At 42.1% G+C, this 72089-nt stretch overlaps 2 protein-coding genes across 2 annotated transcripts; one reads left to right on the top strand and one right to left on the bottom strand.

The window, feature by feature from the left end:
• Nucleotides 1–12912: 12912 nt before the first annotated feature.
• LOC311055693 (coiled-coil domain-containing protein 171-like) lies at nt 12913–57726 on the top strand (the record flags this gene model as incomplete). Its single annotated transcript, XM_084071959.1, has 24 exons — nt 12913–13041; nt 13722–13872; nt 15664–15833; nt 16011–16157; nt 18798–18890; nt 21477–21616; nt 24147–24285; nt 24449–24551; nt 25211–25317; nt 27128–27217; nt 27937–28245; nt 29080–29247; nt 35629–35817; nt 39080–39395; nt 41310–41420; nt 42292–42423; nt 50457–50638; nt 51543–51701; nt 52131–52310; nt 52478–52602; nt 53089–53143; nt 54328–54459; nt 55200–55352; nt 57220–57726. The coding sequence occupies 24 exons, from the start codon at nt 12913–12915 to the stop codon at nt 57388–57390; spliced, it is 3651 nt and encodes a 1216-aa protein (XP_083928085.1). The 3' UTR covers nt 57391–57726.
• LOC311055695 (tripartite motif-containing protein 16-like) lies at nt 46217–47887 on the bottom strand (the record flags this gene model as incomplete). Its single annotated transcript, XM_084071961.1, has 2 exons — nt 46217–46880; nt 47019–47887. The coding sequence occupies 2 exons, from the start codon at nt 47885–47887 to the stop codon at nt 46217–46219; spliced, it is 1533 nt and encodes a 510-aa protein (XP_083928087.1).
• Nucleotides 57727–72089: the final 14363 nt, after the last annotated feature.

Raw genomic sequence — 72089 nt, 5'->3', positions numbered from 1 at the left:
AGACGGTTACCCTAACGAACAGTCCATGCTAGACACATATCATTATTCACAGAACATCACTGATCACCAGCCTCGATTTTATATTTCATATTATTTAAAATATGTTTAGCTTTGTTCATTATATAGCAGTTTGAGGGAAAGAGCTCTAGCTCCGTTTTTGTACTGTTATTTAACATGACAGTTTAATGTTTTGTGGTCATGAGTCAAGGTGTGTTGGTCAACACATGTTTACCTCCATCTGGGTTGTGTGGGTTTGTAAACTGCTCAGTGTAACATGCCTGATTTTATACAACCCAAATGCTAAATGAGGAGAAATCAAATTAGTGATTGACTGTTTCAGACAATGTAATGTATTGTAGATGTTGATTCTAATCACTGTATCTGAGCTGTTTATTTATGTCTATTATGTCTATTTTTCTGGGGACTCCAGTACAGTTCATCATACAGTTATTTTAATAATATGATGGCAGTGGTTCTCAAAGAGAGGGTGTACAAATGGAACCAAATGGACCCATGAGGGTCCATTTATACACTCTTAGAGTTAGGATTTTATAGTATAGATTGTGGTTCTTGAAATTAAAAGGTTTGACAACCACTGTGATAGGGCATACTATGCGTTCAGTTTTGAGATATTTAATTATGTGTAGGCCTTTATGTATAGTCTACATGATTGTGGATGTTGTGTGTTCATTATGCTCCCAACTAGTGTAATAGAGTTGAGGCTTTGGACAGAGAGAGACTCAAAGCTGTTTATGTGAATAAAATGTTCATCCAATACGTGTGTGCTATTACAGTAGTTCTCAAACGTTTTCATGTGAAGGACCCCCAAATTAATATGCATTTGACTATAGGGTTTATTGCTTATTTTTATGTTATATTAACACATTTTTCTTTAGACCCCCTGGAATCCCCTTAAGGACCCCTGGGGGGTCTATTTTTATACTATATAAAATCTGAGAATCACTATGCTAATTGTATAGTGTGATTACAGCTTTACCAAAGGAAAGCTGTGTGGGTAAAGCCAGGTTATTCATATCTTTTCATACATTTTCATGCAAGTAAGGGCATGGTGTGAACATGGCAAAAAAGCACTGGTAGTAGGTACTCCTGGTTTCTGCTGGGAACAGGGTTCGAGTCCCTGCAGCGCTGTGCTTACTGTTTCACCGTTGTCATGTTATATGTTTACATAAAATGTTAGCACTCAATTCATAGACCTGAATGCACTTTTAATTATAGTACATCAAGCAGGTAGCCCTGTGATTACATCTTTATAGCACATGGGATTACAGTGCAACCACAATATGATTACGTTCTTATTCACAATGCAACGTTTTTGTACTCCAATGTCATGGTGTATTAGTCAGCTTACTTACTTACTTACGCCTTACACCCCTACTGGGGTATAGGCCGTCGACAAGGGACCTCCAGAGTTCGCGGTCACTGGCGTTCTTTTCTATCTGCGACCAGGTGCATCCCAGTCTCTTGGTGTCTGCCTGGAGGTCCCGCCGCCAGGTGTTTTTTGGCCGGCCTCTGTTTCTCTTCCCTTGAGGGTTCCAAGTCAGGGCCTGTCTGGTGGTGTTTGACTCTGGCTTGCGCAGTGTGTGCCCGATCCAGCTCCATCTTCTTCGTCCAATTTCGTCTGTTGCTGGGAGTTGTTTAGTTTTTATCCACAGATCGTTGTTGCTAATCTTGTCCGGCCAGTGTATATTCAGGATTCTTCTGAGACATTTGTTGATGAAGGTTTGCACTTTATTTATTGTTATCTTTGTGATTCTCCAGGTCTCTGACCCATAAAGCAGGACAGATTTTACATTGGAGTTGAATATTCTGATTTTGGTTGTTTGCTGTATCTCTCTAGAGCGCCAGATGTTCTTGAGAAGTAAATATGCTGTTCTTGCCTTGCCTATCCTAGCTTTCACATCTGCATCCGTACCACCCTGGTTGCTGATGATACTCCCCAAGTAGGTGAAGGACTCTACCTCTCCTATCGTGGTGTCTCCTAAAGAGATTGGTTCTGCCCTGGTCGTATTTATCCTCATTGTTTTAGTTTTTCCTTCATGAATATTGAGTCCTACTTGTGTGGAAGTTTCTGCAAGTGTTTTGGTCTTGTCTTGCATCTGATGGTGACTATGTGACAATAGTGCCAGGTCGTCTGCAAAATCTAAGTCATCCAGCTGTGTCCATAATGTCCACCGGATTCCATTCTTCCTTTGTGCTGTTGTTGTTCTCATAATCCAGTCAATGGCTAGTAAAAACAGGAATGGGGATAATAGACAACCCTGTCTAACCCCGGTCTTGATCTCAAACTGGTTTGTGAACTGTCCCTCGTGTATCACTCTACAGGTCATTCCAGAATAACTGTTCTTAATTATGTTCACTAGCTTAGTGGGAACTCCATGGTGTCTCAGTAGCTTCCAGGTGGTCTCTCTATGTACACTATCGAATGCCTTTTCGTAGTCGACAAAGTTGACATAGAGCGGGGAGTTCCACTCTAATGACTGCTCTATGATTATTCGAAGAGTGGCAATCTGGTCAACACATGACCTATTCTTTCTGAATCCTGCTTGCTGATCTCTTAGTTGTTGGTCAACTGCATCTTTAATTCTTTCCAGTATGACTTTATTTAGCACTTTTCCTGGCACAGAGAGTAGGGTGATCCCTCTATAATTATTGCAGTTTCCCAGGTCTCCTTTCTTTGGGAGCTTGTTAATAAGGCCCTCTTTCCATTCTGATGGTATGGTTTCTTCTTCCCAGATCCTTTTGAAAAGTGGATACAGCAGGCTCACGGTGGTATCAACATCTGTCTTTAGGGCTTCTGCCGGGATGTTATCTGGCCCTGCTGCTTTTCCATTTTTCAGCTGTTGTACAGCTTTCCTGATCTCCTCTCTGATGGGTATGTCACAGCTGATGGGGAGGTCGGTCTGTGCTGGATGGATATCTGGGGGGTTTGCTGGTGGGGGTCTATTAAGTAGTTCCTCAAAGTGTTCTGCCCATCTCTGTAATTGGTTTCTTGCTGCTTCTTCTGCTTCTTCTGCTAGGTTATCGATGTATTTCCGCTTGTCTGCCTTAATGCTCCTCTTTACCGTTCTGTTGACATCTGTGTATTCTTGTTGTGCCTTTGCTTTTGATGCTCTCGTGCGGCTATTTGTCACTGCTGCCTTTTTCTCTTTTCTTGCTTGGATCTTTTGTTGAGTTTCTGTAGATATCCACTCCTTTTGTTGAAATTTCTTGTATCCTACCACTTCTTGGCATGTGGATGTGAATGTGTCTTTAATGTGTTGCCACTGGCTGTCGATGCTGCTTCCGTCTTCGAGTAGGTCCTGGAGAACTTCAAATTTGTTTGAGAGTTTGAGTCTGTATTCTTCTTGTTTTTCTGCCTCCCTCAATAGGCTCACGTTGTATTTCTGTCTGTTAGCTGTTCTCTCTGTTTTGTTCTTCTTTAGTTTGAGTTTCAGTCTAGCAGTTAGCAAGTGGTGGTCTGATGCTACATCTGCTCCCCTTTTAACTCTCACATCCTGTAGTGATCTTCTGAACTTCTTACTTATGCAAATGTGGTCTATTTGGTTCTCTGTAGTATGGTCTGGTGATACCCATGTTGCTTTATGGATCCTCTTATGGGGGAAGATGGTGCCTCCGATAACGAGCTTGTTCAGTGCACAAAAGTCCATGAACTTCTCTCCGTTTTCACTTGTTTCTCCCAGACCATGTGTTCCCATCACCTCTTCATATCCGATGTTTACTTCTCCTACCTTTGCATTAAAGTCTCCCATGAGAATGGTGGTATCTTTCTCTGAATGTTTGTCCAGGATGTTCTGAAGTCTGTCGTAGAACTCCTCCTTTTCTTCTTCTTCACTGTTGTTTGTTGGTGCGTAGCATTGGATGACCTTCATCTTTATCTTCTTGTTTGTTGTTTTGAATGATGCTGTAATGATCCTTGGTCCATGGGCCTCCCATTCTATCAATGACCTCTGTGCAGATCTTGATAGCATGAGAGCTACCCCTTCTGTGTGTGGGGCACCCTCATCTTCATGGCCCGAGTACAGCAGCAGCTCTCCACTTACCAATCTTTTTTTGTCCTGCTTGCGTCCATCTTGCCTCGCTGATTCCCAGTAGTGCAAGATTGTAGTTTTTCATCTCTTGTGCTATTTGAAATGTTTTCCCTGCTTGGTACATTGTTCTTACATTCCATGTTCCAATGGTTATGTTTTCCCTGGTTGAGAGAAGGGTGGTCGGTCCTGCAGCTTCCAGGGGCTCCTGGCTTTCACCACACAACGTCATGCGTCTTCGAGCTGAAGACCTTTTCTCTCCCAGTGCCGTGTCCTCTTTTAGTTTTCTTGTCGTCGTTTCTGTAACTGCAAATGTTTTACAGGGTGGGGTTGTTGGCCCCACGCCCAACCCCCAACCTGGAGGACCAGGTGCTGCTTTTCGTCCGACCTCTACTCTAAAACCTGCCCGGCTTGGTTGCACCTACTGAGGGTATGAACCCCCTCCGGTATAGCTTTCAGAGTCACGGAGGTACGCAAGCCTCCCCACCACGGCAAGGTAGCAGCACGAGGGGAAGTCAGCACAGTGGATTAATATTTCGATCGATCTGGGATGTTAAAGTTGTGCAAAACTGTGGTCAATGAATTGCCTCTTCAGCTAGATCAAACGGCAGTCACTTATAACCGTTGAGACTCCTAGAACATTAAGAGGTGTTGACATGGATAGCTTTGTGTCTAATAACATCTCTGTGTTAATGAATGGGGTATGAGCATTGTGTCATACAGTGTAGATTGTAGATCGGACCATGTCGTACAGTACATGGTCTACAGACCATGTACTGTAGACCATGTCGGTCTACAGTACAACAAACTATTAAGATGTTTGTGATTACAACATGTACTGCTTAGTGTTATGTTTAAAGTAAAGTAGGCCTTGCACAAGCCCGGGATCGAACCCAGGACCTTTTGACCATGTCATGTGTAAATGACATGCAAATGGTCCAAACAGCGACACACCCTAATGCTAATCTGATCCCTCCCACATTGACTGGAGAAACCTCAGCCAATCGCTGGCCTCACAGAATGCACTACGGTACGGCTCATCCCCGACCGCTAGGAGACACGGGGAGAACATGCAAACTCCACACAGAGTAGGCCCTTTCGCCAACCCCACCTAGGGTATGGGCGCTGGTGACGCGGAACTCTCAATTCTTAGTAAAACAAAGCTGAGTTGCAACTGTACTTTTTTCAGTTTTTTCTTTCAACACCAAATCTTTTTGCCCAAAATAGCAGATCTACAAGCTCCCAACACGTGACGTGTTGGGAGCTTGTAGATCTGCTATTTTGGGCAAATGCTCCCCCAAGTATAGACATGCTGGGGTCAGCATGTTTATGTTCACGGTGGTCTGGTACATCATTTGAACATAATACAGCTGAATATCTCTAGGCCTATAGTGAGTCATCACTGCATCAAGTTTATAGAGTTTCAATAAGGACTTAGATCCATACAACAATGATTTCATTATAATAGATCTGAGAGACAGTGCTGTTGCACACTGAGGTCCAGTGGTGGAAGAAGTGCTCCAATTGTTTTACTTAAAAGTATCAATACCAATGCAGAAATACTTATACTTCTGTTAAGTAAAAGTGAGGTATTTCAAATGTATTTAGAATGTATAAAATGTAATTAAAATCTTTTAAAAATAGCAGATCTACAAGCTCACGACGTGGCACATTGCGTGCGTTGTAGATCGGCTATTTTCAAATAGCCAAGTACAGGGCTGAAGTGGTTAATGTATGTTTTGTAATAACCAAAATCTACAAGGTAGCTACAGTAGTAACTAAAGTTTTCAATTCATTGTAGAGGAGTAAAAAGTACAATATTTGCCTCTGAAATGTAGTGGTATTGAAAATTGTAAATTGTAAATATTCCAGTAAAAATACCTAAAACTTTTACTGAAGTGCAGTACTTGAGTAAATACTTCATTACTTTTTACCCCTGCTGAGGTCACTAAAACAATCAGAACTCAGGAGACAAAAGACGGTTGGACCAGCCGGACATACAGATAGTTTGATGTCAAGAAGAAACATGCTTGAGCATGAAACAAACCGGATACAGTAGGCGGGCTCTATACCGGAACTCATGAGTTCATTCAGAATGGAAACAGAACCAGGTGACGTGAGGCCACAGCGTCACTTAGGACGCCACAAATAGCTGTCTCGTGTCCAGCGTCCAATTTGTGAAGTCTATGCACTCCAGTGAACAGCATTTATCCATTTAGATACATTTTTATGTTATTAAAACAGTTAAACACTTTTTTTTATTACAAATATACATAATATGTGTTTTCTAGCTTCGTTTAAATGCTTAATTTATAGTTTTAATGTGCAAATGAACCGTTTTTCAATGGTTTTCAATGGTTTCTTTTTACTCTAGAGGGTACTCTTATTCTGAAGAGATCGTCAACCGGAAGTCTTATTTCTGCTCCGTTATTTCTGCTCACGGAACACAGCTGCTAAAAGCTGGCGTCACATTCAAACGGCTCGTGAGGAGATTTTTTCTGTAAGTGTTTTTCAAGAATCTTTCTCAAAATGATTGTGTTAGAATGTCCTCACAAGTATGTAGAGTTGAACCATACAACTGTATGAGTTGAATAAGCGGCTGTTTTGAACGAACTAATGAGATAAACGTTGTGTTTTGTATCCGCTGCGTCTCTGTTTTGGTTTACTTCATAGATGGCGGTGTCATGGTGAAATGTGTGACCTATCGAATTCAGTGACTCCGGGCGCGTTATTCTCTTCTACGTTAAAAGATGAATTCTTTAAATTGCAGAAGAAATACATTCCCCAAGAGATGTGATTTAATTGTTTATCACGACAGCCTATCAACAACTTGAATTAAATCCTAGATAAACTGCTGCTCTGGTTATTATTACCATTATTATTATTATTATTATTATTATTATTATTATTATTTATTATTATTATTTTCTATTCCCCCTCTACACTTAACTTAACCCTAGTACTGGTTGGTGATACTGTAGTTTTTATTTAAAATAAAACTAAATATTAAAAAGTGTTGTTAAACCAAACAACCTCAAACACCAGCCTACACAGTGTGCGGTTATTCGATAGGTCACTAGCGTGGGTGTAACACCTGGCAACAAGTGTACGGGAGCCCAGCAACAGCTTCCCCTGATACCAACCACCTGTTGTTGTTTGATCAACAATGACCAGTGGTGGAAAGTAACGAAGTACATTTACTGAAGTAGTACAATTTTAATTTACTTTACTACTTAGGTACTGTTACTTTAGGTATTTCCAATTTTCAATACTTTTACTTCTACTCCCCTACATCTCAGAGGCAACTATTATTTTTTTACTCCACTTTTACTTTGGCTATTTGAAAATAGCAGATCTACAAGCTCACAGCACGTTGCGATGCAACACATTGGGAGCTTGTAGATCTGCTATTTTCAAAAGATTTCTATACATTTGAAAGAAACCCTTCTGCATAATGAGTACTTTTACTTTTGGTACTTTAAGTATATTTTGATTTTTGATGCCAATACTTTTGTGCTTTTCCTCAAGTACATTTTCAATACCGGACTTTTACTTTTTGCATTGCGGTATTGATACTTTTACTTAAGTAAAACATTTCAACATGTCAACAATCTCATCGTTATTAGTGAGTTTACTGGACATGAAGCATAACATTAAACCAGTTACTCTCTTAATAGTCATTGCAGGTGCGTTAACTGGAATGCAAGTCAATCTGCTGTTAAATAATTCACGGTAAAACTTTACATAAAGGTTGTGTCTATAGTAGTGCATTATAATCACATTACTAATGCATTAATGCACTTATAAGGCTTCATAACACTAGTTATAAATGTTTATAATTATTATGCGTAACAACGTATAACAAAGACACTTTATAAGTGACTAAGTATGGTAGTTATTATGATGTGTTTTTCCGCCGAGCCTGAGCTTAATAATGCATGATGACCCAGCACTTATAATACATCATAAACCTTGTTATAAGTTGTTATGCCTAATTATCAGTGGAGGAAAAAGTAATCAAATGTTTTACTTAAGTAAAAGTACTAATACTGCAAAATAAAAATACTCTGATACAAGTAAAAGTCCAGGATTCAAAATGTACTTGAGTAAAAGTACACAAGTATTGGTATCAACATGTACTTAAAGGTAGGGTAAGTGATATTTTTTGGTTAAAACAAAAAGTATTTTGTTAAAAGGTTAAAATACTATATTCTGATAGTAATCATTGCTATAGAGTGTTTTTTCAGTAACAGATGTCTCCCTGTCTCTCCAGCTCTTTAACAAACAGAAAATACATTTTTCGGTAGGTGTCAAAATCTCAGCCAATCAGGTGAAAGTACCCATTTTTAAGCTTAATTTGTATAGTGTTCCAGTTCCAATTTTGTCTGCTCATTTCTTAGTGTCATCACTTCCAATTTCACTTGTTTAATCTGTATCCTGATTGAGTTCTCTGTCCTGGTTTGGATAAAATTGGAAATGAAACTGAAACGAAAATGCATTTTCTGTTTAATAAAGAGGTGGAGAGACAAGGAGACTCCTAATACTGAACAAACACTCTATAGCAATGAGTACTATCAGAATATAGAGCTATTTAACAATTATTTTAACCAACGCAAATCACTTACCCTACCTTTAAATTACCAAAAGTAAAAGTACTAAAATGTTTGAAAATAGCAGATCTACAAGCCCACAACGCGTCGCATGCGTTGTGAGCTTGTAGATCGGCTATTTTCAAATAGCCTAGGTATAAAATAGGGCTAAAGTGGTTAATGTATGTTTTGAAATATAATAATTTATATCTGCACAGTAACTAGTAACTAAAGTTTTCAAATAATTGTAGTGGAGTAAAAGTACAATATTTGGATCCGAGATCCGAGAGTGGAGTAGAAGTAAAAGTACTGGAGATTGGAAATACTCAAGTAAAGTAGAAATACCTCAAAATTATACTTAATTACAGTACTTAAGTAAATGTACATAGTTACATTCCACCACCGCTAATTATAAACATTTATAACGAGTGTTATGAAGCCATATAAGTGCATTATAATGTATTGTTATAATGCATTAATAGACCCAACCTATAAGTAAAGTGTTACAGACTTCACTGTTGTGGTAAAATGGCTAAGCCGTGTCATTTTTAGGATCCTATAATTCACTGTTCCATGTCTGGATTTACTGTAATTACATTACATTTCATTCCATCAGTGAGAGTATAGACTTGCTGACCAATGGAATAATGTCTGAAGCATCGAGTCGGAGGAGACGGTTTGAGCGAGAAAGGGCTCACGATGCTGGACAGAACGTCTCTACTGACAAACACTCTGAGGAACACACAGCAAGGTGAGGACGAGGAATATTAACCCTTTAAGACTGGGAACGCATCTGTTTAACCACTTTAACCATTATTTTATGCTTTGGCTATTTTTGAAAAATCGAGAAAATTTGTGCAAATCTTTGAATATGTATATATTATTTTTTCAAAGCGAAAATGTTTAACTCAAATCTTTGCTTCTGGGGGTCCCTGGAACAACATATTTTGAGATGAGGGTCCTTTACATGGAAGAAGATATAGCAACAATAGTTTTTCAGACATTTGTTGAGAAGTTTGACAGTTACAAATGTTCGCTTTGAAAAATTGATATTCAAAGATTTTCAAAAAATAGCAGATCTACAGTACAAGCTCATAGTGCGACACTTGGTGCCGCACTATGAGCTTGTAGATCTTCAATGATCTTGTAGATCTGCTAGTTTTGAATAGCCAAAGTACAAAATAATGGTTATAGCTCGAATCTAAGATGACACAGATGCGTTCCAGGTAGGTCTTAATGGATTAAAGGACGACTTCACCCCTTTTCAACCTATCTTCATATAATAGGTCCTCACTAATGCGCATGTTAAAATGATACCATTTTTTTCTACTTGGTCTGTGTCTCATAGGAGGGCTGTGGACAGTCCAGAAACCCGTCTACCAGTGACATCATCGTTAGGCATGATTTTTTTTTCCAACAAGATTTCAATTTTTTTATTTAGATTTTTATTAACACGAGAACAAAGGCTTCTTTTATTGCATTGCAACTTTCCAGGAATAGAAAGCCTGCAGTTTCTATTAGCTTGGATTCCCCATTGATGATGTCACTGGTAGACGGGACTCTGAACTGTCCACAGCCCTCCTCTGAGACACAGACTGAGTAATTTTTTTTTTTACCATTTTATCATGAGTATTAGTGAGGACCAATTATATGAAGACAGGTTGAAAAGGGGTGAAGTCGTCCTTTAACTTAATAATCATCAACAGTTTACAGCATCAACTATAAACACTCCATGATTATGTTATAACATAGACAATCACCTGGACATTCATCGTTATCAGGGTTTGTTCATCCCCTTAAACCCCATAGCCTTATAGACAGGTTTCCTGTTAGTAAACATGAGAGGAATATGACCGCGCAGCTGCGGGGGGAAGCCTATGGGTGCGTTTGGAAATTACGCACCGGAGCACACTCGCCTATTAGTTTGTATTGGCCAGTGCGCTCACTGCCGCTCAGGGCTGTATTTTCGAACGCGCCTTTCCCCCAGGCATGCGCAGATTGCGCATTCTGCTCTGTGATGACGTCGCGCGGAAATCCGTCTATAGGGCATAGCAGTGGCGGCCATTTTCTGGTTCCACTAAGAGAAAGCCAATGCATTTTTTTCCCATAGAGATTTCCAAAAATATTGATATCAATTATTTTAAGCCTAGAATCAAGCCATCCAGGGTCCTGGTGAATCCATGACCATAAAACATTTGGTTTATTATCATGTAAGGCTGGACATCTATCAATATTGTGATATGAGATTACATATCGTTGCTGTCGGGCAGAAACCAGCTAACTCCATTTTTCTACTTTTTATTTTATTTTGAACAAATCAGTGCTATTGAACACCCTTTACGTCTGTGTGTGGGTTTTACAAATATTGAACCAATGAAAAGTAAAAAAGCACAAATGACTAACCTAACTCCATTGAATCCTCAAAACTGTCGGTCAAACCACCTAAGGGCGCGCTCCCACCGCACTTTTATTTTACCTCTGCGGCGGAATCTGCCAATGCTTTGTCAATGCAAATGTGTGGATTCACGGAAGAGCGGATCTTACCGCTTGTCGCGCAGACCTTGCGTTTATCCGCTCTACGCGACTTGTCCATTTGAAGCATAAAACTGCTGGAGGCAGGAGCTGCTTTTCCCCCTCTGTCCAATCGGGTGAGTCGAAGGCGGACCGTCCCAAGACTCAGGAAGCACCATGGTGCTCAAGGCAGAAGGCGGTGCGGGCTACGGGCAGGGTCCTGAAAGTGAGTGACAGGTGCGTCACTCCCGTTTTTTAGAATCCACCGGCTGCAAAAACGGTGGGCGCGCACAACCTGCGTTTAACGCTAGCCGACCATGTTTTGGTGGGAGCGCGCCCTAACTCCAATTTTGGAGATAGTTGTTTTTCATCATTGATTAGAATGACGAAGTCAGACGGAAAAAGAACCAATCCCCAATTTAATGGTCAAAAACCTCCTAACTCCACTTGTGCTTTATCTGGGTAAAGTGATAATAATATAAGGACACATTCAAGTAAGACAATGTATAAAGTCGTCATACCAACTTTGATGAACCAGTATTGTGTTGTTCTAAAAACATGTTTCTTTTTTCATTTCCTGAAAAGTGAATATTTTGGACATAGCTGGTTTCTGCCCGATGTGTGGCATTTTCGATATGTGATATTTGTGATATGAGATGTGAAGTTTTGCCTTTTCCTGCTTTTTTTTTTTTTTTTTTACAGTAAAGTGATACCATTTTATGAACTTACCTGACTGTTCTAGCTGTTCTATTATTTGTCTTAGTTATTATATTATTATATATGTGTAAATTACTTATAATATATAACTCAATATCGATATTGTGAAAATATTGTGGGGATGACTATTGGCGATTTCACAAAATATTCTAACTGCAGTATTGTGAGTGTGGCATGATTGTATCTATATGACCCAGCCCTATATCATGTAGATATGGTAACATGTATTAGTGTTAATGAAACTCTAGCCCAGAGGTCTTCAACAGGGGGTCCGGGACCCCTAGGGGGTCCTCAGAGTTACTACAGGGGGCTGCCAAATCTTTGTGTGATTTTTACATTAACCACTTCAACCAACCATCCCAATTCTGAGGAGAACTTTGGCCAAAAATAGCAGATCTACAAGCGCACAACGCCTCGCGCTGCGAGGCGTTGTGCACTTGTAAATCGGCTATTTTCGGCAAAGTGGTTTAGTATAGGGGGGAAAAAGAGCAGGCTAAGTACAGAGTGAAAGGTCAGGTATACTAAGTATTGTTTAAGTGCATGGTTACATGTCTGGAAACACCCATCAACATGAATCCAACATGATAGTGCTGAGAAACAAGTCTATGAAGCTGCCTATGAAATCTATGAAAAAATAAATATTCTATACAATATATAATGGGGGTCCCTGCTTTATCTCGCTCTCAGCCAAGGGGTCCTTGGCCTGAAAACGTTGAAGACCCCTGCTCTAGCCTCTTTAGATTAGTATGAAAGGTACATTAGCGACTGTGTGACGTTTGTCTTCTTTCCTCAGGCCGAAAGACGTCACCGTCACCCTGAAAGCCAAAGGACAGCAGGAGAGAGGGAGGGGGAGGAGAGGGGAGGAGGAGAAGAGGAGGAGAAGAGGTAGAGTGGCTCCAGAGGAGGTGCAGGAGAAGAGGAAGGAGGGAGAGAGGAGAGGAGGAGGAGGAGATGGCATGAAGATGGAGGCGAGAGATAGAAGCAGAGGAGGTGGGGGGGAGAGGAGGAGACATTCAGAGGAGGAGGAGAGAGAGGGGAGAGGAGGCGGGATGCAGGAGGAGCAGCAGGAGACGGGGAGGACCACGGGAGGTGTAGAGGGAAACGAGGATGGTCTGAGGTGGAGAGTTCACCAGCTGGAGAAAGACAAACTACAGCTGATCTCCCTACATAACCAGGAGGTACACACTACTCCTTCATCTTCTTCTTCTTCTTCTTCTTCTTCTTCTTCTTCTTCTTCTTCTTCTTCTTCTTCTTCTTCTTCTTCTTCTTCTTCTTCTTCTTCTTCTTCTTCTTCTTCTTCTTCTTCTTCTTCTTCTTCTTCTTCTTCTTCTTCTTCTTCTTCTTCTTCTTCTTCTTCTTCTTCTTCTCCTCCTCTTAAACCCTCAAAACGTAGTAAACCAGACCAGAGTTGTCTTTCTGCTTTTTTCCATTGACACAAAACTTCTTCACCAAAAATGGCTGATCTACAAGCTCACAATGCATTGTAATGACACATTGTGAGCTTGCAGATCTGCTATTTTTTCCAGAATACGGATGCTTAATCTTCTTATTTTATTGTTAAACCTCCACCAAGCTATGTTGTATTATGTTTTTGCCCCTAGTCTGTCCAACATATCCCTGAAATCTCCATCATAATCCTGATAATGTTTTCATGTAGTGTCTGTTGTCCTTCTCCAGAGTGGGACATGACTTCATACTAACACACCTAGTAAAATAATTTATGAACTGTAAATCAAAAGAGTGCAATGTAGCAAGAACATCTAAAATGCTGTTTTATGTGTTTTTGTCTGTTTTATCTTGTTTTATGTGTATTTCCAAATTGTCATTCCAAAAGTTTGTGTGTGTGTGTGTGTTTCAGACGTCCAGTCTCCAGTCCCAGCTCGCTAAGCTGAGGTGTGAGGTGGAGAGAGGAGAAGCTGTGAGACAAACCCTGGAATATCAACTGACTGTAGAGAAGAGACATGCTGCTAAACTGTCTGATCTGACCGAACACACTGACGCACTCACTGGTAATTCTACTAGAAACACCCCTTCTCCACTTGCTTGAAATGCTGGATATTTACTGGTATATTTATTATTCTTTGTGTCACGACCTGCCGGTCATACTACAGTGTCACACAAAAGCATCAAAAGTAGCAGATCTACAAGCTCGAAATGCGCCGTTTCGAGCTTGTAGATCTGCTACTTTTGATGCTTTTGAATTTGAATCCTGAAAAGTAACAGTTTTAGACATCCTGAGGTTTCCACCCGACAGAGACGATACAATCTGTCTTACAGATTCATGTCAGTGTGTCACCAGGATTAGGATACATAATCCTTTTCACACTTTCTAATCCTGCTTTATCATCTCACTTCTACAAACCGTTGCCAACTCCCCAAATAGACCTGATCCTACATCCTTGTCATCTATCTATGCCTACTGAACATCCCAAAAAAGTAATATTGTTCCCATAATACTACAAGCAAAGTGTTTATTGTGCTGTACACAGTTATATCGGGTGTAGAATTTGCATTTTGTTTCGGTCTTGGGAAAATTTAAATGCATTCCCAAATTATTGCAACATAATGAAAAATCCTTCTCTCAAGTCGTTCATTTAAGATAGACTTGTTGAATAAAACATTGGCTGGTAATTCAGCAGTCTGAAAGCAGGAACATTGTGGACATTGATGCTTTATGCTTTAGAATAGATAGCATTAATAGAGAATAGTGAACACTTTTCTGCTTCCATGCAACACTTTTCTCCCCAAATCTGTACACTTTTTAAGATTTGTTGAAACTTAAGATGAAGTTGCTTTGTGCAGCTCAGCTATAAGGGTTATGTGTATAATTGGCCTCTGCCTGCTGAGATGGTTAACAGTTGCCGACAGTTCAATCAGTGACGGGAATCGATGATGATTCTATGTGTGGTCATGTTTACTCCTCATGAGTCATTTGTAGCAGTGACCAAGGTCAGGCAAGTCCGAGTGAAATTAGACCCACGCTCTATGTCCATTCAACATCAGATCTAAAGAATGTCATTGATCTCACCTTGTGGTTAACCTATTATACCCCCACCATTATGGTCTTCTTTTTTCCCTTCAAAAGGCATTGCTTTTGGAATTTCAGTAACCACTTCCTCACTATCAGCAGCACTGAGAAGTAAAGGCTTGATGGCACCACTGCATACTGTAGTTTACAATCTTGGCTCTGAACCAATAAGACCATACGATTCTTGTCTGCTCATGTGCAACAGTCCTTGAGAACCTAAGGTCGCTCGTACATGTGCTAGATATGCTATTTTTGCTTCTCGGGTCCCTGGAATTAAAAATTTTGAGATGGGGATTGGCAGCCAAATACATATAATTTTGGGAGTCCTTGACACGAAACAGCTTGAGCTCCACTGTACTATGGTGTATAGCAACAGACATTAGAATCGGCCTCAGGTCATACTGGGTTAAACCCCATGTGGTCCCTCAGGGCTCCATATAGTGTACGTTCTGTTTTCTGTTATAGTGGGGAAGGCTTTCGTTGAAAATGGCTGATCATAGCACGACACGTTGTGAGCTTGTCGATCTGCTATTTTCAACAAAAGCCTTCCCCACTATAGGGATGCTGTGGTTAATTACTGGGAAACACCCATTATGTCAGTGGTACACATACACAACTTGTTCTTTGTGTGTGTGTGTGTGTGTGTGTGTGTGTGTGTGTGTGTGTGTGTGTGTGTGTGTGTGTGTGTGTGTGTGTGTGTGTGTGTGTGTGTGTGTGTGTGTGTGTGTGTGTGTGTGTGTGTGTGTGTGTGTGTGTGTGTGTGTGTGAGCAGTGCGCTGTGCAGAGCTGCAGCAGACGGTGTGTGACCTTCAGACAGCTCTGGAGGTCACCAGACAGTCCCGACAGCAGGACCAGCATGCACTGCAACAGGAAGTAGAGGAGAGAGACAGACTCCTGTTCAGCGTCAACACAGAGAACGACAAACTACACACCCTGCTGCAGGTAACACACACACACACACGCACACACACACACACACACACACACACACACACACACACACACACACACACACACACACACACACACACACACACACACACACATGCTCACATCCGATCTTTCTGCGTTTTTGTACACATGCTTTCTCTCGCATCTCTCTCTCTCCTTCGTTCTCAGGAGCAGGAAGAAGTGATGGAGGGATTGAAGAGGAGGTTGGAGGAGGTGGAGAGGGAGAGAGAGAGAGACAGCGAGGCCCTCAGACGACAAACCAACGAACTGAAATACCTGATGGAGAGAGAAGAGAAGAGCAGGAAGGAACTGGAGGTACAGAGAGAGATCCACCAAAAGATACAAATGCATGAGTTTTATTTAGTTCCACCATGTTTTATTAGAATGCTCTGATGAAGTCTCTCTAGGCCACATGTTCCCAAACGCATTCACAAATAATTCTCCTCATTGACTTACATTGCAGTGAATCAGCTCTCAAATACACAATTTTAGTACATAAATGAACGCAACCAAATCAGATTCTGACAATGCATAACATTATGAAACCGGACACGGCATTTAAAAGTGAAAATGTAAATTCCCTTGGCCCAAGAGTTAAACACTTTGAATCCCTACCCGCCTTGATCAGAATTGGATTTTGCATAGTTCAAAACCAATAAATAGGACTGGAATCACTTTGTTTTCTGATCTGTGATCTTAGAAATATCTCAGCAATCATTATTTCAACAAGACATATGCGTTTGTTTGATTGACTCATTCACTGCCAGACTTATTTCTGGCTGTGTTTGCCCACTGCCAGCGATTTTATAGATTTTCTTATCTTTTTCAAGTAGTCACAGGCGTTGACACTAAGGGTTGCCCACTTGCCCCTCTGGCAGGTAAATAAAACTTTCGGGCAGGTGGAGTTTACTTTGGAGGTTGCCCGACTAGGCAAGTGCTCGTTTGAGAGGGGATGCAACCGTCTATAAACAAAACGATATATATATATATCAGTGATGTTGCTAGGTTTTCAATGTAATGGGTCCTGGGATGCAAGGGTGGTCTTTTAGATGGGTCCCAGGGACATTTTATGGGTCCCACAAAAATGCACAGCGTTTAACTCGTGTTTCATCTTATATGGTTATATTCATGTACATGTATCTGAAAGAAAAGTACACAATTCCAAATCCGACAACTAGTACTTGTAGTACTTGTAGTACTTGATTTTTTTTTTTACATTAACCACTTGAATCCTAGTATCCCTTTTCTGAGGAGAACTTTAGCCAAAAATAGCAGATCTACAAGCTCACACTTGTGAGCTTGTAGATCGGCTATTTTTGGAGTTATAGGTGTGTAAAGGGAAAAAAGAGCAGCAAAAGTTTATCTGAAACACAATTTTATACAATATAGAGGGGGTCCCTGCTTCATCTCTCTCTCAACTAGGGGGTCCTTGGCCTGAAAACACTGAAGACCCCTGCTCTACAGGGAATTATTTGATATCTGGCTGCACGGAAAGACACAAGAATCACAGCTGCCATTAATTAGTGCTGTTCAGTGTTGATTGCCTAGTGGTCAAATTGGGGTCAACGAGCCATCGTTAACTTGCTTTGAAGTTGGGCTGCAAGTTGCGCAGCACTCTGACTCTCTCCCTCTAGCAGCACTCGCACTCATAGATATATATAAAGGCTAGATGGCTCAAGGGGCGGCGCAAGCGTAGCTCAACCGCGGCCATCTTGCGACGGTCACTCATAACATTATGTCTATGGTGCATATACTTTGAAATAACCATAGCGTGCTCAATTTTCATCCGATTTTCAAACGGTTTGGTGTTTTGTAAACACCAAAGATGTAGTTATGATACTGCATACTTATAATTATAATCATGTTTTTTTTTTAAAATACAATAATATCATAACTACATCTTTGGTGTTTACAAAACACCAAACCGTTTGAAAATCGGATGAAAATTGAGCACGCTATGGTTATTTCAAAGTATATGCACCATAGACATAATGTTATGAATGACCGTCCCAAGATGGCCGCCATGTGGCGACGTCGTACTCCATTGGCCAGCAGCGCGGGTGAGTCATCTAGCCTTTATATATATCTATGCTCGCACTGCCCTGAGACAGAGAGAGAATACTTCTCCATACGGCGGTGTTTTACCGAGATTTTTCTTGTTTTCTGCACTATGCCTTGTAATCCGCGGACGGCTTTGAAATCCACGGATGGCCTTCAAATCCACGGTAATTTCCGCTAAATTGTAGTGCGTCCCATGGACGCAAGACGGTGCCATGAATGCGTCCTTTTTCAATATGGTGCGTCAGAGACGCAGGACGCAGGCCTATGAGCATCTCTGATATATATATATATATATATGTCTAAACACCTGAACGTGGCCAGAGCACTCTGTCTTCTCATCTGTAGAATGTAAAATAAAAGCACTGTTTACCTATAATGTGCTGTTTTCACTGTTGCTACACTTAAAAATATAAAATAACGTGTGAACCCATAGTCATATTCATAGCTATGTAGGTATTTAGCATAACAATTGAGGTATGACATGTATGTTTTAATTGCACAGCCCCAGAAAGTAAAAAAAAAAAAGTGTTAAATTGAACGGTAACTCACATTTTACCTATCATTTTATAATGGACGATTTACTTTTCGGGCAACTGGGCATGACTTTTAGGCAAGTGGAACATGACCTGTACTTGCCCGACGGGCAAGTGCCTCTGAGACCTTAGTGTCAACTGAGTCACTGAATATTTATCTCCATTATCGCGAACTCGTTGACATTAATTGTCTGCCTTTGAAAATAGCATGTCTTAACCCGGCTTATTTTACTGTTTGGACGAATTAGGAAGAAGATCCGGACTGGATGTAGCGTAAAAATGGATTGAAATTGATTTCATTTGTGAGGGAGGTCTGTCTGTTCCATCCAACTCAGCTGTGTGATGTGAATGTTGCTTGTAGTTGTCAGGTCAGAAGGTGAAGAGTTTACAATCCAACGTGGAAGCAGAGAGATCCGCTCACCTGGAGACCAAGTTCAACTCTGAGATCATACAGGTGACACACACACACACACACACACACACACACACACACACACACACACACACTACAAAACGCTTCAGTGAGGCGCGAGATGTGATGTGACAGTTAAGTCAAATCACCAGTAGGTGGCAGTAGAACACCATAGTACTGTAGTTAACTGATTTTAGAAGTCCATATAGACCACTGGTTCCCAAACAGTGGGTCAGGAATAAAAATCCCTTTTTTCTTTTCCTAGAAAATAATAATAATCAAAGGGATTCCAAAAATAAAACCCTTTTTTAAGAAGTAGTGAAAATGTCTCTTTTGGATTTCAAGCTAAAACGTTTGGGAGCCACTGATTCTACACAAATCAGTGCATAGCTACACAGTAAAATCCTCAGTGTTAATTTACCTCTGATGCCCTACAAATGTACAGAGTTACACATGGATGAGTGAACACTGAGGACTTTACTGTGTGGAATATGTGGATACATACAGTAGGAGGTAGTGATGAGCGGGTCGACCCGTAACCCGCGGGACCCGCGGGTCAACCCGCGGCGCGGGTGGGTCGAGTCAGAATTTCAGAGGCAATTATGCGGGCTGTGGGTGAGCGGGTCAGCCGCTCTCACACGCAAAAAAAAAAAAAATGATCACATGCTCTTGTTTTGTCTTTATTCCTAATAAGAATAAGAATAATAACAATAAAACAGTTTGAATACACTTGGGGATTATTTCTAACCATGATTTTACAGAATTTAAAAAAAATCGCGGGTCGCGGGGCGGGTTGAGCCATAGATTTATATATGGGTTCGCGGGGCGGGTTGAGGCTGGTTGGGTTCCGTCGCGGGGCGGGGCGGGCCGAGTCATGAAAAAACCCGACCCGCTCATCACTAGTAGGAGGACATAGTGTGCTGGGCTGCACACTGTTGTCTCTATTATTGCCCCTATTTAATGACTTTCATTTTTCAATCAATCTGCAAGTCATTTATAATACAAATAATAAAATGCTAGTTATCTATTAATGACATTCAGCAAATGGTCTGGCCTGCCGGGAATCGAATCAGCTGGGACTCGCTGAGTAAGAGACCAGAGATGCAAGTTAGCTATTAATAGCTAACTCTGACCTAACAGTTTTGTTGGGCATGGCCCCTTTAACCCATTAAAACCGGGAACGCATCTGTGTAACCAACCACTTAAACCATTATTTTATACTTTGGCTATTCAAAAATAGCAGATATACAAGCTCAGAGTGCAGCACTATGAGCTTGTAGATCTGCTATTTTTGAAAAATCTTGAACATTTGTGCAAATCTCTGAATATATATATATTTTTAAGTGAACATTTGTAAACTCAAATCTTTGCTTCTGGGGGTCGCTGGAACTAAATATTTTGAGATGGGGGGTCCACGGCCAAATACATATAATTTTGGGGGTCCTTGACATGAAAAAGTTTGAGAACCACTGATATTATAGCAACTCAAGTGTTTGTGTTTCAGAAAACTGTTAGGATTAAGAATACATTTGCAGAATCTGCCTCAGGTCTTAATGGGCTCAAGAAAGAAAGAAAGAAAATAATGCAGAGCATTGCATCCATGTGGTATTCGCCACTTGGCTATCGGGTCGACCATTTGTTCTCTAACCTTATGCGAGACTTTGTTTCTTTACTCTGGTGGTGTTATACAACAAAATTATTTACTGTGTGTGTGTGTGTGTGTGTGTGTGTGTGTGTGTATCGAGGTGTGGTCGAGGCTTACACCCCTGCCCGACCACTTCGGTCTGCCGCCACGGGGCGACTGATTGCCTCGTCGCTCAGTGGTCCTTCTGGTCGATCTACACGGTCACAGCTTTTTTCTGTTCTGGCCCCACAGTGGTGGAATGAACTCCCCACTGATGTCAGGACAGCAGAGTCACTGCCCATCTTTTGCCACAGGCTGAAAACCCACCTCTTCAGGAAATACTACCCTTCCTCTTTGCCTGGCCTACTTGTTGTCAATTATTTGTACAAGCTCTTGTTTTATTGGATCTCGTTTATTCGATACGCTTATTTGTTTTAGCTCTGGCTCATTCGATTTTCCTATTTGTCTCATCTGTTTAACTCATTCACTGCCTGAATTATTGTTGGCCGCGTTTGCCCACTGCCAGAGATTTTTCATTGAAAAAAAAAAAGTACTCAGGAGCCGAGATACAGAATTTTTAAGTTTTAAGTTAACAAGGAAGTGGGTGGGAGTCTAGATCTTCGAAAAATCATATCTCCTTGGTCTTTGGGTCCAAAAACAAAAAACAAAACAAAAAAACGTGTTATACGTCAGTGGCAGCATTGGTAAACGGGAATAATTACGTGTATTACGTCAGTGGCAGTGAATGAGTTAAGAAAGTAGGTAGCTGATATATTGCACTTTTACCTTAGCGCTAGGTAATGTAGGTATACTCTTAGTCGCTTGTTTAAGAAGAGAATGCACTTAAAACTTCTGGTGATTTAGTAGTTTTCTTGCCTACCTATGTTGAATGCACTTATTGTAAGTCGCCTTGGATAAAAGCATCTGTGTGTGTGTGTGTGTGTGTGTGTGTGTGTGTGTGTGTGTGTGTGTGTGTGTGTGTGTGTGTGCGTGTGCGTGTGCAGCTGCGTATCAGAGACCTAGAGGCGGCCGTGTCAGTAGAGCGGTGTGGCCACCAGGAGGCGCTCTCCAGCCTGGAGATGTTGAGGAGTCAGTTCATAGAGCTGGAGAGAGCTGCCGGTCTGGACAGAGATGCACACCACAAGTAAGACACGTTCCTTCCATCCAAAACACACATGATGGAAACTGTAGTTTGCATCCAAACTCATGGATTTCAAGTTCTCAGTCATTTGGATTTGGAAGCATGTTGCGCAGCGACAATAGACGATCTACAGCTTGTAGATCTGCTATTTTCGGTTATAATTTTAACATTAGAGCATTTGAAGTGGTCAAACGAAAGAATCAGATATATACTCAAAGATAAACTGAAAGATTTTGAAAAGATTTGGAAGCCTTTAGTCTCCTTTCTTAAAGGTTGAAAGGCTAATCCTTGTGGATGACCCGTGTCGCACGTAATCTGGGGCAGCACTTCTGGGGAGGGGGAGGGGAGGCGGGAGGGTCCCTTTGTTCTTTGCTTAAGTTTGGGTTGTTTTTTTTCTCCATGTTACCTGTCTGTTTTGTGTTTATGTCTGTTTGTTTTTGTTTAAAAAAAAAGGAAGCTAAATGTACAACTATAACCTGTGCTTCACAATAAAAATATTTGAAATGTAAACTAGCAATATGTTCAGAAGCATCGTCCATAAAATCTGAACCCATTTACACCTGGAACGCATCTGTGTCACTTTAGATGACTTTGGGCTGTTCATAAATAGCAGATATACAAGCTCATATGAGCTTGTAGATCTGCTATTTTTTTTTAATCGTGAAAAAAATATATTTTTAATTTTTTTCAATAAACTGTTAGGATTTAGAAAACATTCTTGAATCGGCCTCAGGTCTTAACACATTGAGTGCCAGAGGTTTTAAAAAAAACGATGTAGTGTCACTGGCAGTTTTTAACCATTTTTGAACCTTTTTCAAGTAGTCACAAAATATTTTCAGTGATCACCGTCCTCACGGTGATCCCCTCATTACACACACAGGGGTCTCCTACAATCGGGGGAAAAAATTTAAAAACATTCGGTAATCCGTTCCATAGTTGCAGCCAGTTGAAAATAGTCAAAAATACATAGTAAAAAAGAAAAGTACGCAGGAGCCGAGATACAGGCTTTTGAAGTCTTAACACATTGATGGCCAAGATCGCATTGATGCGTTCTTTCAAATCCATCGCTTGCTTGCCAGCAATTCAAAAGAACGCATTGATGCGTTCTTTTGAATTTTCATTGTTTAATCTGTGATCGCGCGGGCGCGGGTCTGTTTATTTTTCATCAGCACTTTCGTTTTCCACTTACGTCACACTCACCCGGAGCCGGATGTATAACGCAGATTTCGTTTCCGGGTCACATTGTTTTTCTCCGGTCATTTTCGGCCAGAATAGGGAAAAACACGTTTTTTCACACGGTATAAAATACAAACGGACAGCTCAACTTCTATTTTCTTTGGTCCGGGTGACTAACAGTCATCGTCGTCGTGTATCATATCGTTTTCAGGCCGATCCGGGGATCAGGGATTGTCGAATCATAACATCCGGTGAATGACCGGATGTGACGTGGGCCTGTTTGGGAGGGGGCGAGCGAGGTGCTCAATGTGTGGATTTGCTGCTCTCTACTGGTGGAACTGTTGTATGCGCTTAAAACCACAATCAGAGAATTTATTTGAATGAAAAATAAAAAAACACGCAAATTGCTGGCACAGGGGTGAGTACATTATGAATAAACTCTGGCAGTCAATGTGTTAAGTTAACCAGGAAGTGGATTGGAGTCTAAATCTTCGAAAAATGATATCTCCTGGTGCTGTGAAGGGAAAAAATATATATACATATTTTTTCCCCAAAAAACGGCTATAACCGTTTTTGGCACTCCTCGTTTGGATTATGAAAAACGGTCCGGACCGTTTTTGGCACTCAATGTGTTAATGGGTTAAAGCCTCAATCTGTGATGTGTTGGCCTGGTTCGCAGTATGTAGAATAGCAGGAACAATATTACTAAAACCCTCATAGTTTTACATATTGTGTGGTATGGGGGGGGGGGGGTCTCCTTTCACACTGTTTCACAATTCCCACATCAGGACTTGGTCATAACAAACATTTTCAGTCGTGAGATTGTATTTAGCTTGAATCCATGCAAACTACAGCTAGACCGATATCTATCGGTTTGATCCTCGGAAGCCCCTCAAGGACCCCTGGTCGTCCCCGGACCCCACTTTGAGAACCACTGTCCTATAGACCACCGATTACCAATGTTTGGACCAAGATGTTGTCAAAAAGTGCAACATTTTCTAATCAATCTGAAACTAGGCTTTTATTTGATCTAGTTTCTATGTGATAACATATTTCTTATAAGAGAAGAAGGCAATAAAATGCTAACTTTTTGATGTAGATACAAAATAAACACGTGAACTGAACTTTATTTAACATTCAAAAGTTTAGAAAATGGAAAGACTTTAAAATTGTGTGTGTGTGTGTGTGTGTGTGTGTGTGTGTGTGTGTGTGTGTGTGTGTGTGTGTGTGTGTGTGTGTGTGTGTGTGTGTGTGTGTGTGTGTGTGTGTGTGTGTGTGTGTGTGTGCGTGCGTGCGTGCGTGCGTGCGTGCGTGCGTGCGTGCGTGCGTGCGTGCGTGCGCGTGTGTGCGTGTGTAGGTTGCAGAAGGAGTACGAGCAGTGTAGATGTGAGCTGAGCGTCGCCGTGGAGACAGAGAGGAAGAGGAGCTCTGAGCTGATGGACAGACTGGAGGAAGAGGAGAGACAACACACACACTGTCTGTCACTGTTACAACAGGTACACACACACACACACACACACACACACACACACACACACACACACACACACACGAAAGCAGGATGGCTCATTCATATGCAAGAGCTGTTTGTTTTTAAAGACATTAATGTATTCTCCATCACTAAGTTGTAAGTGTGTGTGTGTGTGTGTGTGTCTATAGGCTGGGAAGACACAGTCCTGTATAGAAGAGACGTACATGAACTGTATAAACCAGATCCAACACGCACTACAGCAACACAACATTGCAACAACACACAACACAGGTACGTGTTTCTTTTGTTTAGTTTTTCCTTGACCACCAATGTACAGAATGAGATTTAGATAGCATGTTGTTTAGACCAGTGGTTGTCAAACCTTTTCACGTCAGGGACCTCCAAAATGATATGTATGTGGCCGCCGACACCCATCTAAAATTATTTTGTTCCAGGGACCCCCAGATGCAAAGATTTGGGTTAAAATGTTCGCTTTAAAAGAATATGTATATTCAAAGATTTGCACATATTTTCACGATTTTTCCAAAAATAGCAGATCTACAAGCTCATAGCGCGGCACTCGGTGCCGCGCTATGAGCTTGTATATCTGCTATTTTTGAAAAGCCAAAGTGTAAAATAATGCTTTTTAGCTCAAATCTAAAAGTGACACAGATGCGGCCTCAGGTCTTAGTGGGTTAAAAATATAGATTCAAAGATGTGCACAAATGTCCACGTTTTTTTTTTTAAAGTAGCAGATATACAAGCTCATAGCGCGGCAAAAAGTGACGCGCTATGAGCTTGTATATCGGCTATTTTTTTAATGGCCAAAGTATAAAGTATAAAATATAATATAGTTTTTAGTGGTGTTAACCTGGTGTTTTCGAAGCACTACAATACAGTACATTGTTCAGGTTCCCAGATTGCTGTGATGTTGACTTGTTTGTTTCCAGAGGCTGCAGATAGACAGGACACACACACGCACACCGATGCTGTTCTACTACTACTGAAGAACACACTGAGCTACTACCAACACACACTGGACAACACTAACACACAGGTACGCGCGCACATGCACGTACGCGCGCACATGCACGCACGTGCGCGCACACACACACACCATTTACAATTTAGTTATAATATACATAGCAGACACTCTTAATCCAGAGCGATTTAGAGAAAGCAAGGTAAACACGCGGTAATACATCAAATGCATAGAAATGGTGGTGCAGTCTGTAGCGCTGTCACCTCACAGCTAGAAGGTCCTGGGTTCGATTCCCGCCGGGGACGCTGTTGGTGCTGGGGGCGTGTCTTCTCCTCCGAGTCATCAGCGCCCATACCCTAGGTGGGGTTGGTGAAAGGGCCTACTCTGTGTGGAGTTTACATGTTCCCGTGTCTCCTAGGGTAGGTACCCTCACAAAAACATGTAGTGATCCTGGTCGCTATACCGCCTCCCCCATGACAGCCGGGGCGCCTGATGGAGGAGAAGGGAACAAACATAACGTTAACATAACGTTCCTTTCACGCTCTACGTCCTACCGGGGAAACTCCCCTGTCAGGTGACAAGAAGGTCAGTTGGCTCTCATGCATTGAAGGAGGCATGAGCTTGGCCCTGGGCTCCTTAGGCTGTTGGGGGGAGTGTAGCGCCCAGGATCACTTAGACAATTGTCACCAGGTGAAAAGGGGTTACAAAATCGTGAAAAAAAAAGAAGAAAAAAAAAGAACCTATCATCAGTCTACTCTAAACAGTATAATATCAAAACATCTATAGGTCTAATATGCCAGGTCTACAAATGAATGACCTGGTATCTGTCTGCATAACATTCTATCTAAATCTTTTTAGCCTATGCATAAGCCTGCAAGGTCGTCAAGGCACACGCGCACGCACGCACGCGTGTCCAACTACTACTGCTAATACACACAACACTAACAAACAGATACACACGAGTGCCTGTACACACATATTGTGACAATATCTATCTTTCTTTCTTACGTGTTAAAAGTAGCGAAAATAACAATCTACAAGCAATAGATCATTGACATCCTCCAATAACTAACCAAAGCTCTCTGTGGCTCTGTAGCTGTCTGTGCTGTGTGCAAAAAATCGCCCAGTTCTCCTCCAATTGATCTGCATTTAAACACAGCCATTGACCATTATCATGTGCACGGAACACCGAAGCCCGTTTTTCGCTTTCCCCAAATGTCAGCTGTTTATTAGCGCTTCGTAAAAGAATGTCGCCATGGTTACGCCTCCCCAGCTGTGGGATGGCCTTCCGACCAATGGATGAATGGTTAAACTGCGCATGCGTCGAATCCATAGACCCACCCACTGTGTGACACTGTTGCCGTCTGCCACAAGCACACACAGAGAACGTGCCTAAGCGGCGACGGGACGTGCGCGTGTGCGGTTCTTCCACAAGCACACATAGAGAGCGTGCTTAAGCGGCGACGGGTCCGTCCGGCCGTGTGTGTGTGTGGGGTCCAGGATGCCGCGACGCGTGCGGGTCCGTCCGGCCGTGTATGTTTGTGTGGGGACACGGCGATGGGACACGCGAGCGCGTGTGTTGGAACTGTTGCAGGTGCACAGCGCATAACCCAAACTGCATATACTTTGGGTGCTCATATCCCCCGACGGGTATGGACTAGTAGTATTAATCAATAAGTTGCGTGCATAAATGTACTCCCAGGTTTCCTGTTCCGGTTCATTTTCCCATACTGTAGCTTCTTTTGATATCACTGTGTAACGGTTTGTTACTGTACATTTGTAACTGTCTTACTGCATCTTAGTGTTTAGCTGTTTCTTGCTCTAACTATGGTGTGTGTGTGTGTGCTTGCGTGCGTGCGTGCGTGTGTGTGATTGTGTGCGTCAGCTCCAGGAGTTGCTGTGTGCCTCAGAGAGACTGGAGCAGGACAACCAGACTCACAGACACATCAACTCACAGCAACTCAAACACATTGAGGTACAACAAACACACACACGCGCGCACACACACACGCACGCACGCACGCACGCACGCACGCACGCACGCACGCACGCACGCACGCACGCACGCACGCACGCACGCACGCACGCACGCACGCACGCACGCACGCACACACACACACACACACACACACACACTCTGAGGTACATCCTCTCATCCACTTCACCAAATGTGTCACAGTTTGAGCCGCCCAGTCCTCTGGATCAAGTCTTTGTAGAACTTTTCTACCACCGATCCATGTTTTTCTTTATTTCTGTATAACTTAACCTTGTCTTTTTAAAGAAGTATAAAAGAACAAAAATCCCCAAATTGCTGACATTCCCAGAATTCAAGAAAAACCTCAGCGTTTTAACAAAATTCCTTACATGAAAAAAAGAAAATGACCCCAAAAAAATACATAAATGATTCCAAACTTTGTCGTACAGCAAAGAGCAAAAATATCAGATCTACAAGCTCACAACAAGTTGGAGCTCTTGTAAATTTGGAGCTCTTTCTACTTTTCTAAAAAAATAAGAAAAACTAAGTTTATTAATGGGATATAAATGTGATTAAAAACAAACTGTTTGGCTCCAATGGAACGAGGGAGGGAAAACGTCAACATACAACTAAGCATCAAGTGACTGCTAAAGTGACTTTACAGGACTTGTCCTTGTGACTCCTCCCACTCGTTGGACTCATCTGTCACATGTCCCCAGGAGTCTGACCTGCTATTGGCCAACACGAGGGAGGAAGTGACGCACCTACGCCAGGAGAGCTCTGATTCGTCGGCGCTGACACACAGGCTCCGGGTGGAAGTGGAGAGCGCCCAGCTCACCCTGGAGACAGAGCGACAGGGCAGGGAGGAGGAGAGAAGGAGAGACAGGGAGGAGAGGGAGAGAGAGAGCGAACAGAGGGAGAGAGAAAGGGAGGAGCGGGAGAGAGAGAGGGAGGACAGGGAGAGAGAGAGGGAGGAGGGCAAGGCGGAGCTCCAACGTGTCACAGAAGTCTTCCAGAAAGAATCCAAGGTACCCACAGGTTTATCTGTATCAGTGGTGGAAAAAGTACTCAAATTCTTTACTTAACACATTAGGTGCCAGCATTTTTTCATAACAACTTACGTTGGGTGCCAGCATTCTCCCCATTGACTGCGCTTTACTGTTTAAAGCTCTAGACTCCACGACGAGCAAATCCATGTAAAAAAAATGCATCCATTCATTATACATAGAGGTCTTGTACAATCGGGGGAAAAACATGTAAAATAATAAAAAAAATCCGTTCCATAGTTGCAGCCAGTTGAAAATAGTCAAAAATAGTCAAAAATACATTGTAAAAAAAAAAAGTACACAGGAGCCGAGATACAGGCTTTTGAAGTCATAAGTTAACCAGGAAGTGGATTAAAGTCTAAATCTTCGAAAAATGATATCTCCTGGTGCTGTGAAGGAATTTAAAAAAAAAATATATATACTGTTTTCAAAAACAGTATATATACGGTTTTGGCACCCAATGTGTTAAGTAAAAGGATCAATACTGTAATGAAAAGACGAAAATGAAATACTCTGTTACAAGTAAAAGTCCGGAATTCAAAATGTACTTGAGTAAAAGTACAAAAGTATTGGTATCAAAATGCATGTATCTGCATTGTATCTGCAAACATGCATGTGACGTTAATTATACTATGGCCTGTCGGCCAAGGGGGCCGGCCCCAAAGTTGCCTAGCGGAAACCCTGGGTGGTGGAGAGGAACTTTATCCCTCTGCTACCCAAGCAACCGCTTCAATACTGAAGAACTAAACATGGTGTGTGTGTGTGTGTGTGTGTGTGTGTGTGTGTGTGTGTGTGTGTGTGTGTGTGTGTGTGTAGGAGCGTGTGTCGTTCCTGTACTCTCTGTACCAGCGTCTGGTGGCGGGCTGTGTGCTGCTGGACGCCTCCCAGTGCATGCTGGGTAACTTCTCGTGCTCGGAGCTGTGTGACGTCATCGTAGAACAGGTCAACACCCTGACCTCTGACCTCAGCAGAGCCAATGACACGGTGAGTTTACACTGTACACTCCTCAGTGTTCATTTAAAGGTAGGGTACGTGATATCTTTTGGGGTGAAATATTTGTTTTTGTTAAAAAGGTTAAAGTTCTATATTCTGATAGTAATCATTGCTACAGAGCGTTTGTTCGGTCACAGGGGTATCTCCAGCTCTTTAGTAAACAGAATAGGCCTTTAGTACATGTTCAGGTAGGTGACAAAATGTAAGCCAATCAGGAGAGAGCACTGAAAATGCATTTTCTGTTTATTAAAGAGCTGGAGAGACATGGAGACTCCTTTTACTGAACAAACACTCTATAGCAATGATTAATATCTGAATATAGAGCTATTTAACACTTATTTTAACCAAAGTAAATCACTTAACCTACCTTTTAACTCAGAGTTAATAATGGATAAATGAACACTGAGGATTTTACTGTATGAGTGTGATTATGATTATATCTGAACTCTTTGGGTCAGAAAAATATCTAATTTTACCATTAACCAGAGTTCAAGGAGCTCTATTGACATTCCATTATAGAACAAAATGTGTTACCTAGGTCTTGGTTTGATTGATTGATGTACTTTATTTAGTAAGACATGAGAACAACAGTACATGGAAGTACAAATTCACAATACAAGGTCTACTAAACTGGAAGACTCATAAAAGCACAGAGCTTGTTTCAAATGAGTTCCCCATGCACACAAATCATGATGACATATAAGAGACAGACAGATATACACAACTACTATAGAATGTCATACAATCAGTTTACAGGTTACTGGTATGAAGGGTGAGAAATATGTACAAAAGGAGAAGGAGAGAGGGGGGGGGGGGTAGGGGGGTAGGTTAGGTTAGGACTTAGACAGGGGCCATTTTCCAATTGCAGCCTCCTGAAGGTGTATCTTTAGGGCTGTTTTGAAAGAGAGTAGGGTTTTACACTCCTTTACTCCTTTTGGTAGGGCGTTCCACATTTTTGATGAATAGCATGAGAACGAGTTACTTCCCTTTGTTGAGCCAAAAAAGGGTTGGACAAGGTTTGTGGAGCTGCCTCTGGTATTGTGATTGTGGACATCATTAACATTTTGGAAGTATTTTGACAAATACAGGGGGATCCCAATGTTGTGATATATCTTGAAGACCAGGCCCATAGCAAGTTGCTGTACTCTGTCCGCAACCCTAAGCCATCCAATCTTATCAAAATGATCAGGGGTTAGATGGATTTTGTAGTTGAGGCCAAGAAGTAGCCTTACTAGTTTGTTTTGGGATGTTTGGAGCCTTGTTTTTAAGGCCTTGGTGGTGTTGTGATACCATGAAGTACATGCATAATCGTAATGACCTTGTATGAGGGCCACTGCAAGAGTCTTCAGAGTCTTCTTACTGACTTTACGATCAATACTCCGCAAAAAGCGTGTTTTTTTGTGGACCGTTTTGATCGTTTTTTCAGCATTTTTGTCACCAGAGAGGTCAGCCTCCAAGATAGAGCCCAGGTAGGTAATTTCGTTTTTTCTTTTGATGATATCATCACCCGCTTTGATCGTGAAGCTCTCTGCCTTTCTGAGGTTAGGAGTGGACCCAAAGAGGATGCATTCCGTTTTGCCCAGGTGTAATGAGAGCTTGTTGTCGGAGAGCCAGATGCAGATCTTGTTGAGTTCAGAGCTGAGAGTTTTCTCAACCTGCAGCCTGTCCCTGTCCGAGACTAGCAGGGCCGAGTCATCTGCGAACAGGAACAGGTTGCAGTCGCAGGCTGACGACATGTCATTCACATATATCAGGAACAGTAAGGGTCCTAGTATACTTCCTTGGGGAACACCACAAGTCACTGGGAGGGGGGGGGACTGGGTGCCGTTTACTTCCACCACTTGCTCCCTCCCTTCCAGGTAGGATCTCATCCAGTTCACTGACGTGTCATCAAAACCTATTGCTCTGAGCTTATTGATCATAATCGGGTGATTAACGGTGTCAAAAGCCTTCTGGAGGTCCAGCATGACCATGCCGCAATATTTGCCCTTTTCAATCTCTTGTTTGATAGAGTCGTTCAAATAGAGAAGGCATGTGTCAGTGGAGTGGTTTGTTCTGAAGCCAGATTTGAATTTGTAGATTAGATTTTTCTCGGCAAGATACTTGTCGACCTGTTCATAGACTATTTTTTCCATGACTTTCGAGATGGAGCTTAGAATAGAAATAGGGCGGTAGTTGCCAGGGTCTAATTGGTTTCCTTTTTTGAACAGAGGGGTCACCCTTGCTTTTTTGAAGTCGTTGGGGACCTGTCCATGTGTGGTGGAGAGGTTGAATATGTGGGTAATGATTGGAGCAATGGAGGCGGCTGAGTCTTTTAGAAATTTGGGGGGGATATTGTCGAGGCCTGTGGCTCTGTGTTGATGAAGAGCACTCAATTTTTTAAACACCTCTTCTGTTTTCACAGGGGAGAGTTTAAAGTCATCTTTGCAAACACCCTGTTTTTCGTAAAATGAGACAACATACTCCTCACCATATCTCCCAGAGTGTGGAGGAAGTTTTTCAACCAAATCTGAGGCTACGGTCGTGAAGAATATGTTGAGGATTTTACTCACTTCGTGTTTGGATGAAATGAGAGTGTCATTCACCTTGAGGCTTAAGTTTGAAAGCCTGGTTTTCAATTTTTTGCTGCAGCCTAGGAGGTTCTTGAGTAGCCTCCAAAGCTCTCGTGGTTTTTTTTGATTTTCCTCAATCTTGTCATCGAGGTAGCTTTTTTCTGCTAACAGGAGCATGCTATTTACCTTGTTTCTTAGCTTGTTTTTTTCCTTTTCAAGTTTAGCTACGTGGGATTCGAGACCTTTGTTAAAACATTTGGCTAGTTTGATCCTACTTTTATGAAGCTCAGAACACTTTTTGTCTCTGACTTTCATGGCAGTAAGGATGTCCGAATTCATCCATGGTTCCGAGCGGGTTTTGACCCTGATGGTTTTCATGGGAGCCACACTGTCCAAAATTTGAATGAATTTGGTTTTGAAACAAAGCCAGGATTCGTCTACCTGTGTGCTGTTTAGAACGTCGGACCAATCCTGTTCCTCCAGTCTGTGATCTAAGTCCTCACTCTTATAATTTTTGAGGTCTCTGATTGTGACTGTTTTGTGGTAACCGGTCTTAGGTTTACGTTTCTTTCTGGTGCAGAAGATCATGTTGTGATCAGATATGCCACAGGTGGAAACACCACTATTTAGGATTTTTTCCTTGTCCGTTGTTAGAATGAGATCTATGGTAGTTTGAGAGGAAACACACAGCCTTGTGGGCTGAGTGATCAGCTGGTGGAGTGAATGCCGATCACAACACGCCTTGAATGACTTATACACTGACGCTTCCTTGCGGAGTATGTCAGTGTTAAAATCACCAAGAAGAATCGTCTCCGCATGGTCCACTTTAGCTAAGCATTCATCAAGTCTATCATAGAAATCAGTCTGGTTAGGAGGTCTGTATATGGTACCGACTAGCACAGGTTTGGAATGTTTAAAAATGATCTCGACCCACACAGCTTCAATGTTTTCATCCATCAGGTCTTCCCGAAGGATGCAGACATTGTCAGTATGAACATACATGCAAACACCACCCCCGTTTCTGTTCCTATCTTTCCTGAAGAGTTTGTAGTTTTCAATCTCAATCACAGAATCAGTTATCGCTTGATCAAGTTTTGTTTCAGAGAAAGTTAAAATGTCAACCTTACCATCATAAAACATCTGCTTGATTTGTGTTAGCTTGTCTCCTGCTAGAGAATTCACATTAAGATGTATCATGTGCAAGCCAACGCCAAACGATTTGATCATTTTTTCAATGGATAGGTGTTTATCCACTGAGAGATGTTTAGGAGCAGTCTCGGGGGGGGAGGGGGGTGTAGTGTCCATCAAAGCCATTGTTCCGTCGTGGGCAGCCAGCAGTGGGGGTTGGGGGGGGTTGGGGGATTGGGGAGGGTTGGGGGGTTGGGGGGGGATGGGGCGCGGAGGTCCCAGCACGGCCTCTGCTAATGGTCCCATCACGGTCTCTGCTGGGACCCTGGCCCTGGAACGAACCGTAGGTTTGTAGCGGTGCATCAAGGTCTCTGCTCCGGTGAAAACAGCTAGGTGACTCCTTGGTTCCACGTTCTCGGCTACGCTGCATCTCCCGGTTGATCGCCGTTGTGCGTCGGTGCAAGCGTCCTCGTCGACGGCTGCGGTGGATACGACGTCGGTGTTTAGGTTGATCATTTGGGTTGATTCGCCTAGTCGAGTTGGTGTGAAGCCGTTGGTGTTGTCGTCGAGGCTAGCTTCGGTAGCAACGTTGGCTAGGCTAGCTCCGGTGCTCCGGAAGTTCTTTGTTCCAGCATGGCTTTGTTGTTGTTTTGCCCCGTTGCTTGTGGCAACGTTTGCCGCTAGCCTGTTGGTTTCAGCTATGAGCCGAGCGGATTGCCTTGTGGTCACAGGGCCAGGGTTAACTTCAACGTCTCCGGAAAGTAGTAGAATTAAACAGAAGTACGTCTTCCGATTACATCTACCATTCAGGGGTTTGTTTCTTCGCTTCGGGTTGGCTGTGAGAGTCGAGTGGATCGCCGTGGTTCCATAACCTGGGTGTTTTTTCTCGGTTCCAGTAGTTAGGTAGAAGTCATTGTGTGATTCTACCTTTTCTGTCTCGTATGATTCCATATCCTTCTGGTGTATAATCCATGCGGAGTTGAGGTGTAAATCCATAATCCACAGGATGAGGATAAGGAAAGGTATGCGAGGACGCAGGACGCGAGAGCGATCGTCGATGCGACCACCCATGTCGACTGCCGGAAGCTGTCCCTCAAAGCTGCCCTGGTCATAGCAGAATAAATAAAATACAGCTAAACACAACAAAACTAAAACTGTGCAATTAAAAAACAACAGTATAAAAGCAGCAACATTAAAAACAGCATTTAAAAACAATGTGTAAGTGACATATTTTTGTTAAAATAAATGTTAATATAGCTCTATATTCTGACAGTAATCATTGCTATGAAGTGTTTGTTCAGATCAGTTCAAAAATACATTTTCAGGTCAGGATATCAATTTGATCCAATCAAAGAGAGCTCATACAGGATAAATAAGTGGAATAGGAAGTGATGACACAAAATAAAATGGAACACACAATTGGAATTGGAACTTTTGATTCAGTTTTAGTCATAGTCTTTTGAATCAAATTCCATTAGTTTTAGTCATATTTTAGTCATCTGAAATGTTTTACTGTTAGTCTAGTTTAGTCTAAATATCATAAGAATTATCATAATAATTAGTTAACTAAATCTACAGTTGATTTAGTCTACTAAAATGTGTTTTGGCGGTGCCTTGATGGCGTCGAGCGCAACAAAGCATAAAATGACTTCCACTAGTCCCTCACTAACATTTTAATCTAGTTTAATTTGTTGACAAAATTGTCAATATATTAAGTCTTAGTCATCATAGACCACCGAAGTCTGACGTAATTTACACATCCTTTGTTTGTCTACCTGGTTCGCAGTTTTCCACCCCCATTCTGAATCCCCATAGACGTATTTAATATCGCGTCAAATAAGAACTGTGTTCCAAAAATAAACAAATGACCCCGGCGGTTTGACTCGTATGGATATGAAGCATCAACTGACGGTGAGAAAACGATAATGTTACTTCCGCCGAATTAGTTACATTTTCGCCTGAAACAGACTGTATCAAATATAAGTGACTGACAATCATAAACGGTACAGAACCTCCTCCCTGACAATATCGCCGAGACAGTTTGTTTTTGGACCACACTTATATGAGACGATTCTAAGATGACCCAATGTTATTCTCCATAGAGAAATTACCTTACGAACCGGAACCAGGGGATGAACGAGTGACGTCAGGACTTCGGTGGTCTATAGCTTCGTATTTATTTCGGTTTTATTTAGTTTTCGTTAGTGAAAAAAGGTAGTCGACGAATTATTTTTTACATAGTCTTAGTCGACGAAATCAACACTGGTTAGACTCCCTCGTTCTCGCACGAATACCGACAATGAGCCACTCAAGACCCTCTCACTTAGTATGAGAATTTAGAGCGTTTTAAAACTTTTTTTAACAAACGCAAATGTGTTTGCATGATGAAAATGATAAATTGATGAAATTTGAAATTGTGATCAAATCCGCATTGCCTATCCATAGTTCCAAACTGTTCATAAAAAAAACTGTGATTATATGAAATTCTTTAACATTCATCTTTTCTCTCTTGCTCTGTCTCTCTCTGTCTCTCTCTCTCTCTCTCTCTCTCTCTCTCTCTCTCTCTCTCTCTCTCTCTCTCTCTCTCTCTCTCTCTCTGTGTCTCTCTCTCTCTCTGTCTCTGTCTCTGTCTCTGTCTCTGTCTCTCTCTCTCTCTCTCTCTCTCTCTCTCTCTCTCTGTCTGTCTCTGTAGATGGTGCAGCTGCAGAGTGTGTGTGACAGTAAGAGTGTGTGTGTGCGTGAGCTGCAGAGGAGTCAGCAGTGCGTGTTGTCTCGTCTGGAGGAGAGCGTGCGACACAGGGAGCAGGCCTGGGACACGCACAGGAAGGAGATGGACCAGCAGCACACGCACACTGTCACACAACTACACAACAAAGCACAGGTAACACACACACACACACACACACACAGCTAATCAGCACTGGACCTATCGGTGCCAAACGTTGTACGCACACTGCTACTACGACACACAAGTACCACCACAACACTTTTTTCACAGTTTCTTTTATATAATAAAGATATAAAGATCCACATATTATCTTTTTGTGTTTTTTTTCGGAAATTAACGCCCTACTTGATCATACTACAGCGTCACAAAAAAAGCGTCAAAAGTAGCAGATCTACAAGCACGAACCGCAGCGCAAAGAGTGCATTTTGAGCTTGTAGATTTGCTACTTCTGCTGTTTTTAAATTTGAATCCTGAAAAGTAACTGTTTGGGACATATGAGGTTTCCACCCGACAGAGACGATAGACTTTACTATAATTCACAGAATCTCTGTGTGACTGTCACGCAGAAATCTGTGCCGGCCGTAGCTCGGAACTTGTGTCTCATATGACCCCGAGGTGTGCGGTGCAGAATGTCACTAGAAACAAAAAATCACACCCTGTGTGAAGGAAGCGGTGCCTTTGGGGCGGGGCTTAAGTAATTTCAGTTCGTCCCTATTGGTGGTCTGAGTCCACTCACCAAATTTGTACTTGGTAGCGTGCTGCAAACTGGAATAATGGCTGTTTAAAGCCCAGCCAATGGGCAGACAGAGGGGGCGGGGCTTAAGTAATTACAGTTCGTCCCTATTGGTGGTCTAAGTCCACATACCAAATTTGGACTTGGTGGCATGCTGCAAACTGGGCGTAGGGCTGTTTAAAGCCCAGCCAATAGGAAGACAGAGGGGGCGGGGCTTAATTAATTTCAGTTCGTCCCTATTGGTGGTTTTAGTCCATGTACAAAATTTGTACTCCGTAGCATGCTGCGAACTGGAGTTATAGCTGTTTAAATGCTGTGCTCATACGCCGTGCTCATACGGACGTCAAGTGTGTGTGTGCGTGTGTTCGTGTGTGCGCATGTGTGCAGTATTGGCTTGTGTGTGTGTGTGTGTGTGTGTGTTGAAGTGGCGCATGTGTTGCTACCTTGCCGTGTTCAAACATACGGACGGACATAACATACGGACGGACGGACGGACACTCACACGGACAGAGTCAAATGTAGAGCGGTTGGCACTGCTAAAAACAAAACAAACTATACTGTATCTGTCGGCCCGCGGGTCTGAGAAAGACGCAGAAATTCTGTTTTTTCGGGAGATCGATCGTATGCATTAACTTTAATTTCATGATGGAAGTTATCGGAGCTCTGATTGCATTGAAACCTTGGCCAAATATGGACTACATCATAGACACAAGTCATAGACAACTGACATAATAAACCGCTCACAAAATGTAAGGAAACTTGAATTTGGGCCATTATATCTCCCCTTTACTAATACCAATCAGTAAAGTGTTACATATCATTTTTATCGGTGATTAGTCACCTTTACAACGAGGTACAGCTTGTAAGCATCGGGCATTCATGGAATGAGCAACACAGGCAAACGTGTGGGTAGCGCCGAGCAAAAATGTGCCACAATCACCCATTATGCTTTTGCTGGTAATCGCTCTTGTTTTGAGCGACCTGCCAGCGCACACCTGCTGAGAGGTGGGTTCTGCAACTTTGCGTTCTGCAACATGGGTTCTGCAACTTTGTTGAGTTTGTGTATGCTCCAAGCAGCAACACTGCCCCCATAGAAAGATGCCACATTTGTCCCTTCAGGATAAGGCCCGTGCAATAGGGCAAGTGAAGCTGGTGTTCCGTTACGCAGATTACGCATTATTTGGTCTTAGCCCTGGTACCATTTGCAGGCAGGTGTGTGCCAGTCAAAGGTGTGTGACTGGCACCTGAGCATGGGCCCTACAACTTTGACATCTGTCTTTGGTACCGTTGTGCATATCTTGCCTGTAAATCTATGGTTCCTCAGTGAAGCAAGGGGTCTGGGTTGTTGTCTTCCTTGTTGACTTCACCAGTCTCACAGAAGTTAGTCCTAAGTTTGGAAATGGTACCAGGGATAACACCAAATAATGCTGTCACTCTGCATAACGGAACACCAGCTTCACTTGCCCTGTTGCACGGGCCTTATCCTGACAAAAGTGGCATCTTTCCATGGGGGCAGTGTTGCTGCTTGGAGCATACACAAACTCAACAAAGTTGCAGAACCCATGTTCAGGTGCCAGTCACTCACCTGTGAGGCAGTCACATACCTGTGATTGGCACACACCTGAAGCCCATTGAATGTCATGAATGTCACAACATTGAATGTCAGCAGAAAAGTCTAACAGGCCATTTTGGCACATTTTTGCTCGGCGCTACCCACACGTTTGCCTGGGTTGCTCATTCCATGAATGCCCGATGCTTACAAGCTGTACCTCGTTGTAAAGGTGACTAATCACCGATAAAAATGATATATAACACTTTACTGATTGGTATTAGTAAAGGGGAGATATAATGGCCCAAATTCAAGTGTCCTTACATTTTGTGAGCGGTTTAGATGACTATTTTCACAGGCTGGTAAGAGATCCACATTGGAGCAACTCCGTTCTTATGTGGATCCCGAGATCTGCATGATTCAAGTTTGATTCCTTTGCGTGATTTAGATCTGTGGTTTTCAAAGTGGAGTCCGGGGACCCCCAGGGGTTCTTGTGGGGGGGGGGGGGGGGGGGTTCCAGGGGATCTCCAGCTAAAGTAGTTGAACATAGCATCACAATCATTTTAACCACTTTAACCTTTTATACTCTACAAGCTCATAGCACGGCACCGAGTGTCGGCTCTGAGCTTGTAGATCTGCTATCTATCAAAAATCTTGAACATTGGTGAACATTTTTACACACACCTTTGCTTCTGCACAACATATTTTCAGATGGGGGTTCGCGGACAAATATTTATCAATTTGGGGGTCCTTGATGAGAAAAAGTTTGAGAACCACTGATTTAGATTGATGAAATACACATTTCAACATGCAATGGAGTTTTTCTGCACAGTTGTAGATAAACATTGCATATTATTATATATACATTAAGAAAAAAATAAAAAATAAGTAAAAATGTAATCTGATTAATCAGTTTATTATTCAAATCAGGGATTTTATTTTCATTTTTTCTTTTAATAAAAATGATGACATCATAAATGACATTGGAAGCTTGATTAGAAAACCTCAATCAGAAAAAGACATGGGACACAGCTGGCATGTGCACAGCAGGTGACAATCATCTTACATACACAACTCTCTCTCTCTCTCTCTGTGTCTCTCTCTCTCTCTCTCTCTCTGTGTGTCTCTCTCAGCTGTATCACTCTCAGGTGGAGTCTCTCCGCCTGCGCGTCTCCTCTGTGGAGCGCGAGCGTTCCGCCGCGACCTCCGACCTCTCGCGCCTGCGGGGTCTCCTGACCCGGAGCCGAGGGGCACGCGCCACGCTCCTCGCCGCGTGCGCGCTCCTGGCCGGCGCGCTCGTGCACACCTACCGACGCGCGGGCGCCCTCTCCGCACAGCGCACCCTGTTCTATCGCCTCCTGGAGGAGAGAGAGGGAGTGGAGACGGAGGTCAGGAGACTGGTGGAGGCCCTGGGTGGAGAGGAGGAGACGGGAGGAGGAGACACAGGAAGTATGGCTGCAACTACTGTATTCATTATGTTTCTTAGCGGTTATGCTACTGATTGCTTTTTCGATTCATTGAATAATGGAGAGGCACGCTTTTTGTGTAATAAAAAAAAGGGCCTCACTAATAGGGCTGTCACGATTACAAATTTAAATTGACGATTAATTGTCACTCAAATAATTGCGATTAATGATTTTAATTGTGTGTTTGGCGTTGAACATTGGAGCACTATGAGGCCTTTTAGCCGTCGTAATCAAAAATTGCACAGGGCAGATATGACAAATAACTAAAATATGCAAAGAAATTATTGACATATTTAATAATTGTATGCATGTAAAAATATCAGAAATAGCTGATCTACAAGCTTACAAGGTGTCACGAAATGACGCGTTGTGAGCGAGTTTTCTGAACAACTTTACAGAATTGTCAATGTTCACTAAAAAAAACAACCTTTCTCAGCCTCTATAGCAGAGGTTCTGCATGTTTCAGCTCAGTGGGTTGACTAATTGATCTGAACGTGCACACGGGCATTGACCATTAGCATTTGCACACAGTGACGTGGCACGTTTTTCACTTACCCGAAATTTAAGATGTTTATTAGCGTTCGGCGTTTGGGCTGCGAACTGCCTATTCCCATATTGTTTATGCAAGGGGGCGGGGCTGGGAGAGAGTCAGCTCACTGAAGTCAAGGCACAGACTACTGTGTTGTTGACGGACAACGGATGCACGCTTATGAGAAACAACACAAATAAAACCTGGCAAAACAGTTGCGTGCATTAGCGCAAGATGAGGATAAAGGAAACATTCAGTCTAAATGTCCAGCTTGCTAATTCTCACCTACTGCTACTACTTTTGTATTTGAAACTTTAAATTTCTCTAAATATTATAAACTTTCAGGACAGCCTAAGTACGAATATCATTTATGAAAAGGCTACTATAGGCTACAGTGAAGTCGGACTGAATAATGACTTCACTGATGCACTGATAATATTTAGAGAAATTTAAAGTTTCTAATACAAGAGTAGTAGTAGTAGGCGAGAATTTGCAAGCTGTACATTTAGACTCATAATCGTGCATCCTTGTCCGTCAACAACACAGTAGTCTGTGCCTTGACTTCAGTGCGCTGACTCTCTCCCAGCCCCGCCAGGCCCGCCCCCTTGCATAAACAATATGGGAATAGGCATTTCGCGTTTGGGCTATGGGTTCTGTTGTCATGGTTACAGCCCAGCAGGCTATGGGATCTCTAGCCACTGGCTAGACTTGGCTTATACACGCGCACACATACACACACACACACACACACACACACACACACACACACACACACACACACACACACACTGCGTAATAACTGTGTTATTAGCACACTTAGGGTCGTAAATGACCGGGTTATCACACACTCACCACACCTGACTGTCACCTGCATGTGCTAATGGTCAATGACCTGTGCATACCGAGCTCATAACCCAAAAGTCTGCATATAGTCATCATCTAAAATAGGCTCTATGCACAGCAGCCATATTATCACTTCCTTCACAGGTGTTACCAATGATACTAATGAAGGCTCTGTTCCATTTAGTGTAGCACAGTGGTTTCCACGACCCCCATAACTCTGAGAGTTACACACCCGTAAAGAGGCATTTGGAAGCCCAACTGTAGACCCACTGGTGTAGCAGAGTGTTTCCAGTGAGCCAACATGCACAATATCAGCACCCTGACTCTGTTTGACCAAGAATGGAACAGAGCCTTCATTAGTATCATTGGCAACACCTGTGAATGTCTTCACAATATGGCTGCTGTGCATAGAGCCTATTACATGCTGTGGTTGTGTTCCCGTAATGAAAGGTATAAGGTTAAAACAAGTCTAAATGGGTTTAATTATCTTATGATTAATTCAATGAACTGTTCCGCCCCTAGCAGGAGGAGAGCAGAGGACGGGGAGAGGACTGCGGAGGTGGAGGAAGGGGGTGTGCGCCGTGCTGGCGGCTAACAGGCTGCTAGCGTTAGCCAGGTGCTCCAGCGTGGCGCTCCGTGTGGAGAGGAGAGGAGGAGGAGGAGAGGATGGAGGGATGAGGAGAGGAGAGGATGAGGGAGGGAGGAGAGGAGGGGAAGAGGATGGTGGGAGGCAGGCGGTGTGTGTGTGCGTCTGTGGGCAGACAGCAGCCAAGAGGGAACTCACACCCACAACAGGTAGGCACGCACGCACGTGTGCGCGCGCACACACACACACACACACACACACACACACACACAGTTATAAGAACGCATTATTCATATGATTATGATTATAATATATGTTCCAATGTTTATTGCCAAAAACACAATTGAATCCTTAAAGGGGCTACACCATGAATTTCATTTTCTTTTAGGTTTTTAGTATTTTTTGGGCTCCCCAGTGTCTCTTGTACCCAATTTTTTTTTTTTTTTTAACATTCAGTCATTCATGCTCATTTCATGGATTTCCTGAATGGGCGTGTCTGAACAGGCCATTTCAGAATGGCTGTGCAAGTGATGTCACTTGCACAGATTTTGCATTGACGATGGCCAGACAGAATTGCTCAGTAGCTCCCCCCTGCCCAATAGGACGTTTTGGTATTGCAGCTGAAAAAGCTTGGAATGACAGACAGTCAGATTGTGAGAAAAAATATCTGGATGTTTTTTAGGCTTACAACCTGTTTAAAACGTATTAGGGGGCAATATTTATATATAATATATATTTTTTTAATTCATGGTGTAGCCCCTTTAATCACAATTATTTGTATAGCAATTAATCGTCAAGTAAAATGTTATACACACACGCACGCACGCACGCATGGCGCGCACAGAGAGAAGAGTATAGGACATTTCAGTGTGTTTTCAAAATGTAAGTTCATGTGTGTGTGTGTGTGTGTTCCAGATAAGGATGATGATGATGATGATGAAGAAAAGGAGGAAGGTGGTGGAGCAGGGTTTGTGCGTTGGCTGCGGTCTAAACATTTCTCCTCTCTCATCCTCTCCTCCATGACACAACTGCAGGAGGTGCAAACGCACACTGGTAAGTAACCACACACACACACACACACACACACACACACACACACACACACACACACACACACACACACACACACACAAACACGCACAGGTAACTAACTATCCAAACACACACTAGGTGTCGCTGTCATTTAAGCCCTGTTCTTTACTAGAAAAGATTTCTAAAAAACAGCAAAAATAGCAGATCTATAAGCTAGGTGTTGGCTATGCTCCGATGTCGAATAGATGGATATTTAACCACTTAAGCCCTATAGTGAAAATAGCACAATTTGTTGCTGTGTCGCTGTCACCTATACCTGGATTCGGGAGAGTCTCTTTTCCCTGTATTTTGCCCAGGTGGACAGGGTTTTGAGGTTCAGTTTAGGCATAATTTCTGTGAGGTTAGGGTTAAGGTTAGGCATAGTGTTTGTGAGGTTAAGGTTAGGCATAGTGTTTGTGAGGTGAGGGTTAGGTATAGTGTTTGAGGTTAGGGTTAAGGTTAGATATAGTGTTTGTGAGGTTAGTGTTAAGGTTAGACATAGTGTTTGTGAGGTTAGGGTTAAGGTTAGGCATAGTGTTTGTGAGGTTAGGGTTAAGGTTAGGCATAGTGTTTGTGAGGTTAGGGTTAAGGTTAGACATAGTGTTTGTGAGGTTAGGGTTAAGGTTAGGCATAGTGTTTGTGAGGTTAAGGTTAGGCATAGTGTTTGTGAGGTGAGGGTTAGGTATAGTGTTTGAGGTTAGGGTTAAGGTTAGACATAGTGTTTGTGAGGTTAGGGTTAAGGTTAGACATAGTGTTTGTGAGGTTAGGGTTAAGGTTAGGCATAGTGTTTGTGAGGTTAGGGTTAAGGTTAGGCATAGTGTTTGTGAGGTTAGGGTTAAGGTTAGACATAGTGTTTGTGAGGTTAGGGTTAAGGTTAGGCATAGTGTTTGTGAGGTTAAGGTTAGGCATAGTGTTTGTGAGGTGAGGGTTAAGTATAGTGTTTGAGGTTAGGGTTAAGGTTAGGCATAGTGTTTGTGAGGTTAGGGTTAAGGTTAGACATAGTGTTTGTGAGGTTAGGGTTAAGGTTAGACATAGTGTTTGTGAGGTTAGGGTTAAGGTTAGGCATAGTGTTTGTGAGGTTAGGGTTAAGGTTAGACATAGTGTTTGTGAGGTTAGGGTTAAGGTTAGGCATAGTGTTTGTGAGGTTAGGGTTAAAGTTAGACAGGTTAGGGTTAAGGTTAGGCATAGTGTTTGTGAGGTTAGGGTTAAGGTTAGACAGGTTAGGGTTAAGGTTACGCATAGTGTTTGTGAGGTTAGGGTTAAGGTTAGACAGGTTAGGGTTAAGGTTAGGCATAGTGTTTGTGAGGTTAGGGTTAAGGTTAGGCATAGTGTTTGTGAGGTTAGGGTTAAGGTTAGACATAGTGTTTGTGAGGTTAGGGTTAAGGTTAGACATAGTGTTTGTGAGGTTAGGGTTAAGGTTAGGCATAGTGTTTGTGAGGTTAGGGTTAAGGTTAGACATAGTGTTTGTGAGGTTAAGGTTAAGGTTAGAAATAGTGTTTGTGAGGTTAGGGTTAAGGTTAGAAATAGTGTTTGTGAGGTTAGGATTAAGGTTAGGCATAGTGTTTGCATTCAATTCATGAACATAGCATAAAATGTACACAATAATACATTTCTTCAACAAATACAAACGCTATGTACAAAGGATTAAAAGACACCTCCTTTCGATGGGAATTTACATTTACCTCCCCTTGTGGACTCCTGATGTTTTTTCAGGACAATTTTGAAAGAAACCAGTGATTCACATCCTTTAATGGATGGTGTCAGGGAGTATTAGAATGAGAATGTCCCCATGTTTGTTCTAAATGTGGGTGGTACCAGGTCATGGTCGCTCCCTATGCAGTGTTAAAGAACGGCTAACTTCAGGCGCTATTGTACCGAATTTTGAAGCTAAACTGGGCGTATGGGCTGTCTCTCAGGAACTGCTTGTTCCTTGTGTTTTTTAATTCTCAAGGTGTGAAAGAAAGGCTTTTTTTATTATATTAAAAATGTTTATAAAGACCTTTTCACATCTGGTTACATTTGGCTACAGCGCCATTTAATCAAAAGACAACTTTTTGGAATGCAGTGCATTCATGCATGTGGGTGGAAAAGCCTGAGAAAAGGCTAGATAGTTGTTCTCTTGTTCCCAGCAGAGATACTGTAAGTGGCTTACATTTTGCTACTCTACCAACAGACATCTATTGAAATTGCACTGTAGTTAAATCAAATGTAGTGCGCTGCATTTGTATGTGACTTTGTTATGGTCCAAAGGTACAGTATGACAAGAGATACAGTCGGACCCCAGGTATTTTTTTTTTAAATACTTTTTTTAATTGGACTTTTTTGTGACATGATAAATACATCCGAGTATAAACAACTATAAAATATAAAACGAGAAAAGACAATGACAAATAATTTGGTATGAATTCAAATAAAATATACAACATAAAAAACAACAACAAACAGTTATACAGATACAAACAAAAAACAGAACAACAACACACTCTTGCTCTCATACTCTCCCTGCACAGATCTTTTGTAAAAAATCGTAAGAAAAATAAAAACACTCCGGTTCCTTTTCTTATTAAAGGATTTGCACACATTTTCAAGATTCTTCAAAAATAGCAGAGGTTTTAATAGGTTCATATTTTCCAATATGGCCCCCTTTGAATAAAGCTAGGACACCCCCTATCTAAATATTCTGTGTACAACTTCAGTTCCATTGCGTTGTGGCCTAGTACTATTGTTCATGTTATTGTCTCTGCCAGGACATTAAACCTGGTTCTAGCCACAATACACATGCAGTCATACACCAACATTTACTCAAACAATAGTATTTACACATATTTACCATTGTTGTTTACTATTCATCACATGTATCATTTAATGCCAAAGAGTGTGAATTAATTTGTAATTTATTCAGATAATGTTTGAACATGACAAAAAGAATCAACATCAGTGAATGTTATTTAACATGGAATATCAAAACCCACATAATAATCATTACTTCATAACAAGACAAAATAATAAAAAAAAACTCATTAATAATCCTCATTTGTCCCATGAAATTAATTGTATGAAGAGAACATAATAGTAAATACTAATTGCAATTAATTGAGATAATTGGCATAATTGGCATAATCATCATAATCATTTCCATGTTGAAACATTTTCATATATTTTCAAAAATAGTGGAAATAGCTGATCTACAAGCTCAAAACATGTCACGTTTTGGGCTTGTAGATCAGCTATTTCCACTATTCATATAAAGTATAAATGATTTAAGTTATTTGTCATATCTGCCCTGTGCACCTTTACAAAGCCTAAAAGCCAAACAGAAATTACATTTTTATATATATATATATACTGTATCCATGTTCAACGACAGAAACACAATTAAATCGTTAATCGCAATTATTTGAGTGACAATTAATCGTAAAAGTAAAACAGCCGATTCAATGACATCTTCTCAATAGACAAGATAAACATATGATTCGAGTGACAATGACAAAGCTTAGGAACAACACTACTGGCTTCTGATGGCTCTCAAACTTTAAATTCAAGGAGCCACATACCTCCAGAGTTTCAGACATATAGGCGTCCAAATGAATCCTCCTCAAGGAACCCTGAGGGTCCCTGGACCCCACTTTGAGAACCACTAGACTAGGTTATAGTATTTGCATCAACAGAACAGTTTACTTTTTGAATGTTGAGAATGTTGACCTTGTAGATTAAAACAACAAAACAATTATGAATATGATTCTGGAGTCATGAGAGACGACCCCCAGGGTTTGATCTACTCAAGGTCACACAACTCAGCACTGTCTCCTTCATCAAACCAAAACCCAAATCCAGCATAGAGGGGCTGGGTGAACCTGGTCTGGACTCTGTGGAGGAGAGTCATGGTGTCGGAGACTTTGTACAAGGACAGAGTACCTGCACTGTGATCCAGGTACACTCCTACTCTGGTGGACACAGGACCTGGGATTACATTTAAAGATTTGTTGTGGTTGAAACTATAACCACCTGGCCCACACCATAATAACCAGGCTTTATCACTGAATGCAAATATACTTAGATCAAATCGAAATCCGTTGACAACTTCATATTGGGATCCTGTTCTGCTGATATCCTTGTATGAGACTGCTATGCCGACGTTTCCACTCCACTCTACTTCCCAGTAACAGCGTCCAGTCAGACCCTCTCTACTCAGAACCTGCATCGTGGTGAATCTCTCTGGATGATGAGGATATGATTGTTTTTCAGTCATCATTGTTACTTTTCTGTTCCCTTTAGACAGAGACAGATAGTAGTTTGCTGTGTTTGGATCCAGTGTGATTGGAACTGCATATTGTAAGAACTCAGCTCTTGTATTGGGTTCAAGCCAACCAGGAGCCGTGTCGTGGTGGTCTTGAACCCCTAACTGCTCCCCGTGTGTCGACTGGGGCTGAACACTGCTCCTAAGAGAATGTGTCAAAGTAATTACAAAGAAAAGGATCACTACAAATGCCCTCATTATTTTTTTTTATTTAATAACGTCCTCTATTTGGTTTGTTTGTAAGAACTGGGCTCCGGTCTTTGGTTCTGGCGGCGTTGACAGTAAAACATCCACTCTTTTCACCGCCTCTGAGACGTTTGTCCCTGCCTCTCTAAGACTGTCCTCTAGTTCGTCCCTGATCTTTGACACCGCCACAGTCACGTCTTCAAAGGATCTCTGAGGACGGACATTGCTGCTCACTGGGTGTGTAGCTTCGCTGATCCGTGAGAGGGAGGTGTAGCGGTGTAGAAAATGGATGTGATCCTCTATGTGTGAGATCTGCTCCAGCTCATCATGTCTCCCCTCCAGTTCAGTGACCTCCTGCTCCACGCACTTCCTCTGTTCTTCAGCACGACTCGCTTCACGTTTCTGCTGGTCTCTGATCAGCTCCCTCACCTCAGATCGTCTTCTCTTAGTGGAAGTGGTGAGCTTATTAAAGACAGTGTCAGCGTACTCCACTGCTCTATCAGCCGAGTGATTGATGTTCTTTATCTCCTCGTGAAGCACCTTTGCGTCTTTCTCTCTCTCCTGGATTCTCTGCTGGAGGTTCTGCTGGCTCATATCAAACCTTTTCTGTCTCTCAGCCCGTTCTGCTGCAGCTGAGATTATATCATGCCCTTTGTGTTCCTCCATGGAGCGCAGAGAACAGATACACTGCTGATCAGTACGACAGAAAAGCTTCCTCACCTCGTCGTGACGAGAGCAGATGTTCTCCCAAAGCTCGCCGGAGGCTTTGACCAGCCTGTGTGCCTGTAAGGCGGGGGATCGATAGTGAAGCAGGAGGTGGGCGTCACAGTAAGAGACCCGACACTGAAGACACGTCTTCACAGCTTTCTGTTTTCTCCTGGTGCAGAAATCACAGGCCACATCTCCAGGTCCATCGTAGCAGAGATCGGGAGAAGCAGCTACAGTTGTCTTCTTTACATCCATCATGTCAGCCAACAGGTGTTTTTCTTCAGAACGGGTCTCGGGACGAACGTCTGGCTGCACTGTGGACAGCTGAATGATCCTCTTTGGCCAGTATCCCTCAATACACCTACTGCAGTAGTTGTGTCCACAGGGAACAGTAGAGCCAGACAGATAGAACAGATAAACTTTGCCTGGTCCAGTAGTTCTACTTAGTGCTGCTGCTGCTGTGCAATTGTACTGCGTACTGTCTGGAAAACGGGTAGAGGGCCGTTTGGCTTCTTTTCCTCAATCCTCAGAGATCACGTGTGTGTGTGTGTGTGTGTGTGTGTGTGTGTGTGTGTGTGTGTGTGTGTGTGTGTGTGTGTGTGTGTGTGTGTGTGTGTGTGTGTGTGTGTGTGTGTGTGTGTGTGTGTGTGTGTGTGTGTGTGTGTGTGTGTGTGTGTGTGTGTGTGTGTGTGTGTGGGCGCGCCGCGTGGGAGAGAGAAGCATTCACCCTGTTGAAACATGAGTCAGTGGTTTAATACCAGATAAGGTGAAATGTGTCTTAATCTCCCTCTCTCTCTGAACCAAGGAGATATGCTTTTTCGAAGATCTAGACTCCCATCCACTTCCTTGTTAACTTAAAACTTAAAAATGATGTATCTCGGCTCCTGAGTACTTTTTTTTTTCAATGAAAAATCTTGGCAGTGGGCAAACGCGGCCAGAAATAATTCAGGCAGTGAATGAGTTAAAAAGGTTTTAATACCTAAAAAAAAAGAAAGGAGGGAAAAAAAGAAAGAAAAGACAAAAGACCATTCATTACTGCATAAAAATAATCAACAAACTATACTATAAAAAATGTCAAACATTGGCCAAATTGGTCAATTAAGGTTAGGTTTAGGCATAGTTTCTGTGAGGTTAGGGTTAAGGTTAGGCATAGTTTCTGTGAGGTTAGGGTTAAGGTTAGGCATAGTTTCTGTGAGGTTAGGGTTAAGGTTAGGCATAGTGTTTGTGAGGTTAGGGTTAAGGTTAGGCATAGTTTCTGTGAGGTTAGGGTTAAGGTTAGGCATAGTTTCTGTGAGGTTAGGGTTAAGGTTAGGCATAGTTTCTGTGAGGTTAGGGTTAAGGTTAGGTTTAGGCTTCGTTTCTGTGAGGTTGAGGGTAGGGTTAAGGTTATGCATAGTTTCTGTGAGGTTAGGGTTAAGGTTAGGCATAGTGTTTGTGAGGTTAGGGTTAAGGTTAGGCATAGTTTCTGTGAGGTTAGGGTTAAGGTTAGGCATAGTTTCTGTGAGGTTAGGGTTAAGGTTAGGCATAGTGTTTGTGAGGTTAGGGTTAAGGTTAGGCATAGTTTCTGTGAGGTTAGGGTTAAGGTTAGGCATAGTGTTTGTGAGGTTAGGGTTAAGGTTAGGCATAGTTTCTGTGAGGTTAGGGTTAAGGTTAGGCATAGTTTCTGTTAGGTTAGGGTTAAGGTTAGGCATAGTTTCTGTGAGGTTAAGGTTAGGTTTAGGCTTCATTTCTGTGAGGTTGAGGTTAGGGTTAAGGTTAGGCATAGTTTCTGTGAGGTTAGGGTTAAGGTTAAACATAGTTTCTGTGAGGTTAGGGTTAAGGTTAGGCATAGTTTCTTTGAGGTTAGGGTTAAGGTTAGGTTTAGGCTTCATTTCTGTGAGGTTAAGGTTGAGGTTAGGGTTAAGGTTAGCTTGTCTGGAAACAATCTCCATTTCCCCTTTTATGGTTCAACAAAACAGCTTCTGATAACATTTTAGGTGAGAAATTGGCCATGCAGTTTCTTTATTGATTAATTTAACATTTGCAACATGAATGAATTGGTCATTCATTGTTTTGGTTACCAAGAGTATTCCTTTAAGTCCTGTCCATATGTACAATGTAGGCATTTAGCAGACCCTCTTATCCAGAGAGACTTAAATAAGCAAGGTAAACACATACATCAAATGCAGAGAGACAGTGTAGTGCCTCCATAAACTAGGATCACAGGTAAACCAAGAACCTAGAATCAGTCAAAACAATATACTACTATCAAAATAATAATCTGTACATTGAAACTATAGGATATCAGGTAAACAATGAACATATGTCTAAATAACACGCATCTGAATTACATTTTAACCTTGTGGTAAAAAAAAATCACACCCTGTGTGAAGGTAGCGGTGCCTTTGATACATTATGTCATCGATATGTGTTTATAATGTGTTTATAGCCATGTGTCATGTGAAGCTTGACCAATCACTTTGTTGACGGGTCTGACCAATCAGAACGGTGATGGGTCTGACCAATCAGAACGTTGACGGTGAACACGGACAAAGTCAGGTATAGAGCAGGATCCGCTCTATAACTAAAGGTATAGCGCCGCTAAAAAAAAAGAAACACGAGAACAAATGACCAGGGTTAGTCTGCATTGGTCGTCAAAACTTGGTCAAGTGCAACGGGCTGAGGTGGAGTCTGAAGAGGTGAGAATTGGGAGTGAATATGCAGTTCTACAGCCCGTTGAAAAGTGAGGACAGTAAATGCCACTGCATTTCCAAAATGTTCATCTTTCTACTAAAATGACCAAATGTCCACACACACACAATTCCTCCTATCTCGTCTTCTTTAGACTCCACCCCTCCAGAAGTGACGTCAGCAGCTCGGGAAGGTTTGTCCCACCTCTTGGAACATCTTCTCAGCCAATCAGATGTGGTCTCTGGTCCCGCCCCCTACAGAGGAAACCAGTGTCCACTGGTGGTTAGGCTGGGGCGGGGTCTGGCTCGACTGACAGCTCCACCACCCAATAGGAAGGTAAGTAAGCCTTTCATATTTAGATACAAGCATTCGGTACCCAGCATTGGATGATGTCAGTATTGAGACCATCCATATTATATATATTTTCATATTTGGGCATAATCCAGTCACTTAGCACATTGAGTGCCAGGTACTGACGGCAGGGATCTTATGTCCATATATGGGCATTTTACTGTATGTGCTGATTTGCACTGACATGGGGCATGTCCATTTGTGGGCTGATAACGCAGTCCTTGCTGGGATTATTGTGTTTAACAGCATTGTCACACATGTCCAGTCCATATTATGCAGCATAGGCATATCTGCGCGCCCGCCACAGACAGACGAACATGCAACTTGAACTTTAGACTGTGGGGGAGGGGTGGTTTGTTGCCTTCTGATAGGCTCTGCACAGCAGCCATATTGGAAAGAAATTGGGCCTCTTCTTACTTCCTTCACAGGTGTTACCAATGATACTAATGAAGGCTCTGTTCCATTCTGGTCAGGGTGCTGATATCGTGCATGTTGGCTCACTAGAAACACTCCAGTTTGGTTCCGAAATGGACCCTTATGGTGGGTGTGTAACTCTGAGAGTGTACAAATGGAACCAAATGGATGGTTCCATTTGTACACTCTCAGAGTTATGGGGGTCCTTGAAAATAAGACAACCTCTATGCCACACTAAATGGAACAGAGCCTTAATTAGTATCATTGGTATCACCTGTGAAGGAAGTAAGGAAGGGGCCCAATTCATTCCCAATATGGCTGCTGTGCATAGAGCCTATTGCCAGGCTCTACCCACACACCTTCCCCCCCCCCACCTACATAAGTGGTTCAGACAAAACGATGGCTGCGTATTTTTCACCTGAAAAGAATGTCGACGCAACAACAAAGTGTTAAAAACGTGTCGTTTTCCCTCCAGACTCTGGTCTCCTCCCTGCAGCAACACTTCCTGCTTTTCAGCCAACGGCTGCACTCCGCTGAGGTAGAGAGGCGGTCCCTCAGGCTGGAGTTGGCCAATCTGAAACGAGCGTCCAAGGGTAGCCGTGGAAACCACCGCCACAAGGACCCCTGTGACGTGGTGAGGCTGCCCACCGCACTGCCTGAAATTATATATATCTTTTTTTTATTTTGAATGAGAGCTAATATAGTATGCTGTAAAGTAACGAAGTACATGTACTCAAGTACTGTAATTAAGTACAATTTTGAGGTTTTTATATAAATATAAAATATTTTACACCACTAAAATGATATGAACACATTATTATTACAAAACATACGTTAAGCACATCAGCCGTATATATATTTCGGCCATTTGGAAATACCAGATCTACAAGCTCACAATGCGTCACATTGGGACGCATTGTCAGCTTGTAGATCTGCTATTTTCAAAATATTTTTTACACATTTTGAACATGTGAAATGGGACATTCTGCACAATGAGTACTTTTTCTTGAGGTACTCATTGTGGTACTTTAAGTATATTTTGATTGTGTGTGTGTGTGTGTAGGTGCCGGTGGAGCGTTTTGAGAGTGTGTGCGCAGAGCTCCGCCAGGCGCTGAACAGAGAGCAGGAGGCCCAGGCTCTGTTAAAGGAGCAGTCCGCTCAACTACGCACGCTAACCGCACAACTCAACGCGCACACTGCCGACACCACCGACACGCAACGCACACTGAGCCAGGCTGCACAGGTACACACACACACACACACACACACACACACACACATCATAACATGGACAAATTAGTTTCATTATTTGTGTACAAGTCTATTACTAACAAGCTCTCTCTCTCACACACACGCACACACACACACACACACACACACACACACACACACACACACACACATCCTCAGGACGTTCGCCGTAAGGAGCAGTCGCTAAGGATTCTGGGTAAACGCTTGTCGGCGGCACAGCGAGAGAAGAGAGAGTTGGAGGACAGTCTGAGACAGATGGAGGATTCACTGACGAACACACACAGGTAATAACACACACACACACACACTTCTCACGTCGTTAGGAGAAGCCCCCAAGGTTGGTGCCCTGTGCGGCGCTGCTTTTATCAGCCAGATTGGGACGTTCGCGGCATATTTTGCACCATTACGGTGCGTTCATCGGTGACGAGTGCCTCGAACAGCCGCTGCTGGCTGCGTGCACGCAGCGAGGCAATGCGAGGCAACGCGAGGCAACAGTCATACAATGACGTGCAGCATGCGTCCCCTCCTCCTGCGCCTAATGGCTGTGTGAGTGTGGCTTCAGGAAGTAAATTCCTAGCCTCGATCTCCAGGCTTTTATTTTTTAGTTTTGCTAAAAAATAAAAGCTTGGAAATTCCTGTCCCAGCTGTTGGTACGCAAAAGCGCCTTGCGTCGTCTGATGTGGTGCGCATTTTTTATTTTGGGTGCAGTATGCACACTAAAACATATTGACATATTTCATATTTCCTTCTGTCTCATCCTTCCATCCTAGGAGTAAGAAGTCTCTGGTCAACTTTATGACCACTGTAGAGAACACCTACAAAGAGGTAACACACACACGCGTGCGCGAGCATTGTTGATGTGACTACTATTGTGACTACTTGGTACTTTTAGCATAGAGTATATACAGTATATTAGTTATTGTTTCTATGGCTGCTATAGTATATATAAGTGTTCTCTGCTATAGCATATACTGTACACATGTTTTTCTACAGCTTTGATTGATTGATTTAATACTTAATGTGTCAGAAATGTGTGTTTGAATTAGGTGGGTCATGGGGTTTAGGCCGAGAAGTAGTCACATTGTTTTGGGTAGTCTGAAGCTTAGTTTTTAGTGACATTGAGATGTTGGAGAACCAAGAGGTGCAAGTATAGTCAAAATGGCATTGAATGAGTAGCCTGGTAAACCCTCCCTTCCGGAAATCTCATTTCCATTTGATTTCAGGAGTGAGTCTGGCCTGAACCGCCTTTCTGCAATATTCGCTGTGGGCTGGAGTTGGGCGGGAGTAATACCGTTGACTGACAACCCCTTCAACCAATGATCGTTTTTCCCCTTCAGCCAATCAGCAGTTCATTTTGACGACCTCCAGACTATGTGACGCAACGGGACTTTTTGGACAGTCATGCCCAAAATAGGTTGCCTTATTGGGATACATGCGTGTCACTCCCCGCCCCTGCCGGTTCTCTAAATTTATATTTTTAAATAGGCTCTGTCATGATTAATTGACCACATATATGAAGTTAAACAACTAAATTCTATCCAGACGATATCTTAATAGTAAATTCCGTGCCTCAAAAAAGAAGTTTGAGACCGTTTTAAAAACGAAAATAAGAACTGACGGCACTCGCAGAAACAACAATGGCTGCCGTTCGTCTTTTGTCGGCCCCAGTCAGGCTGCACTCGGCTTCATTCGGGCTCACTCGAACTCGCCACCTGATTAGCCAACTGTCGCTGTCAATCACTGAACGATGTGCGACGACGCTGATAGGCTCGTCAGTTCGGCGTACAGAGCGAATATTGCAGAAAGGCGGATCAGGCCAGACTCACTCCTGAAATCAAATGGAAATGAGATTTCCGGAGGGAGGGTTTACCAGGCTATTGAATGAGGGCTCCGCTCCGGCAAGAGTCAGCACTTTTGTTGACAAAAGAGGAAATCCTGCCTAAAAATCTTGGGCTAAAGGGCAATGGATACTGTTGAAGGCTTCTCTCCCTCTCTCTCCCCTCTCTCAGGTCAGAGACAGTCTGGTCCAATCACAGTGCTCTGTGACGGGTAAGCCCCTCCCCCTGCAGTTACCCAGAGTGCATGTGGAGCTGTCAGGAACAGAGAGGATGATGGGAGGTGTGGAGGTCACTGCCTGTGAGGTAACCATCTCTTCATTCATTCATTCATTCACTCATTTGTTCGTTCTACTACAGCAATTGTGATGGGCACCGTTCTCTGTGATTCACATGAACAGAAAAGTAGCCTCGGTAACCATGCATTGTTGTTCTGTTCTGTTTTGTTTGTTCAACCCATTAAGACCGGGAACGCATCTGTGTCATTTTAAGATGTCTTTGGCTATTAAAAAATAGCAGATATTCAAGCTCATAGCGTGGCACTCGGTTGTAGATCTTGAGCTTGTAGATCTGCTATTTTTTTTTATTATCATGGAACATTTGTGCAAATCTTTGAATATGAAGAATGAATTTAAAGCGACATTTTTTAACTCAAATCTTTGCTTCAGGGGATTCTACAAATCTCTTCTAAATCCTAACAGTTTAAAAAAAAAACGTTTTAATCAGTGGTTCTCAAACCGTTTCATGTCAAGGACCCCCAAAATGATATGTATTTGGCCGCGGACCCCCATCTCAAAATATTTTGTTCCAGGGACGCCCCAGAAGCAAAGATTTGAGTAAAAAAAATCGCTTTAAAAATATATATATATATATTCAATGATTTTCACAAATTTTCACGATAAAAACTGTATTAATAGCAATAGCTTGTAGATCTGCTATTTTTGAATAGCCCAAAGAAATCATAAAAATGACACACAGATGCGTTCCCGGGCCTTAATGGGTTAACAGAAGAGTAACTGTCCCTCCTGCTCTCCGTCTCCCCCTAGAGGCTGGTCTCCACATTCGCAGACCTCTACCAGGCAGCCGGCTCTCGGATCGGCTGGCTGGAGCAGGAAGTCTCCGCCCACCGCAGTCACGTGACCGCGCTGCGCGGCGAGCTGCAGGACGCCTGTCTCCGTGACAACCTGGCCTACGTCCCCGTAAGATCACCAACGTTCCGTTTCGACCCGAAAGTGATCAGAGACCATGCAGAGGGTTGAGCTATCAGGGAAGACAGTACAGTTGGGGTGTGCCGATATTTCGTCCCGCGATATATCGCGATACGTTTTCGTGACGATATGTATCGTTTTGGGAAAAAAAAAATCTTAATAATCAGGCATGCAAACAGCACCGAGGTGAAAAGGGTGACAACATGTTTTTTTTTTCGGGTCAGGTGTCACACTATTGCCCTATTTGGATTCAAGACGGCTATTGTAGCTGAAAAGCTACAAGTTTGCATGTCTGAATAATGCAAAAACAGAATTATTTGTTTGCATTTGCTTTTTTTCTCCCCCATATATTTTCATAATAAAAAAGTGTGTATCGTATCGAAGTGGAGCCCAATATCGTATCGTTTCGTGAAATTAGTGTATCGGCACACCACTATTAACAACTCATTCACTGCCAGACTTATTTCTGACTGCGTTTGCCTAGCCTCGCGTAGCCAGACAATATCACACGACACACTGCGTGGATAATAGTCTGGTCCCTATCAACGGTAGATTTTCTTCCAAGGGGCGGTTACAAAAAGATCCAAACGGACTCTATTGGTTAGACCTAAACCAATCAGAGCAGTGCTTCCTTGAACGAACCAATCAGAGCAGTGCTTCCTTGTACGTCATTGCTCCAAATAAGGTACTGGGCCCTGGTTGGCTCCGCACAACTGCGGAGGGAGAGAATTGAAATCTCTATGGAGGGGGGCCAGACCTAATCTGCCGAGGGCTAAAGTGCATGCAATTTTACAAAGGCAGATTCGTCTGGAACCAGGCTAGCGTTTGCCCACTGCCAGCGTTGTTGTTTTTCTTACCTTTTCAACTGGTCACAGAATATTTATATCCAGTATGATCCATCCCAGGACGGTAGCTAAGCACGGAGAGTTTCACTGTGCTGCCGCGAGAGAGAAAAAAAAACTCACCGCGACCCCCCCCCCCCCCCCCCTTCCCTTGTTTTCAGGGTGTTGATTGTAGCATCTCTCGTCAAAAACGCACGTTTTTCTTACCTTTTTTAACTGGTCACAGAATATTTATATCCATGCATGATCGATCGCCCGACGGTTGCTAAGCACGGAGAGTTTCACTGTGCTGCCGCGAGAAACTTTCTTTTGTCACCGCGACCTCCTGTTGGCTTGTTATGGGCCGTTGAAAATAGCATGTCTCACCAAAAAAAAGAACACTCAAGTTACAGCTGTTTCCCCACAGGCGCTAAACAGAAAGTAGACGGAGTAGTAAAGCTTGGGATCACGTGATCTCCTGCTTCTGTGTGTATCTGGGGATGAAGTGGTCACTCATGTGTTTGCTTAGAGCCACATCTAGTGGAAACACCGCCAAACAAACTAAAAGACGTCAAAGACGTCCTTGGCAGTGAATGAGTTGATCAAACTAATCCATTTCATTTATTAGTTAAAAAATAATGAATTTGAATGAAATAATCAATTTTGGGGGTCAACCTACAAGCTATGCGACACATTGTGTCGAGCTTGTAGATTGGCAATTTTTGCTGTTTTTGCACGACGCCGTTGTACGACAAACTATAAAATAGGGCTTAATCATTGAAATCCCATTTGGTTGAACGGAGTTCCTCTGGGCTCTGGTAGTGTATTTTGAGTTTTCTGTTATTGCGGGGAAAGCTTTCGCTGAAAATAGCCGATCGACAAGCTCACAACGCGTCGCAACGCTTGTCAATCGGCTATTTTCAGCAAAAGCTTTCCCCACAATACGGATGCTGGGGGTTAAGTGGTTAGTCAGGCTAATCGTTTTAGTTGATTGTGAAAAATCTCTCTCTCTGTGTCTCTCTCTCTCTCTCTCTCAGGTGGCTGAATTCTCCCCATTGTTAGATCCAAACGTCAGTCATCCAAGCCCGCTCTCCGATTCGTCGAGGGAACTGCCGATCAGCTGCAGCCCCGCCCAGCCCTGTCCAAACCCCGCCTCCTCCTGTATCTTTCTGTCTGGGGACCGTGAAGTTACACAGAAGAACTTGTGACAATTCAGCCAATAGTTTATGGAGATGCAGAATGTTGTTCAATTGGGTGTGAACAACGAGTTCGAGTGCCTCGCTATGAACTTGTAGATCTACTATTTTTGAAAAATCTGGATTTTTTTTTTTGGTAAATCCTTGATTATAGATTTTTTTTAAGCAAATATTTTTAACTCATGTTACAACTTCTGGGGGTCCCTGGAACAAAATATTTTGAGATGGGGGTCCACGGCCAAATACATAAAATTTTGGTTGGTCCTTGACATGAAAAAGTTTGAGAACCACTGATATTACAGCAACATACGTTTTTTCTAAAAACTGTTTTAGAAGACATTTGTAGAATCCCCAGAAGCAAAGATTCGAGTTAAAAACACATATTAAAAGATTTGCATAAGATATCCACGATTTTCCCAAAAATAGCAGATCTACAAGCTCAGGCAGCTATGAGCTTGTATATCTGCTATTTTTGAATAGCCAAAGAAATTAAAATGACAGCGTTACCGACTTCAAGGGGAGAGAGAAACATGATTGACTTGGCAGCTTGACTTGATGAAATACAAACTCATTTGTTATACTCATATTGTTGATTGAATAAAGTTTTATGATCTCATCACATTGTGTGTCTCTCAGTCTCTGTCTCATCTACAATACATTGTTCTAGACATATTGTATAGTAACATATTGACGTTTTCTATCTGCAAAAGCCTTATGTTGAACATGTATGTCTTTGTAATTATGTGCATATTTTACATATTTGTGTCTTCAGAAGTTGAATGTAAAATATGTACATCTTTGTAAATTATGTGAACATTACAGCTATTATAGCTAATGCCCTACTTTGTCATAGAAGAGTATCGCATAGAAGTGGTGAAAATAGCAGATCTACAAGCTCACAACGCATCGCAATGAGACACGTAAGCTTGTAGATCTGCTATTTTCACTATTTTATTCAAAAAAATGGGTCCGCATTTGCATTGGTCGCAACTTCGCAAGTATACTTGTCTCTGGACATTTGAGGCTGGAAAAGTATGGAATTTTGAAATGGAAAATGTAGGAACCCTGTTTTACCGTAAAGTGACAAACAACCCGTTTGGTAGAGCATGTTTTCAGAAAATGATATAGACCATTATTAGAATTGTTTTAATTGTATCTAGTTACATGATCATGTTCAGTAACACCTCTGAGACGATAGTATGATTAAACATTTTTATCTTACCTCCAATAAGGTACTTATAGTGTAGTAGAACCCCATTACCCAGCACCCATTGCATCCTCTAGACCTTGCAAATAAGCTCTATGCACAGCAGCCATATTATCACTTCCTTCACAGGTGTTACCAATGATACTAATGAAGGCTCTGTTCCATTTAGTGTAGCACAGTGGTTTCCACGACCCCCATAACTCTGAGAGTGTACAATTGGAACCAAATGGACATTGGTTCCATTTGTACACTCTCAGAGTTACACACCTGTAAGGGGCCATTTGGAAGCCCATGAGCCCAACTGTAGACCCATTGGTGTAGCAGAGTGTTTCCAGTGGGCCAACATGCACAATATCAGTACCCTGACTCTGTTTGGCCAGAATGGAACAGAGCCTTCATTAGTATCATTGGTAACACCTGTGAATGTCTACATAATATGGCTGCTGTGAATAGAGCCTATTCCATCCATCTGTGAACTTGACACCTTTTAATAAGTGAAAATCAATTAAGTCCTTCATGAAAGTAGGGCTCTTTTTGGTTGGAATTTCAAAGGCAAGATAAAAACGTTTTGTCATATTATCGTCTCAGAGGTGTAACTGAACATGATTATAACTTAATACAATTAAAACAAAGCTCTACCAAATGGGTTGTTTGTCACTTTATGGTAAAAAAAATGGTTCTTTTTCAGACTCAAATTTCCAGAATTCTCTATTGATTCTTCAGACCATATTTGACATACAAGTATACATAGCTACTGTAGATGCTTATTATGTAAATAAATAGTTTTAAACTGTACTGTATGTTACATTCTGACCTTGTATATCCTACTATTATGTTGCCAAATAATTGCAAGATTGTAGCTAGGTGCAATATAGGCTCATATAAATCAATGAAGCACTGCTTTATGAATTTGAACTTTGTTGTAATTTTGAAAATGTTTGCCTATAATGATATAAACATAGGGACGCCACATTGAAAGTGGTTATAACACTAAACCCAGGCAATGCTAAAACAGAGCAATGTTATTGAGATTTTGTCATGTACATTTTAACTTACTGTACACCTTCAACCCCTACAGAAAGTAACAGAAGGGTTATTCATGTACAATTCACCAGTGAACTAGAAAGGAGAACTGAAGTCTATTGACTTTGCTTTATTGGCGGTTAGATTAGGTAAATCATATCAACACTGTTTAATAAATATAAATAAAGTCTCTCCTACACAGAAAGTTTGACAAGTTTCCACTGTCAAACATATGCCCTATCATTGTCCCATGATCTATTGAATACAATATTCTATATTATATTATATACGAACACAGCTATAAAGGAAACGATAAGGACGTCATAAAGGTATCCTTTAGCCTTAGATACACACAAACCTTCGGTGTAGGACTGACTTTATTTATAGTCATTTATTAAACAGTGTTGATATGATTTACCTAATCTAACAGCCAATAAAGTAAAGTCAATAGACTTTGGTTCTCCTTTCTAGTTCACAGGTGAATTATACATGAACATCCCTTCTGTTACTGTAAGGGTAATATAATAATAATAATAATAATAATAATAATAAGGGTAATAATAATAATAACTAGAAAAAGTGCTCCTCGGAGCACAACTCTCCGCCAGAAGACTTGTGTTGGTTCGAAGGTCGCGAAGGTCGCTATCCCTCTTGTATATGTAAGTGTCCTATCCATCCTGTCTGGGTAAGTGTCCTCTTCCGTTCATTCTGTGTAAGTGTCCTATCCCTCCTGTCCTATCCGTCCTGTCTATGTAAGTGTCATATCCCTCCTGTCTATATAAGTGTCCTATCTTTTGTTGATTTGAAGTTGAAGTGAACATTGGTATTGGTCCATTATGGATGACAGTGGAAACAAAAACGAGCACATCACTCAGTCTGTATAATGCAGTTTGCCAGGCGCACGGCTCACAAAGTTTCACAATAAGAAAATAACAGCCAGCACTCTGAAGTCCTTCGGGTACTTTTAATTCATTGATGCACAGACAGCATATATTTCAGCGTCAAGCCTTCCTCAGTGTGTATAAATGAATTGAAAGAAGTGTTAGGGATGGTGAGTGTGACCCAAGTGCACAGCAAGGAGGAGGCAAAATGGAGGATTAAAGCCCACCCGGGCTTCACATATATTTATCACTAGTCCTTGAATTTCCCAGTTATGATTAGTTAAACTGAGTTCAGCAATCGGAGTTATGACAGGATTTGCTCTTATTTCGGTAATTGCATTTATCTTGCTGGCAGGTATTCGTAACTGACAGTGTGCATTTGAATTCGTAGAGCTTATTGATCTTTGCTTTGAATCTACCTGGATGTGCGAACTGGCTGCATTTTCTGTTGTAGATGCGAGAAGTCTGTCTGTTAGTAGCCGTATTAGGTCAGTATGCTCATTTAATCTCTTTTCATAGGACATCATCATTTTCATGATCACCTCTTTATCAAAGAATTCAGGGCTTACGAGGGAATAAGTGGCTGAATTCAGAGGTGTTTCTTTGATGTCTTTGTTATTTGTATTTTCGTCTGTACATTCATCTGGCGTGGGCAATGTCGCGCGATCCTTTACATCTTCCAGACAAATGAGGTCAGTATTTGTCCTCCTCATTTGTATTTCAAAGAATTCGGGGCTTACCAGTGATGAGGTGATGGGGGAACTTGGAGAGTCGATGTCTTTGACAGGACTTAAAGAAGTGTCGTTCTCGATTTTCCGCTTTCTGGTCATCTTCTGAGTTTTTGGCACAATTCTGAAGATTTCAATCAGCAATATCTACCTTTAAATGATAAAGGTATTGGTACTCACAACAACGTACTCACAACGTCCCTACAAGCTCACAGCGTCCCTCCAAGCTCAGAACGTTCCTACACGCTCACAGCGTTCCTCCAAGATCACAATCTCCCTACAAGCTCACAACGTCCCGCCAAGCTCACAACCTCCCTACAAGCTCACAGCGTCCAAGCTCACAATGTCCCTCCAAGCTCACAACGTCCCTACAAACTTACAGACTCACAGTGTCCCTACAAGCTCACAACGTCCCTACGTCTCACAGCGTCCCTATAAGCTCACAGCGTCCCTACCAGCTCACAACCCTCCAAGCTGACAACGTCCCTCCAAGCTCACAGCGTCCCTCCAAGCTCAGATCGTCCCTCCAAGCTCAGATCGTCTCTACAAGCTCACAGCGTCCCTCCAAGCTCCGATCGTCCCTCCAAGCTCACAGCGTACCTCCAAGCTCAGATCGTCCCTCCAAGCTCACAACGTCCGTACAAGCTCACAACGTACGTACAAGCTGACAATGTCCCTCCAAGCTCACAGCGTCCCTCCAAGCTCAGATCGTCTCTACAAGCTCACAGCGTCCCTCCAAGCTCAGATCGTCCCTCCAAGCTCAGATCGTCTCTACAAGCTCACAGCGTCCCTCCAAGCTCAGATCGTCCCTCCAAGCTCACTGCGTCCCTCCAAGCTCACAACGTCCGTACAAACTCACAACGTACGTACAAGCTGACAACGTCCCTCCAAGCTCACAGCGTCCCTCCAAGCTCAGATCGTCCCTCCAAGCTCAGATCGTCTCTACAAGCTCACAGCGTCCCTCCAAGCTCACAGCGTCCCTCCAAGCTCAGATCGTCCCTCCAAGCTCAGATCGTCTCTACAAGCTCACAGCGTCCCTCCAAGCTCAGATCGTCTCTCCAAGCTCACAGCGTTCCTCCAAGCTCACAACGTCTGTACAAGCTCACAACGTCCGTATAAGCTCACAACGTCCCTACAAGCTCACAGCGTCCCTACCAGGTACTCACAGCTGATTAATTAAAATGATTAGCAAAACGAAATCAGACAATATTTCTAATTTAGATATAGAAGCCAGTTTATATAGCTAAATATTTATGTATTCATGATGTAATAATGATGTCATGAATAGTTCGCTATGCCTATTTATTCATGTGAGTGCCTGAGTGTAATGTGAATGTCCTGACATAGGTAGGGTAGACTACCAATGAGCAAAAGTCTTAAGAGCATTTTATGCAAAAAAAACAGCAAAAAGAGTATATGTATTGCTAAGGCAAAACTATAATATATCAGGTATTTAATTCCTTAAACAGATGAGAAAAAAAGTAAAATCAATGTATATGGGTTAGGGGTCAGCTTTAATAGACTAAATCTGGTGTTAAAATGTGTTATGTATTAAATACATGTATCATCAGTTTTAAGATAAATCCAATGTTATATGTATTAGGTCATGGTCTGAATAGTAGGTGTCTACTACATATGTGGAGACTTTCTGGCTGTTGACATAGACATGGTCTAGCAACGAGCCATCATCTGTAGTTGGTGTTGTGACAAATTGATGGAACCCATGATTTAACATGGTCTGTACAATTACGTGTTCTGAATGTATGCTAAGGTCGTAGTTGAAATCACCTGTAATTACTGTCAAGGTGTTCTTTTCCAATAATTCTAAGAATTCATTAATATAGGTAATGAAATCTAAGAGCTGAAATTTTGGTGGTTTATACAATGTGATTAAGTTGATTCTATTTGCACATTTGGATAGTCTAAGTGCTATGTGTTCCACCTTGTTAAGTGACTTGTTTAATTGTGTCGGAGAAAGGTCATTTGATGCTATTGTCATGATCCCGCCTCCTATTGTTTCTCTGTCAGCTCTGAAGCAGGTGGAGTTTGGTAGGATGAGGTCATCTGCATTTAAGTTGTTGTATGGTTTCAAAAAAGTTTCCACTAAACATAATACATCTAAATCTGTCAGTATTCTATCGTTTATCAGATCAGGTAAATGTTCTATGTATGATCTGATATTTAACATAGCGATACTTAGGGTGGATTCTTTTGCAGAACGTGGGATCTCTCGGTATACTTGTAGTTGATTCTCTCGCAGTCGAGTCATTTCTTCGAGTACAGCAGGGTGAGTTTTGATATGTTTGGCATGAAAGCTGAGGAGGTACAGGCCTTGTAATGATGTTACTCTGCTGAGTGCAACATAGACCTGACCTGAGTTGAATAAGCCATTTTCCTCTACACTAACTACTATCTTATCCAATGTTTTTCCTTGGACTTTATGAATTGTGCATGCCCATGCCAGATTAAGTGGGAACTGTACTCGTCTTCCTTCTATAGAGTTTTTAGTACCCGTATAGAAATGTGCAGTATGCCTTTGTATGGGTACTGCTTTAGCAAAGTCGTTTTTGTACTGACTGGCTATTTTAGCAGCTTTTCCTACACGATCACTGTCAAAATTGACCAGGATGGTTTCGACTCTTTTCTCTGTTTGATGGATGTGAATAACTGTTCCACATATTCCATTGGAAAGTCCATCAGAGACTTTGATGTTGTTTGTCAACATGACTCTGGCTCCGACAGCTATGGACACGATTTCCCGTAAGCCTCCTGTGTCCGATGGTTTGCTCGATAATTTAATATTAACTAATCCTGTCTTATAATCTTTTTTCGAATCAATTGCGGTGATGTTGTATATTTTTGTTGGTAATTCCTTTAATTTTTCATCATTGTGTGAATTTGTGGCCGCATTTGTTCTGAAGACATGCAATGCGTCACTTGGGTACGAAGGATCTGTTTTGGAGATGATTCTTGTGCGTAGCAATGCAATGTCTTCTGCACAGCATGTGTTTGTACGAACTCTCATAAGCAACTCTGCATAGCGTTGGTCATCTTTATGGCGCATTGTTTCTGTTAGTTCAAGTAGCTGGAAGTTTTCTTTCCATAATGAACCATGTAGTCTGACATAAGCATCAGAGGGTGTGTCGAATACCATTTTCGCTTTTATTGGTGGTAGTTGGTACAGGTCACCGACTGCAAGGATGCTGACATTACCAAAACGGGACTCTGGGCTGGTTATACCTGTGATGTCTTGAAGGCGTTTGTGAATGAGATGTAGAAGATCTGCACCCACCATGGAAACTTCGTCAATGATTAGCAGTTTTAATTTTCCCAATCGCGAGCGCAATGTATTTAATGTATCTTGTTTTGGAGGTTGGTATGTCATTGATTTAGTCATAGGTGGAAAGTTGAGGGCAGAATGAAGTGTTATACCGTCGATGGCAAATGCTGCTGTTCCGGTGAATGCTGTCAAAAGTACAGTAAGTTCACTTGGTTCAAAATACTGAGACAGTCGATGAAGTAGGTGCATGGTTTCATAGTGGATTAGTTTAATGATGTGACTTTTACCAACTCCTCCTGGTCCACTCAGAAAGACTTGGTAACTGGGATGCGGTTGATGAGTTTTAAGTGCAATGATTGTTTTTTTGCACCATTTTCTGTGAAAGGTCACCATTTCCTTCTGTTTTGGAGTCAGTGATCGCATCATGCTTAAGTAGTCTTTTCGATTCATCACACTTTTGTTTAGCTCCGCAGTGAAACGTGCATGAAGTTCTGATTGGACTGGTGGCTCTTTAAAATCTACGTCTACATTTGATTGGTCTGCGTCGTCTTGTAATTCTCTCTCTATGATATTGCCTTCATTGTTTTGTATGGCTATTTCATGTTCAGTGTTGGCTGCAATCAAATCCCAGACATCTTGTGGTCTTTTCATTGTTTTAATGTCTTCTACTGCTTGGTCAAGTTCTTGTGTGTTTATACTGAACTTCTTTTCGTTGTGGTGGATTGTCTGTAGAACATGATCATAGTGTTCTTTGAAAGTTGGATGATTTGCTAGTAGGTCTCTTTCCTCTATGCGCCAAGGTAAGTACAACATTAGAATGTTTCTATATTTTTCTTCTCCTTCGGATCTTTCTTTATAAAAACGAATGACACAGTGGCGTGTGCGGGTTCGCATCTGTCCAAGATCATTTTTCAGGGTGATGTAATTGTTTCTGTCTTTAGGTTTATCATCTTCATCAAAGGTATTTGGTATGTGGTCAAAGGCATCAGAATCAGTTTTATTGTATAATGTTACGTAGGTGGCAGCAAACTCTGCCAGACACATGCTTTCTAGGAAGTCTGGGCGTGCTTCATACCTGTCGAGAAGTGAGATGCAGAATATGTTTTCGTCATCATCATCCATATCTTGTAGTATACTTACCGGTTTAAGAAGAGAAACTCTTTTATGTCTGGGTGATGTGTTCACAAAGATCACCTTTCTGCTTGTCTTTTTTAATGGTAAGGATAGTAATCTGTAAGCTGCTTCTTGAGCACTTACTTCTCTGTTGTTAAGGAATGCAGAGCCAACCTTCTTTAATTGTGTGGTCACATCTTCGCCTCTATTTTCATGAGCAACTTTCTTCAATAATTCACTCATTGCTCTTTCAGATTTTAACATGTAGCTGGTTATGTACTTGACACAAGAATATGCATCCAATACGAATTGAATATCCATGTTTGCTTGCCAGGTTTTGAGGATGTTTATATTATAGTAATTAATCCAACGTTCTCCTGGTTGACGTTTCAGTATTATTTTTTTTCCAGATTTCATGACTGATATTGCCCATTGGTAATCTTCTTGGTCGACACAGGCGTCTTGTAACAAGTCTTTCAGTGAGATATTCTCAGGATTGTCTTCATTGAACATGGAGGTAGCCACTTTTTGCAGAATCGTGTGGCTTGCATCAAGGGATCTTTGTATAGTGTTTTGGTCATCTTCTTCGTGGAGTTCTGTGGCTATTAAGGTTTCACTACTTGGAAGGTGTGGAAAGTTGAATCTGCAGAAACCATATTTTCTACATGTAGTGGAATGTCTGTGTTTTTGTACTGATAGGACTAATGTTTTGAGTACATCATCGTCTTCTGGGATTGTACATGTTATATGTTTGTCAATGAATGCAGCAACTTCAGCATTTGTGTTCACACCAACTTTCGGGGCATTCTTTATCCACAGTAGTGTGTGCGCATGTGGCGAGCCCCTCTGTTGGAATTCAATACGTATGAAGAAATCTACAAGTTCGCCAAGTGGATTTGATTTATCATTAAGGACATCTTTGAAATATGTTTGTAGACGATAGTGAAACTGACGTGCAGCTGTTACTGGGTTGTTGCGCAGCCATTTACATTTTTCTTCATAGCCCATATTTTTAACATCATCTGCTGTTAGGATTTTTCCATACTGACGTGCAATACTCTGAATAACTTCTGGCCATTGCATGTCTGCCGCACTCAACGTTACAAAGAAGGTTGGTATTCCTAATTGTCTTATTATTGCTAGTAAATCTAAAAGCACATTTTGCCAATAGGCTGGTGAACCTCTTGTGTTTTTCAGGAATTTGAAGGCTATATCTGTGAACAACATTGTTTGTACATTTTCCTGTGATTTAAATATGCCAGCAGTAACCCTTTCATTTTGGAATATTTTACCTCTGCTTTGTCGTAGTGATATCTGGACTTGTTCTTTGACCTGTTGTGCTTCCACCATGTACTGAGCTGTCAGAAGATAATCTATATCTTTAGCAAAACGACCATCACAATGCAAAAGGCGTTGGTTAAAATATTTTCTCTGTGTGATATTTTTTACTCTTTCAGTTTTTAAACCACCACAACCATAAGGGTATTTTGATGGATTTGATAACTCTTCAAAGTTTTCGTCTTGGTAGAAGGCGCATGGTTTTTGGTGTTCTGCAGGGGCGACTGAATATGTAGTGTCTGTATCCAAAAAATGTTCTTCTTGAAGTAATGTGTCATATGGAAGTCCTCTTAATTGAATTGTTTGTTCAAATGCCTGTCTATCTTCTTCATCTTCATTTTCTTGAATAATTTCAACAGTTGATTTGTGTGTTTGATCTATATTACTTCTTTTCAGTGCTACATAATGTATTTGATCAAGGTGGCCAATGGTTACAGTATTACAACTTGCAACTACAGAGGTGTTTTCATTCTTATTTGTGTAAGGTTGTTCTGGTCTAGTTGTCATGGCTTCCCACAAGTCATTATTTCCTTGGATCCAACGGTCCTGCCAGTCATTGCAGATCTGAATGTCCCTGTACAGAGGATTGTGTGTCTGTAGCCAATTTAGGGCCTCAAGGACCTTCTTTGGACGCACAAATTCGTGTATATAATGTCCTTTATATGCAAGTTTTCTTTTCAATTTAAGGGGAATAACTTCAAGGGTCTCTGGAAGTCTTGGAAGTAATTTGGTAATAGTGTCTAACTTACATGGAACATTGACTGCATTACCATGAATTGCCTTTTGTCTGCCTCTTGGCAAACCAACAAGTTTCATGAAGGCGATACGTTGACTTATTAACCTTTCTTCTAAAGGATGTAAATCTTGCAGTTCTACGGGAATGGCATCAAGTAATAAGTTGTTAGCCCAAGCTTGTGTAGGGAGTTTTCCTCTTTTAATATAGTTGTGACATGTGTGGCAGATCCAAGTGTTGTTCTGATTTATAGTTGTTGGGTCTTTCTGCAGGAGATCTAAAGTATCCATTGTTTCTTTGTATTTTGAAGGTTTAAACTTTACCACTGATTCTCTATAGAGCATTCGTTCACATGAGAAACAGACATAATTGGGTCCACTTTGTGACATCTTTTTTAAGAATGTAGTAGCAGCGTCATCAATTTCAATGTCTTTAAGACCTGTAAGGCATCTCTTCTTAGCTGCTCGTCTTTCTTCTTTGTCATTTTCAGATGCGAATGTTCTTCGTCTTTGTTTCTCAGCTTGGTCCTTCTGCTGTGGGTGTTGAGCCTCTGGTTCTTCATTGGTTTGATGATTAGATTCTTCAGTTTGCATAATAAGAGTTAATTGCACCGTGTCACCACCGGCTCACAACGTCCCTCCAAGCTCACAGTGTCCCTACAAACTTACAGCCTCACAGTGTCCCTACAAGCTTACAACGTCCCACAGCGTTCCTACAAGCTTACAACGTCCCTACGTCTCACAGCGTCCCTACCAGCTCACAACGTCTTTACAAGCTCAGATCGTCCCTCCAAGCTCAGATCGCCTACAAGCTCACAGCGTCCGTACAAGCTCGTCCCTCCAAGCTCACAGCGTCCCTACAAGCTCACAACGTACCTACGTCCCACAGCGTTTCTATAAGCTCACAACTACCAGCTCACAGCGTCCCTCCAAGCTCAGATCGTCCGTACAAGCTCACAACGTCCGTACAAGCTCACAGCGTCCGTACAAGCTCACAACGTACCTACGTCCCACAGTGTTTCTATAAGCTCACAACGTCCCTACAAGCTCACAGCGTCCCTACCAGGTACTCACAGCTGATTAATTAAAATGATTAGCAAAACGAAATCAGACAATATTCCTGATTTAGATATAGAAGCCTAATCATTCATCTGATGTTTTAGTTTATATAGCTAAATATCTATGTATTCATGATGTAACAGTGATGTCATGAATAGTTCGCTATGCCTATTTATTCATGTGAGTGCCTGAGTGTAATGTGAATGTCCTGAGTGTAATGCACCGTGTCATTAACTGTGATCTCAATTTATACTTGAATCTACTGTTCCTATTAATCCTGTCTAATCTATTTATAATACATATTGTGATGACATCAGTGTGTCTACATGATGTATTGCTCCAGCATACTGCGCTGTCTGTCAGGCCCCACTTCTTCATGGGCGACTTGAACCGGCCAACCCCAGTACGGAGGCGGTTCAGCAGTGTCCACTGGACACTGCTGAACCGTAGGTGTTCTCCTTGGACTCCATCCCCAGGGTCTATGTGATGGTGCATCCGTGACGGCTCAGCCAACTCCCACTGCCAATTATGTATCAGCCATGCAGCCATTTCGTGTCTTACCTGGTTCCAACCCCAGTACGGAGGCGGTTCAGCAGTGTCCACTGGACACTGTTGAACCGTAGGTGTTCTCCCTGGACTCCATCCCCAGGGTCTATGTGATGGTGCATCCGTGACGGCTCAGCCAACTCCCACTGCCAATTATGTATCAGCCATGCAGCCATTTCGTGTCTTACCTGGTTCCCGTCTTACCTCATTTTGAAAGTGGCAGAGACACTTTCAAAATGACGCCATGTATATATAGACCACTATGCGTCACTAGCCAATCAGATCACAGTATTTCACGTGTCACGTGAGGCTTGGCCAATCGGCGTGTCATGTTTAGAAAGTGAAAACGCGGTGATAACAATACTCTCCTAGCTCCTCCACTAGCGCCTTCCAATGTGTGTGATGATGTGGTCGGCAGTCTGCTCAGGTTCGCCACACTCGCATACTGCGCTGTCTGTCAGGCCCCACTTCTTCATGGGCGACTTGAACCGGCCAACCCCAGTACGGAGGCGGTTCAGCAGTGTCCCCTGGACACTGCTGAACCGTAGGTGTTCTCCTTGGACTCCATCCCCAGGGTCTATGTGATGGTGCATCCGTGACGGCTCAGCCAACTCCCACTGCCAATTATGTATCAGCCATGCAGCCATTTCGTGTCTTACCTGGTTCCAACCCCAGTACGGAGGCGGTTCAGCAGTGTCCTCTGGACACTGTTGAACCGTAGGTGTTCTCCCTGGACTCCATCCCCAGGGTCTATGTGATGGTGCATCCGTGACGGCTCAGCCAACTCCCACTGCCAATTATGTATCAGCCATGCAGCCATTTCGTGTCTTACCTGGTTCCCGTCTTACCTCATTTTGAAAGTGGCAAAGACACTTTCAAAATGACGCCATGTATATATAGACCACTATACGTCACTAGCCAATCAGATCACAGTATTTCACGTGTCACGTGAGGCTTGACCAATCGGCGTGTCATGTTTAGAAAGTGAAAACGCGGTGATAACAATACTCTGTGGCTATTAAGGTTTCACTACTTGGAAGGTGTGGAAAGTTGAATCTGCAGAAACCATATTTTCTACATGTAGTGGAATGTCTGTGTTTTTGTACTGATAGGACTAATGTTTTGAGTACATCATCGTCTTCTGGGATTGTACATGTTATATGTTTGTCAATGAATGCAGCAACTTCAGCATTTGTGTTCACACCAACTTTCGGGGCATTCTTTATCCACAGTAGTGTGTGCGCATGTGGCGAGCCCCTCTGTTGGAATTCAATACGTATGAAGAAATCTACAAGTTCGCCAAGTGGATTTGATTTATCATTAAGGACATCTTTGAAATATGTTTGTAGACGATAGTGAAACTGACGTGCAGCTGTTACTGGGTTGTTGCGCAGCCATTTACATTTTTCTTCATAGCCCATATTTTTAACATCATCTGCTGTTAGGATTTTTCCATACTGACGTGCAATACTCTGAATAACTTCTGGCCATTGCATGTCTGCCGCACTCAACGTTACAAAGAAGGTTGGTATTCCTAATTGTCTTATTATTGCTAGTAAATCTAAAAGCACATTTTGCCAATAGGCTGGTGAACCTCTTGTGTTTTTCAGGAATTTGAAGGCTATATCTGTGAACAACATTGTTTGTACATTTTCCTGTGATTTAAATATGCCAGCAGTAACCCTTTCATTTTGGAATATTTTACCTCTGCTTTGTCGTAGTGATATCTGGACTTGTTCTTTGACCTGTTGTGCTTCCACCATGTACTGAGCTGTCAGAAGATAATCTATATCTTTAGCAAAACGACCATCACAATGCAAAAGGCGTTGGTTAAAATATTTTCTCTGTGTGATATTTTTTACTCTTTCAGTTTTTAAACCACCACAACCATAAGGGTATTTTGATGGATTTGATAACTCTTCAAAGTTTTCGTCTTGGTAGAAGGCGCATGGTTTTTGGTGTTCTGCAGGGGCGACTGAATATGTAGTGTCTGTATCCAAAAAATGTTCTTCTTGAAGTAATGTGTCATATGGAAGTCCTCTTAATTGAATTGTTTGTTCAAATGCCTGTCTATCTTCTTCATCTTCATTTTCTTGAATAATTTCAACAGTTGATTTGTGTGTTTGATCTATATTACTTCTTTTCAGTGCTACATAATGTATTTGATCAAGGTGGCCAATGGTTACAGTATTACAACTTGCAACTACAGAGGTGTTTTCATTCTTATTTGTGTAAGGTTGTTCTGGTCTAGTTGTCATGGCTTCCCACAAGTCATTATTTCCTTGGATCCAACGGTCCTGCCAGTCATTGCAGATCTGAATGTCCCTGTACAGAGGATTGTGTGTCTGTAGCCAATTTAGGGCCTCAAGGACCTTCTTTGGACGCACAAATTCGTGTATATAATGTCCTTTATATGCAAGTTTTCTTTTCAATTTAAGGGGAATAACTTCAAGGGTCTCTGGAAGTCTTGGAAGTAATTTGGTAATAGTGTCTAACTTACATGGAACATTGACTGCATTACCATGAATTGCCTTTTGTCTGCCTCTTGGCAAACCAACAAGTTTCATGAAGGCGATACGTTGACTTATTAACCTTTCTTCTAAAGGATGTAAATCTTGCAGTTCTACGGGAATGGCATCAAGTAATAAGTTGTTAGCCCAAGCTTGTGTAGGGAGTTTTCCTCTTTTAATATAGTTGTGACATGTGTGGCAGATCCAAGTGTTGTTCTGATTTATAGTTGTTGGGTCTTTCTGCAGGAGATCTAAAGTATCCATTGTTTCTTTGTATTTTGAAGGTTTAAACTT

This window comes from Gymnoscopelus microlampas, assembly GCF_963454915.1.
Source record: "Gymnoscopelus microlampas genome assembly, chromosome: 11".
NCBI classification, from domain to species: Eukaryota; Metazoa; Chordata; class Actinopteri; order Myctophiformes; family Myctophidae; genus Gymnoscopelus; species Gymnoscopelus microlampas.
The sequence above is the reverse complement of the archived record's forward strand: the minus strand, read 5'-3'. Positions and strand labels throughout refer to the sequence as shown.